We start from the raw sequence: 63,314 nt of genomic DNA, 5'->3' as shown, positions 1-63,314 counted from the left end.
AGCAGAAGTCCGTCGTGATCTCCTGCGGAATCTTCGTCTGACAAGGGCTACCCATTCTCTCCAAGATGACTCATATTGCCTTATAAAAGGTTTGCACTTATAATCCTCTAGGAAGTCCATGCTGGCTTTCGAAATCCCGAAACACTTTCTCACCTGTTAAGGAAAGAAATCATGAGCTGCTGGGTCCGGGTTTTCTGTGATGAAGCGCAGACAATAGACTTCTGGACTCACTGGGTCAGAACTGGATCTGGTAGCGGTCGAAACTCCAATCGTAGTTCCAATGCCAGAGGGAACCCCACACTGTTCGGCCACTTGTGGGCCACTACTGCCGCTACTCCCTTAAATGATCTCAGTTTGTTAAGGACCCTCAACAGAAGGTTGTAAGGAGGGAACAGATAAATCCTGAACCATCTGTTCCAGTCGAGGGACATCGCGCCCACTGCTTCCGCCAAGGGGTCCTCGTACGGGGACACATACAGGGGCAACTTCTTGTTGTCTTTCGTTGCAAAGAGGTCTAGCCGCAGTTCTGGGACTTGACTCAGAATGAAGGAGAATGGTCCTGCGTCTAGGAACCATTCCGACTCTATCGGTGTGAACCTGGATAGAGCGTCCGCTGTCACATTGCGGACTCCTTAAAGGTGAACTGCTGACAGGTACCATTTCTTCTTCCCCCAAATCGGAAGATGGCCAACATCACCTGGTTGAGAGGTGGCGACCTTGATCCTTGTCGATTCAAGCATCTCACAACTCCCCCGCTGTCCAGCACCAACCTAATGTGGATCGAGCGATGCGGGGAGACTTTCTTTAAGGAAAGAAGGACTGTCATAGTCTCTCGAAAATGACTGTGAGAGGTCTTGAATAGACTGGACCAAGACCCTTGGGCCTTTTTCTGATGAGAGTGAACTCCCCATCCCTCCTTTGAGGCGTCTGAGTGACTCGTCACCGACGGGGGAGGTGGATGAAGAAGAACCGACTTCCTAAGGAGTCTGGCTTGGTACCAAGGCCTGAGAAGAGTATTTCGACGAAGCGGAACTGGACTTCTCAGATCTCTTCGCGCATCTGATGCATAACTACTCCAATCTCCGGTTGCATCCTTAGCTGTGCTCTTAGCACCGGGTCTGTCACCGAAGTAAACTGGAGAGACCCCAGTACACTCTCCAGTTCGCATCTGATATCCATACGGAATCTAGAAGTCTCTTGACAGAACCAGCTATCTCCTTTCTTTTCTCCGCCATGACGGAGAAAACGGTGTGACATTAGGTCCCAGTGGATTCACACCCACCGGAACTTAGAGATGGAGGAAGTTGAGACTTTTCCTGTTGATCTTGAAGCCTAGATAATCTAGGAAATGGATCACATACAGGGAAGCTTGCAAGCATTCTGTCCTGGGTGCTGCCCACACCAGCCAAAAATCCAGGTAGGCTACTACCTGGATTCCCTTTAGGCGTAATTGACTGAGAACTACGTTCGCAAGCATCGTGAAAATCCTTGGGGCTATTTTAAGCCCGAGAGGCATGGCTTTGAAGACGTATAGTGTTCGTTGTAGCCTTAACCTTAGGTAGGAGGGGAATCGACAATAGATTGGAACGTGCCGATAGGCGTCTGACAAAACTATGGAGGCGGTAAATGCCCTCTTGGGCAGTAAGGTCCTTATGTGTTGTATTGTTAGCATCTTGAACCTGTAGTTCGCTATGAACTTGTTAAGTGGCGACAAGTCCAGAATGACTCCGAGTTTTCCGAGTCTTTCTTGGGAACACAAAACAGCCTCCCTTGGAATTAGATGGACTTTACCCTTCGGATCACTTTTCCTCTAACAGTTCATGAATGAACTCCTCCAGAACGGGGGTGGAGTATCGGAAAAACGCCGAGGGTATGGGATGGAGTGCTGTACCAGCTCCAGCCCAGTCCCTTCTTGAGTAGGCTGTGGACCCAGGGATCGAAGGTCCACCGATCCCAAAAGCGTTGGAGACTCCCTTCTACCAATATCATCTCGCTCGGACTGTTGTCCTGAGGTCTTGCCTCTCTGACCGCGACCACCCATGAAACCCCTTCTCCTTGAGGGGGGCCTAGACGAAATTCTGGCTGCTCCTCTAGGCTTGTTCGACAGGCAGTTGACTGACCTTCGAACGATGGGTTGAATGCCGGAGACTGTGTCGACACGAATTGGGGAACCCACTGAAGTGTGGTCGGGGTTTTTGCCACCATCTGGGGCACTGAGGGCATCAGCAAATGCCGTTGCTGCTGATATCTACTTGACTTAGCTGGCCGAGAAAGTATCCTAATCCTTTTAGACTTCCTCCAAGGTTGGGGACCCCATCCGGGGAAGAATTTCTCTTGGTAGACAGGCCCCACTCCTGGAGAAGATTTCTATCGTCCGTGGCGGCCCTATCAACCTTTTTGACCGACTCACTAGGGAAAAGGTCTTTGACCCAACTGTTGGAGGAGATTAGTTTCCTTGGCTCGTGCCTCATCGTAGCCCGGGCGAACACGAATTCCCTACAGGTTCTCTTCGCCCTGACGGAGCTGTAGAGATCCTTCGTCACAGTGGCCATATGAGTCTTGATCACAACCATGAACGTTTCATGGACCTTGGGATCACTTGTCATCGTCTCAAACGTGGACTGAAGAGACAAAGAGGCAGCCAGTCTTTCTTTTGTCTAGAGTTCTCTCCGCAAAAGAAAGCCAGACAGCTTAGAGAGGATCTCGCCGAACCGGCGTCCGGCGAAATAAGCCTCCCACATCTGGACTGAGAAGGTAAGATGGACGTCCTTCCAGTCCTTGTTTTGCTTACTAAATCTTCCTTTCTAAAGGCCAGCAACAAGGGTTTACACTCCACCAGGGAGGGGAAAGGCTTGCCAGCCTCGACTGTTTTCAAAACCGCCGCAAACCCTTTCAGCGAAAAAGGGGGAAGGCTGTGGCAGGAGAGGACACAAAGGAAGGGAGCCTCTTACTCAAATACAGCTACCTTTGAGTTCATGAAGCCCCTCTCTTTCATCGAAGAAGAAAGCAAGGCATGAGCCTGGCATGGTCTATCACTACGACCTCCTTCGGCTCTGTCTCTTCCTTTGAAGCTGGTACCTCCTTCCACCGGACCTAGCAGTCCGGATGTGCCCCTGCAGTTACAATGCAGCTGCCTTCCCATTCTTCTCCCTCTGCCTTTGTTGGATCAAGCCAACAATGGAGGGAGGGCCTGCACTACTGCGAGAGCAGATGATGTTGAGGGAGCAGGTTCAAGGACCTGAACCGGAGCAGCCGACCTCTCTCGGCCTCTTCCGCTACCTTGTCCGGAGCTCGAACTTCATCCTGGCCTTCTGCCAGGAGGTCTTCCTCCAGACGTTCGGACACGTCTGGCATCCTGTCGTCCAACTGGATGCTAAGCAAGGCGACCGTGACTTCAGCATCCACGGGATCTGAATTAAGGGGACCTCCTCTTGAGGTTGGGGAATCACTGTAACAGTTGATGCCCTAGGAAAAGAAAGCCCTCATCTTCTCATTTGGAAGATAAGGTCCAGAGGTAATCTTCTGAAAGCCCTTCACCCAGGTACGAAGCTTCTCCCTAGCTATATCCCTTGAATCCACCGTTGTAGGGGAGACGAAAACGGATTTGAGCGAAGCGAAAAGAAAAAACCTCAATAGATAGGTTAGTGCATATGAAACATACCTGGGGAACCCAATACCGGAGAACATCCGTGGAGGCAGCGCATGCCACACGCCTCCTTCAAAACCATGTCCGCAGAAGCCCTACTGCGGACGTTGCAGAAATACATCCGCACTACGGATGGTCCTCCTGTAAAGAGAAGAAATTTCCATGAGTATCAAGTGAACTACGTATCACTGGATATGCACAGTAGCATAACAAAACGGAAAGACACATCCTTGTATTTCCCGCACACCCAATTGTTGTAGCCTTCCAAATTATAAAATCGTATAGTTAATCTATGCCAGATTAACCAATGGAAAATTTCCAAAGGAAGAAGGTGTAGCCCCCCCTAAGGAATGATTTTAAAATACCGGATAGTAGACAAGAAAGAACTCACTTTCTTATCTGTAAGGCCAACAACAACGGGTCGTGCAAGACCACAAAGAATAAGGAAAAGACACATACTTGTGAATCCCCACACAATCACCTGTGGAAGCCCACCAGCCATTAAAATCAAATGGTTAGTCTTTGCTAGAATAACCAAAGATCATATTTCCCGAGGGAAATTAGGTGTAGCTCACACCTAAGGTAAGATTTTACCATTCTGGCTAAAGACGAAAAGAGTTCTCTTTTCATCCCTGTAAGGCAACACCAAGTGATTGTACAAGGCAACACAAGTAAGTTAGAAAAGGCAGTGTTGTAACCTACTACATCATGTTCTCCCCTGGTAGAAGACACTAAACAGGGAAGAACTGATACAGTACATGAGGGTGGTGTGCCGGCCGGCTCTTGCCGGTCAGCACCCCCCCCCCCCTTTTCCAAGGGTAGGTCTCAAGTATGCAACTTAGGATCACCCAGACGGGGGAGAACTCCAGTTCCTATGCCTGAACCGGTCGGTAGTGGTTGCCGGTCCATAGCTACCCGGTTGGCACCCAGCTGCCGGCCATCACTCTTAGTGGCCGGCCAACCGAGTGATGTAGCAGGCCGGCCCGGCAGCGGTGAGTAAACCCTGCCGGCTGGCATCCACCCCAGGTAGCGCCCGGCTGCCGGCCGCCACTCAAAGCGGCCGGCAGGTGAGCAAGGAGACCGGCCAGCAAATGCCAGCAAAGGCATAAGACCACCGCCGACCGACAGCAAGAGAACTAGCGAACACCCCCCTACCGACGGCCGGCCACTAGGCTGGCAGACGGCAAGGACAACACAAGAGAAGACAACAGAATGGGTGCCGGGCTAAGAGGCTATGTACCTCCGCGCCCGACACCCGAAAGAGTGCCGAGAGGAAGGGGAGACACTAAGTCAAGCTTCCTAACCACTGCTTACTGAAACTACAGACGGCAGCGGTTGAGGGACCAAGGAAGGACCGGGCAGCACTCAAAGGATAGGGCCTCTGCCGGTCGGCACTCTCTGCCGGCCGACAGGGGACCACGTCAGCTCCCCATCCCAACCTATGCTAGGTACGGATGTGAGACGACTGACACAAAGGAAACGGAAAAATAGAAGGGAAGGACAGAGGGTCCTGTCCAACCTTGCCTTGGTTAAGGATCATTCCAAACTAAGAAAGCTCATCTCAGCCAGAGAGATCCAGGGAGGGAGGCCGGCACTACTGGCTGCCTCCCTAAAACCAAGGCAAGGAAGGAATTGCTATTCCGGAAAGGGAACATATCCCGAACCCGGAACAGCAAAGAGGACAAGTCTGAGGGGTCACCGAGCAAAGGGATCATAATTACCGAAACCTTCCAAGGTGAATCAAGGAGGATAAACCTCCTATGTCCGTGTCAGGCAGCAAGGGAGACTCTGCCCCACGCTAGACCAACACGGACTCAGACTAATACACTGCTGTACTGTCCCCCTCTGAACCAATTCAGTTGGAGCAGGAAGGTACAGTACTACTCCAGCATAGTTATATTTGAAAATTAATTCAAACAAACCACTAGAGTTAAGCCTAAGGCTTAAACAGAGGGAAAGGGTTTGCCCCTTCCCCGAAGAGAAGGGAGCAAACGGGGGAAACAGATAATATTATCAAGACCTAAGACAACCTAGCCTAGGCACTAAGAGAATCGATTACCTAAATCACCGAAACTCACTCCAATACTATCTTGGAAATTACTGTATGTATAACGTTGCCTAACGCTTTAAGCAATATAAAATCACACTTGGAAGACTAATTATCATGCAGGAAGTACAAGGACCAAAAACTAGGCTACGAAGACTAGTGTTGGTCAGCCTAGGCAACACTTTCGCCAGGCGCACTACTAACGCATTATAACAGAATTCCTAATTAAGCTAAGCAGCTAAATATTAAAGCGCAGGGGGCTGGGAACGTCGCTCTTGCTAACAAATAAATCCTATTCTAGCGAGCGACAGCGTCCATGACGCCTCCAGCAGGCAACAGCTCTTGTATCAAGATAACTCTTTTAAATACTTTTATTTTAAACAAGAGCCTACATTTATACATAAAAGAAATAGTACTCAACTTATCCGAAGCAGAAGAAGTTGGAGAAAGCATAATATGAGAGTAAATCCAAGATTTTGGTAGAAACACAGGAAAAAACACCGAGTTGTAAAGCTACGCAAAAAGGAATGCAGATGGCGCCAGAATCGGCGCAGGGCACGCTTACGAAACGGGAGAAGATAGGGCCTTACGAACGGCTCTCCCCTTTTCTTTCTCGTTTTCGTTTTCTTGCCATTTGACCCCTACGAAGTGTTAACTCTATTCGGGGTATAGATTGCTATGAGGCGTGTCAAGAATACGTCCACTGATATTTACGATATCCCTAAGGTCTTTTTTAGGGATACTCGCTCCAGGAGTTAGAATTCTGGGTACCTTAAGGTAAATTCTCTGGGAATATCGCCGTAGTTGTAATATACCCTAGGAAGCTGCCTTTAAGGAACTTCCATCAGGACGACATGGCTTGAGCCCAAAAAGTTCCTTTATTAGAATTAAAACCATTTAAGCTAAGAAAGAATGATCGAAACGCTAGAATCGGTTTACTCTTACTGCAACGTGAAACCGTGAAATACTCTCTCTCTATCGTAACGATAGAGCGCATGTTGAACGTTCTGAACGTCAACAACTGCGGAGACTAAACTAAACGTTAGTTCATCTTTGAAAACAGTACGAGACTATCAAAGAAATTCTTTCAAAAACATTAAAATTAAAATAGCATAAATTCTTAACAGGAAATACGATATGACGGGCTCAATGTTAATTAACTTCGGTTCCAAGTAAGGACCGCCTACTATTAGGAAAGGTCGCATATAAACCAACATAAAAATTAATTTTTACAAGTTTATAAAAATGGAAAGTTAATCGAAGAGGCCTATAAATGGCGGAGAGATAGAAAATAAATCTATAACTTTGTTAAGCAAAATTACCAAAAACCTAAACACACTTCCGTCTAAGGGAAGGGTCGGTCATAAAAAGTGAAAGAGAGTCTATACTCTCTTCGACACCAACACTTCCGTCTAAGGGAAGGGTCGGCCATTTAAAAGTGAAAGAGAGTCCATACTCTCTTCGTCACCATAATTAAATCTATCCAAAACGAGTTCAAGTTTTGAAATGAAGATAAAACCCCTGCATAGCGAAAGCTCAAAACTGGAATAGTGTACTTCACCAAAAAGTTGTGAAAACAAATCCAGTTAGGGACGGCGTATTAGTAGGTCTTGCCGGTGGCACGACAGAGGAAAAATTGAGTTCTTGTTGACAAGAAGTACTTGAGTACCTACTCACAGATGGCGCTGTTGTGTACACCCCCACCTGTATAGCGATCGCTGGCGTATCCCGACCGTAGATTTCTGTCGGGCAACAGAGTTGACAGCTACATGATCATCGGGTAAGATTAATATTGAAAATGTATACTTTTCAAAAAAACCTTTGATCTCCCATGATGAGTGCACCTCCCTGTTTGCCTAAGTGGCAAGAGATTATTTTAGGAGTAAAACTAATTTTCTTTAATTTACTGTGGGTTAATATATTTTCATTCATCACAATAAGTAGGTTGGCCAAGGCACCAGTTACCCATTGAGATACCACCACTAGTGTTATTGGGACCTTTGACTGTCCAGTCAGTACTACATTGGATCCCTCGCTCTGGTTACAGCTCATTTTGTCTTTGCCTACACATACACCAAATAGTTTGGCCTATTCTTTCCACATTCTCCTCTGTCATCATACACCTGACAACACTGAGATCACCAAACAATTCTTCTTTGCTCAAGGGGTTAACTACTGCAATGTAATTGTTCAGTGGCTACTTTCCTCTTGGTAAGGGTAGAAGAGACTCCTTAGCTATGGTAAGCAGCTCTTCTAGGAGAAAAAACACTACAAAATCAAACCATTGTTCTTTAGTCAAGGATAGTAGCACAGCCTCTGTACCATGGTCTTCTACTGTCTTGGATGAGAGTTCTCTTGCTGGTGGGTACATTCAGGCACACTTCTGTACCGTTTCTCTTCCTCTTGTTTTTTCTGGAAGTTTTATTAGATTATATGTGAAAGATAATATTTAAAATTTTTACTGTTCTTAAAATGTTTTATTTCTATTTTCCATTGCTTCTCTTATAATTTATTTATTTCCCCATTTCATTTCCTCACTGGGCTATTTTTCCCTGTCGGTGCCCTTGGGTTTATACTGTAGCATCTTGCTTTTCCAACTAGGGTTGTAGCTTAACTTGTAATAATAATAATAATAATAATATGATATTTTAATTATAAAATAAATTTTTGAATATACTTACCCGGTGAATATATAGCTGCAACTCTGTTGCTCGACAGACAAACTGTACAGAAAAAACTCGCCAGCGATCGCTATACAGGTTGCGGGTGTGCCCAACAGCGCCATCTGTCGGCCAGATACCAAGCTCTATGTAAACAAAGACTCAATTTTCTCCTCGTCCCACTGCGTCTCTATTGGGGAGGAAGGGAGGGTCATTTAATTTATATATTCACCGGGTAAGTATATTCAAAAATTTATTTTATAATTAAAATATCATTTTTAAATATTTAACTTAGCCGGTGAATATATAGCTGATTCACACCCAGGATGGTGGGTAGAGACCAGTAATATATGTTTACATTTTATGAGCTAAGAGTTTTTATTTCATTTTAGAAGTTATCAAAATAACAAAAACAAAATAAATAGGTACCTGGTAAGGAAGTCGACTTGAACGATTACTCTGCCTTATAAGTACGTCTTCCTTACGGAGCCTCGCAATCCTCTTAGGATGCTGATCGACCCCTAGGAGCTGAAGTATCAAGGGTTGCAACCCATACAACAGGACCTCATCAAACCCCTAATCTAGGCGCTCTCAAGAAATTACTTTGACCACCCGCCAAATCAACCAGGATGCGAAAGGCTTCTTAGCCTTCCGGACAACCCATAAAAACAACATTAAAAAACATTTCAAGAGAAAGATTAAAAGGATATGGAATTAGGGAATTGTAGTGGTTGAGCCCTCACCCACTACTGCACTCGCTGCTACGAATGATCCCAGTGTGTAGCAGTCCTCGTAAAGAGACTGGACATCCTTTAGATAAAAAGACGCGAACACTGACTTGCTTCTCCAATAGGTTGCGTCCATTATACTTCGCAGAGATCTATTTTGCTTAAAGGCCACGGAAGTTGCAACAGCTCTAACTTCGTGCGTCTTCACCTTAAGCAAAGCTCGGTCTTCCTCACTCAGATGTGAATGAGCTTCTCGTATTAACAGCCTGATAAAGTATGATAAAGCATTCTTTGACATAGGCAAAGATGGTTTCTTAACTGAACACCATAAAGCTTCAGATTGGCCTCGTAAAGGTTTGGTACACTTTAAATAGAACTTAAGAGCTCTCACAGGGCATAAGACTCTTTCTAGTTCATTGCCTACAATCTCCGATAAGCTGGGAATATCGAAAGATTTAGGCCAAGGCCGAGAAGGCAGCACATTTTTGGCTAGAAAAGCAAGTTGTAGCGAACAGGTGGCTTTTTCTGACGAAAATCCTATGTTCTTGCTGAAGGCATGAATCTCACTGACTCTTTTAGCTGATGCTAAGCATACCAGGAAAAGAGTCTTTAGAGTGAGATCTTTCAGGGAGGCTGATTGTAGCGGCTCAAACCTGTCTGACATGGGGAATCTTAGTACCACGTCTAAATTCCAACCAGGGGTAGCCAAACGACGCTCCTTGGTGGTCTCAAAAGACTTAAGGAGGTCTTGAAGATCTTTATTGTTGGAAAGATCTAAGCCTCTATGCCGGAAGACCGATGCCAACATGCTTCTGTAGCCCTTGATAGTGGGAGCTGAAAGGGATCGTCCTTTTCTCAGGTATAAGAGAAAATCAGCTATTTGAGCTACAGAGGTACTGGTCGAGGATACAGAAACTGACTTGCACCAGTCTCGGAAGACTTCCCACTTCGATTGGTAGACTCTAATGGTGGATGCTCTCCTTGCTCTAGCAATCGCACTGGCTGCCTCCTTCGAAAAGCCTCTAGCTCTCGAGAGTCTTTCGATAGTCTGAAGGCAGTCAGACGAAGAGCGAGGAGGCTTAGGTGTACCTTCTTTACGTGAGGCTGACGTAGAAGGTCCACCCTTAGAGGAAGACTTCTGGGAACGTCTACTAGCCATCGAAGTACCTCGGTGAACCATTCTCTCGCGGGCCAGAGGGGAACAACTAACGTCAACCTTGTCCCTTCGTGAGAGGCGAACTTCTGCAGTACCTTGTTGACAATCTTGAACGGTGGGAATGCGTAGAGATCCAGATGTGACCAATCTAGGAGGAAGGCATCTATATGTATTGCTGCTGGGTCCGGGACTGGGGAGCAATAGATTGGAAGCCTCTTGGTCAGCGAGGTTGCAAAGAGATCTATGGTTGGTTGGCCCCAAGTGGCCCAAAGTCTCTTGCACACATCCTTGTGGAGGGTCCATTCTGTTGGAATTACTTGCCCTTTCCGACTGAGACAATCTGCTATGACATTCAAGTTGCCTAGGATGAACCTCGTTACTAGGGAGATGTCTTGACCTTTTGACCAGATGAGCAGGTCCCTTGCGATCTCGTACAACGTCAGTGAGTGGGTACCTCCTTGTTTGGAGATGTACGCCAAGGCCGTGGTGTTGTCTGAGTTTACTTCCACCACTTTGCCTCGAAGGAGAGACTTGAAGCTTTTCAAGGCCAGATGTACTGCCAACAGCTCCTTGCCGTTGATATGCATGCTCCTCTGACTCGAGTTCCACAGTCCTGAGCATTCCCGACCGTCTAGTGTCGCACCCCAGCCCACGTCCGATGCGTCCGAGAAGAAAACGTGGTTGGGAGTCTGAACAGCCAGGGGAAGACCCTCTCTTAAGTTGATATTGTCCTTCCACCAAGTCAGACAAGACTTTATCTTTTCGGAAATCGGGATCGAGACCGCTTCTAGCGTCTTGTCCTTTTTCCAGTGAAAAGCTAGATGGTATTGAAGAGGACGGAGGTGTAGTCTTCCTAGTGACACAAATTGTTCCACGGATGACAGCGTCCCTACCAGACTCATCCACAGCCTGACTGAGCAGCGTTCCTTCTTCAGCATCTTCTGGATGGATAGCAGGGCTTGATCTATTCTGGGGGCTGATCGTCTTGTTGTTCAGCAACGTCCTCATCAGATAGTTCCTCATCCGAAAACTGATGAGGAAACGGCAACGGAGTGGGCAACGTCTGGCTCGCTGAGTCCGGTTGCACTGGTGCATGCGTGACGGAGCCGGACGCAACATCATGGAACTGCTGCACAGTCTGTGAACTGTCAACAACCATGGGTGCGCGAGGAAGCACAGCGTCCACCCGAGACTGTCTAGACCGTCTGGGTTGTGCAGTCAACACCATACCGGGTTGCTGAGGTTGACGCACTGCGTCAAAACAAGTCACCTCTGCTGGTTGTTGAACGTCCTGAACGTCAACAACCACCTCCGAGCGTCGCTTAACGTCAACGTGCGGCTGGCAACCCACACTGGGTCGCATCGGTGGAGGAACCACCTCAACTGGCAGACGCGAGAAGGTTACCTCAGCGTCAACAGGACGCACAACCGACCGGTTGGAAGGTTGTTGGCCAGAAGGTTCGGCAGCAACCTTCTCCGCATTAAAGTCCTCTATCAAGGACGCAAGCTTGGACTGCATGTCTTGCAGCAAAGCCCATTTAGGGTCTACGGGAGCAGGTGCGGCAACAGACGGGGTTAGCGACTGAGGCGGTACCGCTTTCCATCCCTGAAAGCCTTGTTTATGCATGACATAATTGTACAGCAAAACTTCAAAGGCTCGAAAACAGCTGTGAAGTTGACCTGTAAAAAAAACTTGGAGCGTCTCCTGGCCAGGCGCCAGGGAGAGTCTACGAGATTTGAGAAGTCTATCTGGGCAGAGGCATGAACTCCCAAGCCGAGAACTTCTCTCGTGTCATATCAGACTCTCGCTCTATAAGCCAGTTTAAAAGAAGGGAAAGCAAAGGCTGTATCCCCCAAACTCCTCCTGGTGATAAACCAGTCGCCTAGCAAACGTAAAGCTCTCTAGGAGAGCGAGAGAGCACTAGCTTATAAACAACGGCTTCGAAGTAGCTAGGCCTAGTGTAAGCTCTGACGTTTAGGCGAACGAGGAGCAGCAGTTACAAAAAGATCCGGACAAAGATCCTTTAAAAAAAAAAAAATCATCATGATTTAATTAAAGTCCATAGAGGGCTAAGCAGCTTTAGGCTCCTCTCCATCTGACAGAGTCCTCAAGGGAATATCAGTAGGAGGGGGAACAGCAACTTCCTCATCTACAGGAACCTTGTCCGATAAAAGCTGAGTCTCAAGCAAGGGAGAGACCTACCGTGGTGGCAATGCTTTACAAGCAGAGTCCACACTCACTGGTGCATTAGTAGCGGACCAGGACGCAACGTCATGTAACTGCTTGACAGTCTGTGAACTGTCAACAACTGAACTGTCAACCACAACAGGTGCGTGAGGACGCACAGCGTCCACTCGAGACTGCTTTGACTGCCTAGACTGAGCAGTCAAAACAACTCTAGAATGCGGAGGTTGACGCACAGCGTCAAAACAAGTCAACTCCGATTGTAAGCGAACGTCTTGAACGTCAACAGGAGCATCTGCAAGTGGCCTAACGTCCAAATGCGGCTGAAAATCCACACGAGACCGCATCGAGTGTGGTTCTAAACAACCTGACTGACGTGACTTAGCTACGCCAACGTCAACAGGAAGCACAAAGTAACGTTAGGTTGGCTGAAAGCCAGGATATCGATGAGATAAACGGCTAGACTCAACGGACTAATCGGCAGAATAGTCTTCCATAAGGGAGGCAAGCATATTCTGCATGTCTTGCCGTACAACCCATTAAGGATCAACGGAAATGGTTGTGGTAAGAGACGAGGGTAACGTCTGTGACCGCAACACTTTGCCAACAAAAAAGACTCTCGGAGTCTGTGTTACGCTTTTGTTAGGCGGCGAGCAGTTATCCGATGACTGCATAGGGTCAGAGCTGTCCTAATGGCTGTAACCAGGACGCTGGACCTGTCCTGAAAGGACTGACTTTCGCTTAAGGGCTTCGAAACCTTGTGACAGGTTTCTTATGCGAAAAGCCTTCGGATGACGAGGAGAAAAAAAAAAATGTCTCTCTCGTCTTATGGTAGGGGAGATCTTGGTAAGATACACCCGATACCATAGAGGGAAACGTCTGTTCGTTGATCAAGGCCTCTCGAACCCATAAGTCGTTCGACATTACTTCTCCCCTGTTTGGGAGCTTGTAAGAGGTCCCGGACTAGGTGAACGACAGGCACGAACAGACGAACCCTCGGACGCAACACTGTAACACTTTGCGCAATATCACTTTATCACTTTGATTTTCTGTTTTGCACTTATTTCACTGAAATCGAAACTTTTACTGATTTCTACCTGAAGCACGCAATTCTACCCTTCATCAAAAGGTAGTAATTGCGAAATCAGTCGTATAATGCAAGCTCATTAATACCAGCAAAAAACAGAAAACATATTTTAAGATAAAAAATTCAGTGGCTGGGGAAGAGACTAAACACTAGTTCCTTCAAAACTACGTTTTCAATCTCTAACCGCACATAGCCTGGGGACGAGAATAAAAACTAAAAACGTTTTATCCTTTCTCCCCGTACCGAGACTAGGGACGAGAGCAACTCGAGAACAACGTTACCCGCTTGAACGGAACGTTTTCTCTCCTCTCTCTCCCTCCGTCTCTATCTCTCTCTCTCTTTCTCTCTTGATTTCGCACCTAAGAGAAGAGCCCAATTACATTTCGTCAAAAAAACATGTTATTTGACCAAAGGAAGAAACTGAAAGGTTTTTCAATTAAAAAGTTCCTTTAAAATAGAATTTAAACCATTTAAGCTAAGAAAGAATGAACGAAACGTCAGAATCGATTTACTCTTACTGCAAAGTGAAACCGTGATATACTCTCTCTCTATCGTAACGATAGAGCGCATGTTGAACGTCCTGAACGTCAACAACTGCGTAGCATAAAAAAACTAAACGTTAGTTCATCTTTGAAAACAGTACGAAGACTATTCAAAGAAATTCTTTCATAAAATATTTCATTTAAAAAGTTTTAAATCCTTAGCTCTTTAAAAGCTATTTACGATATAAAGGGCTCAACGTTGATTAACTTCGGTTTCCAAGTTAGGACCGCCTACTCTCAGGAAAGGTCGCATATAAACAAAACATTAAAATTTATTTTTTATGTTTATTATAAATGGAAAGTTAATCGAAGAGGAAAATCTATAATTAATTTATAACGTGATAAGATAATTACTAAAAGCCTAAACACACTTCCGTCTAAGGGAAGGGTCGGCCATTTAAAAGTGAAAGAAAGTCCATACTCTCTTTGTCACCATAATTAAATCTATCCAAAACGAGTTCAAGATTTAAGATGAAGATAAAACACCTGCACTGCGAAAGCTCAAACCAGTATATAGTACTTCACCAAAGATGATGGGAAAAACTCCAGGTTTCAACAGCGAGTAAAGTACGTCTTGTCGACACGTCGACAGAGAGAAAATTGAGTCTTTGTTTACATAGAGCTTGGTATCTGGCCGACAGATGGCGCTGTTGGGCACACCCGCAACCTGTATAGCGATCGCTGGCGAGTTTTTTCTGTACAGTTTGTCTGTCGAGCAACAGAGTTGCAGCTATATATTCACCGGCTAAGTTAAATATTTAAAAAATAGTAATAATACAGTATTGTACATATCCCCTATTCTAAGCCCAGATGGAATACAAGAAAGCCTCTGTAGTAGATAAGTGCGACTATGTGGATTTTTAAATGTGAAAGATATACATTTAAGATAACTCTTTAGTGATTATCTGTTTATCCATGACTACCTTACCGTATTTTCATTCTCTCACGTACTGTAATATTGACTAATTATTCTACCATTACTTCTCTACAGTTTTAGTGATAAATATTTAAGAAATTATTACGATGTTATTCTAACTATCAATATAAGTAATTACAATAATAAAGATAAAAATCACCACAAAAGGAATAAAAAACAAGAGCAAAGGAACATGCAAGTTCCATATCCCATTCCATGTAAACACTGAGGCAGTGGAAATAACAAGATTCAAGCTACAAATTCATAAACAAGGACACCAGGACAGTCTGCAACTTAAAATCAGTCCTAAAAGTAACATGGCTAAAATCACGCTGGTTGTCGCGTAATATGATTACAGCACTGACTTGCATGAGACCAAACATATTTTGTGTTCACAAAATCTGTTTCATCAAAAGTCCAATAATTACTATAATCATATGCCACCGGCCTTTTGTGTAAGTAACAAAGATTTTATTATGCGTTAGTTTATCTGAAATATTTCTGTATGATGAAGTCACTGTACTGTAAAGGATTTTTTTTCTCCAACAAATTAGATGAATTCTGTACAGTGCCTGTTTGATTTAACATTATGTAGCATACTGGGGTGTCTTAATATACTTGCTTGCAATTTAAAATGATTATTGTCTAAACAATAATCAATATTGAAATATAAGCAAGGGGAGCTAAGCAGCATTTGGCAATTGGAAAACAGGATACTGTATTTCATAAAATCTTATCTTAGTTTTGTATTTGATTTATGAATTCTATTTATCCATTTATCCATGCAATCTTAGAAGTACAGGGTGGTGTTAGAAGAGGTAGGGGTTGTATGAATCAGATTTTTACAGTTAGGCAGATATGCAAGAAACATTTAGAAAAATGTAAGGTGTATGTTGCGTTTATGGATCTGGAGAAAGCGTATGATAGAGTTGATAGGAAAGCAATGTGGAATGTGATGAGGTTATATGGAGTTGGTAGAAGGTTGTTGCAAGCAGTGAAAAGTTTCTACAAAGGTAGTAAAGCATGTGTTAGGATAGGAAATGAAGTGAGCAATTGGTTTCTGGTGAGAGTGGGGCTGAGACAGGGATGTGTGATGTCGCCGGGGTTGTTTAACTTGTATGTTGATGGAGTGGTGAGAGAGGTGAATGCTCGAGTGCTTGGACGAGGATTGAAACTGGTAGACGAGAATGACCATGAATCAGTTGTTGTTTGCGGATCATACTGTACTGGTTGCAGACGCAGAAGAGCAGCTTGGCTGATCAGTGACAGAATTTGGAAGGGTGAGTGAGAGAAGGAAGTTGAGAGTTAATGTGGGTAAGAGTAAGGTTATGAGATGTACGAGAAGGGAAGGTGGTGTGAGGTTGAATGTCATGTTGAATGGAGAGTTACTTGAGGAGGTGGATCAGTTTAAGTACTTGGGGTCTGTTGTTGCAGCAAATGGTGGAGTGGAAGCAGATGTACGTCAGGGAGTGAATGAAGGATGCAAAGTGTTGGGGGCAGTTAAGGGAGTAGTAAAAAAATAGAGGGTTGGGCATGAATGTAAAGAGACATCTGTATGAGAAAGTGATTGTACCAACTGTGATGTATGGATCGGAGTTGTGGGGAATGAAAGTGATGGAGAGACAGAAATTGAATGTGTTTGAGATGAAGTGTCTAAGGAGTATGGCTGGTGTATCTCGAGTAGATAGGGTTAGGAACAAAGTAGTGAGGGGGAGAACGGGTGTAAGAAATGAGTTAGCAGCTAGAGTGGATATGAATGTGTTGAGGTGGTTTGGCCATGTTGAGAGAATGGAAAATGGCTGTCTGCTAAAGAAGGTGATGAATGCAAGAGTTGATGAGAGAAGTACAAGAGAGAGGCCAAGGTTTGGGTGGATGGATGGAGTGAAGAAAGCTCTGGGTGATAGGAGGATAGATGTGAGAGAGGCAAGAGAGCGTGCTAGAAATAGGAATGAATGGCGAGCGATTGTGACGCAGTTCCGGTAGGCCCTGCTGCTTCCTCCGGTGCCTAGGATGACCGCGCAGGGAGCAGCAGTAGGGGATTCAGCATTATGAAGCTTCATCTGCGGTGAATAACGAGGGAGAGTGGGCTGTGGCACCCTAGCAGTACCAGCCAAACTCGGTTGAGTCCCTTGTCTGGCTGGGAGGAACGTAGAGAGGAGAGGTCCCCCTTTTTGTTTCATTTGTTTGATGTCAGCTACCCCTCAATATTGGGGGAAGTGCCTTGGTATATGTATGTATGTACATCTTGACATCTAGAAAAAAAGGGAGAAGTCATGAATTCTCAGATCTGAGCATCTGAGATGAAGGAAACTTAGCCAGAAGACTTCATCCTTTTAAAACCACACTAATAACTTCTTTTATTTCAGGGGAAAGAAAGTACATCATCATTACTATGGAGACCATATGGATGAATTAGAGGCTGAACCTCTCATATTGGTGAGCAAACCTATTTAGTATCAAATATTTTTTTTAATTTTTTTTTAATATCCAAAACCAATCATTCACATACTGTACTGTCCACATCTTTGGTTTTGTCTAAGTCTGAAAAGATTAGTAGATCCAAGGTGCAATTGCACTTTCTTAATTCTTTGACGGCTAAGATGGTTACTGCTAGTCAAGTTTCCCACTTCTAAAATTACAGTACTGTATTTACTATTTGCAGTAGCTTTGCCTGTCACCTTTCTGTATTACCCTTAAGTATTTGAACTTAAAATAATTCATTAAAACCAATAGAATCCATAAAAGTAAAAACAATACAGGATAAGTCCTGTGTGGATGGACATGAGCCTTTCAGTGTCTCTTTTCATATATTGGATTACTTCCCCTATTTGACTCCTAGGGCTTGTAGCATTCCTTTACTACAACTAAAGTAATATCAATAACATTAACTCACTCAAAAATATCAGGCATCTTGCTCTTTCTCATTAACTTTAGTAAAAAAATAAATGTTTAAAAAATGCCTCAAGGGAAAGCTGTAAAATCAAGTAGTAAAAATAACAACAATTCTATAACTAACAGTAATGGAAAAGTAACCCAGTACTGAAAAACACTTAAAATTTAAAGTTAAACTATAAAAGAAAAACAATTCAAAGTACATCATATTAAGAAAAACAAGAAAATAAAACAAATACAAATACTAAGTAAACTACAAAATGAGACTTGTGATAGCCAGATTTACAAAAAGCATTTGCACAAGTCTGATCATTTGAAGTTTAAATGTCGTAAGTCAGAAGGAGTCAAAGAAAAGGTAATTTCCCTATCGCACAATATTCTAGAGACTGGACATAAAGCTCATCTCCATCAAAGTTAAGGCCAGAGAAGAGTAGGCAATGGCTACTGATAACTCAGGAGATAGACTTATGATTTGATTTCTCTTCAAACACCCTTGTCCAGAGATCATAGGAAAAGGTCATGGTTTTACTCCTGAAATCTATATGATTAGGAAGATATCATATTCTGGTAACAGCTTGAAAGACAGTCAGCATTAACATCACCAGAAATTGATACTAAGATCATGAAAAAAAAATATATCACATGGATAGGTTTGTACTGAGAATATTACTTTTGAATTCATCATCATCTCCTCCTACGCCTATTGACACAAAGGGACTCTGTTAGATTTCGCCAGTTGTCTCTATCTTGAGCTTTTAATTCAATATTTTCCATTCATCATCTCTTACTTCACGCTTCATAGTTCTTAGCCACGTAGGCCTGAGTCTTCCAACACTTCTAGTGCTTTGAGGAGCCCAGATGAAGGTTTGGTGAACCAATCTCTCTTGGGGAGTGCAAAGAGCATGCCCAAAACATCTCCATCAACCCCTCACAATGATCTCATCCACATATGGCACTCAAGTAATTTCTCTCGGTTTCCTTTCTTATCCTGTCTTGCCATTTAACTCCCAATATCTTTCTGAGGGCTTTGTTCTCAAATCTACTAAATCTTTTGGGTATTGTTTCATTGTCATACCATGACATGTCCATATAGTAACAATGATCACACTAAACTGATGTATAATCTGATTTTTATATGTAATTACAGGAGATTTGATTTCCAAATTTTACTTAACCTAGCCACTGTCTTATTTTCTTTTTTCAATCTTTCACTAAACTCTAATTCTAAAGACCCTGTAATGGAGATCATAGTTCCTAAATACAATACAGTACAGTACTTGAATGATTCTACCTTATTAATCCTTTCACCTTCCATTAATATTTCATCGTCCAATGCATACTCCATTCTCATCATGTCTGTCTTCTATTTATCTTGAGCCCAACCTCGTGTGATATTTCATGCATTTGGGTAAGCAAGCACTGCAAATCCTGTGGCATTCTGCTAATAGGGACTGCATCATCAGCATACTCTAGGTCTACTAATTTCCTATTACCAATCTAGTCCAATCCTTCTCCACCACCTCTTGACAGCTCTACGCATTAAAAAATTCATGAGGAGGGTAAAAAGCATAAGTGATAACCCATTCCCTTGGAGTACTCAGCTGTTCACTGGAAATTCATTGAAAAGGACTCCATTAACATTAACTTTGCACTTGCTATGCTCATGAACAGACAATCAAATTCACATAATTATGAGGAATTCCATAACCCAGGACTCTCCACTAAATTGGCCAGTGTACACTATCAAAGGCTTTTTCATAGTCTACAAATGGCATCAAAAGTGGATTCCTATATTCTACGCTTTGCTGTACCATGTCTCAAAATGAAAATTTGGTCGGTACAACTTCTACCTTTTCGAAATCTTACTTATTTGTCTCTCAGCTTTTCATCAATCTTTTCCTCCAGTCTATTCAGAATAAGCATACTATATATTTTCATAACAACAGACATTGTTATTTCTCTAAATATTGCAATCAGTCCGGTCTCCTTCTTTTGCCCTTTTTACCAACACCCCAACTCCCATTCGTCAGGTTTTGCCTCTTCATGCCACATTCCACAAAATAATCTTTTAAGTATTCTGGGGTCACTTCATTTTCAGCCATTATCATAACGCCAGTTATTCCATCGTATCCAGGGGCTTTTCATCTCTTGAGTTTTGTAATGATAGCTTCGACTTCAAACACATCAAGGTCTTCCTCAACTTCAGGTATATCACTCAAATTATTCCCTTTGTATCTCCTATTCATAACCTCACTAAAGTGTTCCAGCGTTGTCTTTCTTCATCTTATGTTGTTAGAACAGATCCATCTCTCTTTTTTATGAGTACATACTTCTTCTTCTTTGCCCAAGTAGAGATTTCATTAATAATTCTATGAACGATTCTTAACCATAGCCACTACCTGAATTCATAGCTTTGTCAACCTCATCTGCTTTACTGTCTAAATATTCTCAACAGTAATTCCAGGCTTTTCTTTTGACTTCACTATCAATACTGCAATACTTAGCATGCTCTACCTTGTAATTTTCATTACTTCTTCAAAAACTTTAAAAGATCAATTTCTGTCTTTGTCTCCTTTTTATAGTATCCCACATATTATTTGATATCCATGGCTTTCTTTTTGTAACTGCGTGTCCCAGCAGACTGATATATGTTCGTAATATCATACCATTCTTCATTAATTGTCTACCCTTTGTCTCTTAAAGTTTCTAAGACTGCAAATCAATTCCTACATTCAATTGCAAATGTTTCTCTGCTCTTCTTCTAGAAGCTTAGTTGGATCAAACCTAGGTATTCTAGCTACCTCTCTGTTGAATACTTTGTTTTAATTCCAGTGTGACAATGAGGAGCTGGTGATCACTACCAATATCTGCACCTCTATAGCTTCTTACATTTCTCAGAGTTCTCCATCTCTCTTCATTAATGGAAATGTGATCTACTGTATTTGATTTTTGCAATTGACACTTGGTAAAGTCAATGTATATTTGCGGATGTTCTTGTGCTGGAAAAGAGTACTGTACCTCCAATAACACGATTGTTTGTTGAACAGAAACTCATGAAACATGCCCCTTTCATTTGCAAAATTGCCAAGACCCTCGACACCCATCACATTCTCTATCCATTGATTACTCCTTCCAAGTTTAGCATTGAAGTCGCCAATCATAATTTTCATATCTCTCAGGGATCTCATCTATTAAACTCTGTAGTTCTGCATAGTACAGAATTCATCTTTCCTTTCTTCAGGGGAATCTTTTGTTGGTCCATAGCAAACTATTATACTGTACTCATACTACTTCTTTGATTTTAACTTTGCAACTAACAATCTACTACTTACAGCTCTCCATTGAGTTATAAATGTTTAATTTCTTTTTCTAATATTTAAGTGCAAAGAACTCTACCTAATTATAAGTTATCAAGAGGTGCTGGTTAATTTACAAATAATCGCTTATTTTTCAGGTGAATGATGCATGGAGGAATTACCCAAGATATGTTCCCGATAATGAAGCTGGGCCTTCCCACGGTTACCACGGAAAAGGAAAAGGAAAAGACAAAAAGAAAGGGAAAGGAAAGAATAAAAGCAGTAAGAACACAAGAGAAGTTCTTATCAAGGATGAGACAGACTAGGGATTCCTCATAAAACATCATCACTCTTGTATTTCCACAGTGTAATGAAAACAAAATGCCCAAGTGATTTTAACACGAAAATTTAAATTGTAGTTTAAAAACATCTTTGGTAGGAGAGAACAAGTTTTTACAATGGGATAACTAAAGAAATTTTCAGTTTGCCTATGATTTCTAGTATTGAGATGCCACAAGTATTAATAAAAAAAAAGGACGGTATCAATCAAAACAGTGTCAGAGGTTTCAATAATACTGTATAATTTACTTAAATGAATCTAAAGAAAAACAGAAGTGGCTGTCTTTGGGTATGGCAGTAATCTAGAAATCTGACTCAATGAGTCTAATTTCTAATCTCTCAGGACTGTAACAAATAGTTACTATAAAGATGACTAAAAGTGGAGGCACATTAAAAGTGTTACTCCTTCAAGAGTGTTTAAAAAATCAGTATTATCTAAAAACATTGTCCATATTCTGAAGATTCAACTATTCACCTTCAAGTAAAAAAAGTAAAGAAAAAATATGAAAGTAAAATAGATTGATTTGCGTGTTTTAAAAACTTGGCCCACGTTAATCTCTTTGTTCTTTGGCATTCAAGCAGTTTCTTGTGCCATCTTCATGAAAGTATAAAATTAGCAATTTGTAAGCAAATTTAAGAATTTCAATGCTATGATAAAAAATTATTCCATCAATCAACGACAGTGCCTTTAACAATGGGTGTACAGATTGGCATACATTTATTGAATCCTGGTATACTTTCTTCTCAAACTTGTTTGACTTAAGGGCTCCTTGGGATAAAAATACACAGTATCCTTCATATACACTTGTGGATTTGTATATCCCCAATCTCTTCATCATCAATGTGTATTATCAAGTTTCCCTTTCTCAGGTTTCACAGAATCGTATTTTCTCTCCACTATTTTGTTGTCTTGTTTATTTTCTGCCTTAATTATTCTCTGGGCCTCCTCATGATCTTCCCTCTTATTATTTTGTCTACTGCAATTATGATTACCTGCTTATCTCCATTTTGAATTTTCAGAGCAATTTTCAGCAACTTTCTTATCTATGACATGATCTCCTTAATGTCCTTCACACTACAGGCTAGAATCTCAATACATTATAGCTAGACTTCCTCAAAATTTTAATTTTTTTTTGTAAAAGATTGTCTTTCCAATCCATAAAAATTAGTGGCCTTAAACACCTATTCAATCTTTTAGAGCTGCAATGAATAGCCTCAACGTTTATGAAGAGCAAAAATGCTTACAAGTTAAAGCAAAAAAAGACAGTTTGTATAGAATACCAATAATTTTGATAAGCCTTCATTGTAGGTAAATTGTGGAAGTTTTCTGTAGCAACTAATTCTGTATTTTCCTAGAAGCAGTAACTGCCACTAAAGTGCCTTCAGAAATAATTACATACCAGTCTCCTTGTGTGTTTGTAGTGATGCGTCAATTTCAACTCCAAGTACAGAACCTGAATATGATGAGATTGTGTACAACCGAGTCAAAATCTTTCTTGATGACTGTATGTGTAATATTACCAGTGCACAAACTCATAAAGGCAATCATTCAAAACATTGTCAAGACAGTTGTACATATACAGTATATGATTTCTTTGGGTTAATGTGATTTCTAACCTATAGTAGAAAGAATCCAGTATTAATGCATTATTTGTTTCTAAACATTTGAGAGCGTAACACCCGATGTGTAAAATTATTGACAAAACTAACAAACAGCATGATGGAGATGGAATGCCATTAGTTCAATCTGAATTGAAACGAAATATCTACTACCGAATCAGAACTATTCTTTACTGCTGAATGCATTATATCTATAGTCACCCATTGTACCTAAACCAAAATGTCTGTTTGAATCCTAATTAGGTACGTTATTATGTAATTTCCTTTAAATGTAATTTATTCCCATGGTGTATTGAAATTAATAACAATACTGGCTTAATTCTTGAAAGTAAAAAAATAGTGAAATTTGTGACAAACTTTAAGTTAAGCTATACAAATTACCGTATATGAACAAGATAAAGCAAAGTGGAAAAAAATACAGTTTATTTGCTACAAGTTCACTTATCAAAAAGTGTGGTTAGCATCATTTACTTAAAAGTGAGGAATTTGCATTAACAGTTGTCCCCCAATTTTTGCGAATTCACTTTATGCAGATTTTCTTCTGGAGAGCCATGGTCCCGAAATTTGTGACGGTCCTTGAAATGTAGCAAATTTTGCCAAAAATAAAGTTTTAAAGCTTCATTTTCATAATTTTAACAATAAATTTGTAATTTTCTAGATCAACAAATTAAAAATATGAAAAAAAAACCTAGATTAAACACAATGTAAATACAGTAATATCACAAACAAAACGAGCATGGTTGAACAATAGCGTGATGGAAATAGCCTAAGACTGCGTCTGCTGATGCTACGACGAGACTGCGTATATCGTATGTGTGGCTTGCGTGAGACCATACACATGCTATTGACTGACAGGTGAGAGGCCACCCATCAGGGCATGGTAATCTGTATCCTGGCCGCTGATTGGCCCAATGTGGGCAAACATCACCCAAGAGAATGATGCTAGGCTAAGCAGCATCTCCACTTGTAACGTTTTGTGAGTCATACATCTACAAGTGTTAGTACTTGTGCGTTAATTTTGTTAAAGTTTTTACTTTTGTTACTTTCAATAAAACCCTGTGATGGCGCCTACGACTGGCTGTGCATAAAGATCATTGTCTTCATTGTCATCTACTACAAAGCTAATTCATCATCACCACCACCATTCAAGTTTAATTTGAGTGAGTACCCATAGAGAATTAGTTAGAACTATTAGGAATAAGATTAGATACGTATATAGCAAAATATTCTTTTAAAAAAATAGTTTCAAAGACATGTTCCACATCCTGCAGTCTTAAATTATGTAGAAATATTTTTCAGAAATTCTCCATGTCCTATAGCCTTAAAATATTCTAAGTAGTACCATACTTATAAGGTAGTAATCGGGTACAGCACAATAGACTAAGCTAGGTTTAGGCTAGCCTAACCTCATGTGTATTGTATACAGCAGTACTATTTTACGTAGCATATAGCAAAATTCGTGTATAACTAGTGTTCATAGGTATGTGGAAAAAGTTACAAGAGCATGGAAAATGTTTGTAACAGTGTAGAGAGGGTTTATAAAGGCTAAAAATATTTGTAAATAGCAAAAAATTAGTTTCTCCTGTTTTCCGTGAAATTTCCCTTTTTGCGGGGAGATACTGGAACGTAACCATCGCATAAAGAGCAGGATTTAAAGGCATTTTTACCCTGCATGAACTTCAGAGGAAAATTATCAAGTACTGTAATTTAATTTTGGAACATTTTATGTATATAAACCTAAATGTATCTGTTGAAGCTAACCAGATTAAAATAAAGTACACAGTACTGTACTTGTATTGTACTGGTACCACATTAATAAAGCAAATGGATAGATATAGATGATAATGATCTGATATATGTTTGTTATTTTTCTTAACCCTTTTACCCCCAAGCCATTTGGAACTTTCTAACCCTTAAACCACCAGGCGTTTTTTTTTTTCAAGCACATTTTGAATTTTTTATTTTCTAAATTGCTCTAACAGCCTTAATTTTCATCATAGACAGGTCAGGTTGGTTTCATTCTTTTGGAAAATGCCTGACGTTTTTCATAAAGTTATCAAAAATATGCAAAAAAAATATAAAAAGCAGTTTTTTGCAAGGAGGTACCAGTACGTCCATGGGGGTAAAGGGATGAGTTTTGTGAAACGTACTAGTACGTCCATTGGGGGGTAAAAGGGTTAATGCACAGTGTGAGAATTATCTGTACTGTATACAGCATTCACATTACGTGGTAATGAAAATGATTTGTTTACATAAAATTGATCAGCATTGATGTATCACATGCCGATCATTATTTACCAGCTGTAAATATTTGTAACAATAAACTTTTCTAAACGCATTATAAAAATTATTACTACACCTCTTAGGAATCTAAGAACAAAAGTTACAAAACTCAATCAACTATTTTTAAATAAACCAAACGAATTGAAAACTATTTTCATACTTCAGTTAAAAGCATCCTGCAATAAAACGGATTTTGAGCAAAGCAAAAAATCTATTTTTGGGTGAGAGTGCCAAGTTGTCCTGATGGAAGGTTCCTTTAGGTATCTAAGGGATATTTGCTACAGTGATACTCCCAGAGAAATAAACCGAAGGTCTCCAGGATTCTAATTCCTGGCGTGAGTATCCAGTCAAGGATATCGCTAGGGATCAGGGACGTATTTTTTAAATACGACACATGGCAATCTTCACCCCGAATAGATTTAACTCTTTGATGTAAAGGGGGAAGAGTGGCGAATTAAAGGGGGTGCCATTCTAGATACCCGGTGAACTTCCTATCCTTACTACTACCGGCTGCCATTCCTTTACTTGTCTTTAAACAGGAATAGCCGCAGATAGAGTAGTTTCGGCTGGGTCCATCAGGACAACATGGCACTCTCACCCAAAAATGGATTTTACGCTTTGCTCAAAATCCGTTTTTTTGGGCTCAGCCATATCGTCCTGATGGAAGCATATCAAAGGAAGTAGATGTACGTCAGAGAGTGAATGAAGGTTGCAAAGTGTTGGGGGCAGTTAAGGGAGTAGTAAAAAATAGAGGGTTGGGCATGAATGTAAAGAGAGTTCTATATGAGAAAGTGATTGCACCAACTGTGATGTATGGATCGGAGTTGTGGGGAATGAAAGTGATGGAGAGTCAGAAATTGAATGTGTTTGAGATGAAGTGTCTAAGGAGTATGGCTGGTGTATCTCGAGTAGATAGGGTTAGGAACGAAGTGGTGAGGGAGAGAACGGGTGTAAGAAATGAGTTAGCGGCTAGAGTGGATATGAATGTGTTGAGGTGGTTTGGCCATGTTGAGAGAATGGAAAATGGCTGTCTGCTAAAGAAGGTGATGAATGCAAGAGTTGATGAGAGAAGTACAAGAGGAAGGCCAAGGTTTGGGTGGATGGATGGTGTGAAGAAAGCTCTGGGTGATAGGAGGATAGATGTGAGAGAGGCAAGAGAGCGTGCTAGAAATAGGAATGAATGGCGAGCAATTGTGACGCAGTTCCGGTAGGCCCTGCTGCTTCCTCCGGTGCCTTAGATGACCGCGGAGGTAGCAGCAGTAGGGGATTCAGCATTATGAAGCTTCATCTGTGGTGGATAATGTGGGAGGTTGGGCTGTGGCACCCTAGCAGTACCAGCTGAACTCGGTTGAGTCCCTGGTTAGGCTGGAGGAACGTAGAGAGTAGAGGTCCCCTTTTTTGTTTTGTTTCATTTGTTGATGTCGGCTACCCCCCAAAATTGGGGAAAGTGCCTTTGGTATATGTATGTATGTACTATATCTGTGGGTTTGTGTGTGTGCCTTCTACCTTAAATGGATTCCTTACCTGGTCTCCTAAACCTATATATGAAATTCCAGTTAATTTTCATTTCCACTAAGCTTGGAACAGGCTTAGTGCTTCCTGCCCCCTGCAGGGAAAGTGACGACTTCGACAGTAAATATTCAAGGTTTTTATTTCCGTAGGAAAAAAAGGGAAACTTTTTAGAGGTTACCTTTGATTACCTTGGAAATCTGTACTTGGCTCAAGTTTTTTCTATCTATGAGGATAAAATAAAACTCTGGCATGGTTTATTTAAAAGCAACTGAGGAGTAAAAATAGGGCGCGTATACATTTTTTGTCTTTATTTTGCAATTACATTATTAAATGTGGTTGCAAAAAAATAAGAATCTGATCAACCATTAATATGCATCAGGATTCATATATTGACCTGTAAAGGAAGAATATTTATATATATAATTTCATTATCGGAATAATGCCACTCAATGGAGATGTGAAACCAAATCTGACTGACTTGCTCAGATTTTGGATATGCGTAAACACTGTGATGCAAACGTTCACACGGCACTGGTGTTATTGGTCAGATTATGCACCTGTATAAAACAGTCTATTAATCATCGTAATGATTTGCGCTAGAGGGTAAGATTACCTATTCACCTGATACACTGTTAAGTCCCAAAACAGTCCACTGTTCATCGCAGCACTAGACGACGGGTTTTATGACACTACCCGCCGTCACCACAAAGTGTTTTATTTCATGTACTTGCTTCACATAGTGTTTCTATAAGACCCTGGATGATTTCCACCCGGTATATGAGTGGAGTCTCTCAAAGTCCACTTGTTGGAAGAAATTCAATGAAGAAGCAACTTTTCTTGGATCATGACCTGCAGGTGTGCTGTCAGGATTCGTTCTGCGAATAGAGTAGGTGAGCTTCGCTCTCAGTTCTCTTAAGGATAGGTTTGATCCTGAGGTTTCGCCTCTGAAGAGCTGTCCTCCCTTGAAGTCTGAGGTTCTACGAAGATAGACCTTAAGACACTCTACTGGGCATAAAGAGACATCTTCTTTCAGTGGGCAGATTCTCCAAGGACCCCACCTCTTAGTGGATAGCTCATTCTTGGCAAGAAAGGCTGGATCAGGAAAAAGGTTCAGTTCTCCTGTGTCTAGGAACTGAATATGGCCTTCGTCTCTGGATAAGGCCACTATTTCACCAACTCTAGCCCCTGAAGCTATTGCAAACAGGAAGATGACTTACTGTGTTAGATCCTTTAGAGTACAATTATCATTGTTTGGGTTCGAAGCATAGTGCAAGAGTTTGTCCAAAGACCACATGATGGGCTTTGGAGGGGTTGCCGGCTTGAGTCTAGCGCATGCTTTTGGGATCTTATTGAAGATTTCACTAGTGAGGTCCACCTCAAAAGCGTACGAAAGGGGTCTAGTCAGGGCCAACTTACACAGTAATCGTGGTGGAAGCCAGGCCTTGTTCGTGTAGGTGTATGAAGAAAGCGAGACAGAAATCTATCGATATTTCTGTTGGATTCCTTGTTTTCACAAAGGACACCCATTTCTTCCAAGATGACTCATATTGTCTCCTAGTCAAACTTGACTTATACTCCTCAATGAAGTCAACTTTATCCATTGAGATTCCAAACTTTTTGTTCGCTGCTAGGGCTAGAAAATCATGAGATGTAGGTTGTTGGTTCTCGAAGATGAAGCGTAGACAGTCGACTTCTGGACCAGTTGGGGTAAAACTGGATTCGGCAAAGGAAACGGCTTCAGTTTCAATTCTAGAACTAGAGGGAACCAATTGCTTTTGGGCCATTTGGGGGCCACTACTGCTGCTGTCCCTCTGAAGGATCTTAGCTTGTCGAGGACTCTTAGCAGGAGATTGGTTGGTGGAAACAGGTAAATGCGATTCCACCTGTTCCAGTTGAGAGACATGGCATCTATCGCTTCTGCTTGAGGGTCCGTATACGAGGTAGTTTCTTGTTGTCGCTTGTTGCGAAGAGGTCGATCTGCAGTTACGGGGCTTTTCCCGAGATGAAGGAAAATGAGTCTGCGTCTAGGGACCATTCTATCTCTATCGGCTTTTGCCTGGATAGAGCATCCGCCGTCACGTTGCGGAACCCTTGTAGGTGAACTGCTGATAAGTGCCATCCCTTCTTCCTTGCCAGGTAGATGATGGCTAGTATCACATGGTTGATGTGAGGTGACCTCAAGCCTTGTCGGTTTAGAAATTTTACTATCACTTCATTGTCCAGGACCAATCTGATGTGGATTGCTCTGCGAGGGGATAGTTTCTTCAACGTCAGGAAAACTGCCATAGACTTCAAGATGTTGATGTGAAAGGTTTTGAACTGGTGCGACCAATTCCCCTGCACTTTTCTCTCGTGAGAATGTCCTCCCCATCCTTCTAAGGAAGCATCCGTGTGTATCACCACTGATGGTTGTGGTGGTTGCAGGGGAACTGTCCGTGCTAGGCTCTTGGCTGTTGACCATGGCCTTAATAAAGTGCGCAATCGGGTCGAGGTCAACCTTAGTTGATCTCTTCGAGCATTTGATGCGTATTTTCTCCAGACTCCTGACGCATCCTTTAGACATGCTTTTAGCACCGGGTCTGTCACTGCTGAAAACTGGAGAGAGCCCAATACTCTTTCCTGATGGCATCTTGAAATCCTCTTGTGACGGATTAGTCTCTTGACAGCTCCCGCAATCTCTCCCCTCTTCTTGGATGGAATGGAGAGGTGGTGTGATGTAAGTTCCATTGGATTCCTAACCATTGGAACTTTTGAGCTGGAGAAAGGCGAGACTTCTTGAGATTGATCTTGAAGCACAGGTGTTCCAGGAACTGGATCACCTTTTTGGCTGCTTGCAGACAAGTAGTCTTGGATGCTGCCCACACCAGCCAATCGTCTAGATATGCTACCACTTGAACTCCTTCGGAGCGTAGCTGCTGGACGATTACATCTGCTAGTTTTGTGAATATCCTTGGGGCTGTGTTCAGTCCGAAGGGCATTGCTCTGCAGATGAATTTCTTCTTCTGTAGCTTGAATCCTAGGTAGGAGGAGAAGGGGCTGCTGACTGGCAGATGCCAGTAGGCATCTGCTAGGTCTATTGAGACTGTGTACACCCCTTTTGGTAGAAGGGTCCTCATGTGTTGTAAAGTAAGCATTCTGAACTTCTTGTTCTCGAAGAACTTGTTGAGTGGAGACAAATCTAGAATGACTCTGAGTTTGTCTGAGTCTTTCTTGGGAACACAAAACAGCCTTCCCTGGAATTTGATGGACTTCGCTTTCCTTATTACCTTCTTGTTCAGGAGTTCTGAGGTATGTTCTTCTAACAAGGGGGTGGAGTGTTGGAAGAATTCTGGAAAACGGGGGGAAGTTCTGCTCCATCTCCACCCGAGTCCATTCGTGATTTGGCTGTGGGCCCATCGATCCCGAAAGTGGTATAATCTGCCTCCTACCTGGAACCCCTCAGTGCTTAGGGGGTACTAAGGACTTGTGTCCGTGACCGCGTCCTCTTCTGACCCGTGAGGGGTTTCCGGGGGAACCTCTTCTTTGGCCTTTTCCTTTATAGGGATGAAAGGTGGTTGACTGCCTCTCAAAGCCAGGATTAAATACTGGCAACTGGGCTACCAGCTGTTGAGGGACCATCTGGAAGGTGGTTTGGGGCTGTGCTACCAGTTGAGGCACCGTGGCCAAGGTCACAGCAGGAAGTTGCGCAGGTTTACATAGTCTCTTTGCCCTTTTGTTCTTAGGTTGGGGACCTCCGTCTGAGGAAGATTTCCTCTTTGATTTCATGCCCCACTTTTGGAGGTTCCTATTCTCCGTGGTTGATTTGGCTATGACTTCTCGGATCGCTTCCAGTGGGAAAATGTCCTTCCCCCAGATACACGATGAAATCAGTTTCCTGGGTTCGTGTTTCACTATTGCCGAGGTAAACACGTGCTCTCTACAGGTCCTTCTTGACTTGATAAAAGCATATAAGTCCTTCACAAGAGTACCCATGTGAGACTTAGCCAGGAAGACAAACATTTCTGAGGCATTATGTAGGCCTGCGCACATTTCCAGGCAGTTCGGATGAGAAAGGGAGGCTGCTAGTCTCCTCTTTCGTCTCCTGTTCTCTCCTTAGAAGATGGTCTGGCAACTTCGGGAGGTTCTCATTGAACTGCTGGCCTGCTATCTCTGGATCCAATTTCGAGACGGATAAGGTTAGATGGACGTCTTTCTACTTCTCCTCGCAGGTAGGCATTGCTAGAGAGAATGGTTTACATTCCTCTACAGATGGGCAGGGTTTGCACTGTTCGATTGCCTTAGTGACAAATTCTAGAGCTTTCTCCGAAAAGGGGAAAGAGATAGAGGAAGGAGCAATAAAGGTGGGATGCCTCTTGCTCAGTGCTGAGACTTTGGAGTTGGTGTATCCAGCTCCTTTCAAGGACTTTACAAGGATGGCTTGTGCCTTGTCATGTTCGAAGACAATGACTTCCTTCGGTACCGTTTCCTCACGGGACGCAAGTTCATCCGCAGTTTCACGTAACAGTCTGGATAGGCTGAAAAGCTGGGCCAGAACTCAAGATCTTCAAACAGTTTGGCCCCCAACTTCTCTGAAACAAATAGCTTCCCATTCATCATGGGCATGTGCTCCGCGTACCTCCAGGGGTTGGTTTCGGGGCAGTGAGGGAGGTCTAATACTATAAGGGGCTTAATAGAGCCACTGGAAGTTCCAGGGCGATCTCTTTCCTGTATCTGTCTCTTGTTCTGTTGGATGGATTGTTTCATCTCTTCTTGTTCCTTCCGGAACAATTCCAACATCTGCTGGATCGACGTGAAGAGTGCTTTGCTCTTGTCGACCTGTGTAGTTAGTTGAGGAGTTGAGGTACAAGAGGTTGACGGCATAGGTTGGAATGTCGTCACAGCGAACTGAGGGTCCTCAGTTACCGTCGAAACGGATCCTTCTTCCTCCGTGCGTGATCGATCCACGTCTTCTTCAGGGCCTTCTTACAGTAGGTCCTGTTCTGTGTCGGTGGACACTTCTGGAATCCGTTCTTGGTGGATGTCCATGCCTTCTAGTGCCTTATGGATGTCCGCATCGATCTTCAGCTGTATGAGAGGAGGCTGGACCTGTTACTGGGGCACAACTGCATCTGCTAGCACCGTAGGGAACAGAGGGCACCTTAAAGATTCATTAGTTAAGTAAGGTCCCGGAGAGTTCTTTTGGAACCCTCTTACCCACTTACGAATGGTTTCCCTTGCCGTGTCCCTGGTCTCCAGAGTGACTGGGATGGATTCTTCGAAGCCGTTGGTCAGTGGGGTGGAGCAGGTAGAGCAACCCTTCGGGTCCCAATACTTCAGGGATCCGGACACGAAACAGCAGGGGGCATGAGACCTGCATATCGTATGCCCACAAAAGTTTCCAACTTTGTGGTTGCAGAACATAGCTGCGCACTTCGCCATTGGCTCCTCCTGTAAAGGAAATGGTTTCAATGAGTATATCGATTTTATATCATTGATGTAAATGCATACATTTTATTAGCAATAGTAATCACTATTGTAAATTGTAGCTTAGGATAGGAAGCTGGAAAGGAAATAGGAAAGACCCATATCTGTGTTTCCTCTCCCAGGCAATTGCTGAGACCTCCGTCAGTAATAATATTTCAGATTCCCTGTTAGGGAGAATACAGGGTGGAAGAAACTCTAGTACTTAGAGTTAGGGTTAGTAAGTGTTTATACTAACTTATCCACCTGCAGTATATTAACACTGATCGGTGATTTATAAGGGTCCCAATGATCAAAGGATTCATCTGGGTGTTGAGGGATTACTCAACCTCAACATTATATTGTGGTCCCAACAATACACTGTGAAAGGAAACACAGAGTATGTTAGAAAATAATTGTACTACTGTATTTTTTGTACACTGTAGTTCTGCCGGTGTACTACCATGGTTAGGTTAGTACCTGGCGGCACTAACTGACAGAGAGAGAGAAAGCATTAGGGAAGGAGAGTTTCCTATTATTATGGTTTAGCACAACAATTAGAAGTGTAAGAGGACTATCAGGCCACCTACTGTCTCCTTGCCAGAATGAGAGTTCTAATGGACGGGGTAAGAATCTTTCTGATTCTAGCTTCCATCCATCCACAAAAGGTTTGCCGACGGCAATAATTGTGGATGGCAGACCAAGAGAGGGCTTAAGATTTCTCAAAAGTATGTTGGGTTTCCCACCGGCAGCCGTCAGAGCCGGCTCAATCTTCCCCCTGGGATATTCACTTCCGGTGAAGGAAGGACATAAGGAGGAATGTGACTGAGGCGGCTAAGCTAACTGCCGCCGGTAGGGTCCCGGCCGGCAACGCAGACAACCTGGCAAGCCAGGATGACTGTCAGAATACCATCGAAAGAATGTTGTGTCGGTTATGCAGACACTAAAGGACAGAAATGGGAAGGGAAAGTCTTATAGTTCACTGGAGGAGAGGTGGAGGCAGGTATGCCGCCTACCTCTGACAGTGGACTGGGGAAGCGCAGCTTCCTGTATCGACAACGTCGTCGGCGGCAGAGGAAACATGATTCTTTTGCTGGAGACATCGTTGACGGCAAGACAAGGGCACCCTGAGTTAATTACCATCTATCCCAAAGCCGGAGTACTCGACGGTAATGAAGAAGGACGGTGCTTAGTTACTATCTAACCCAAAGCCGGAGTTCTACTTGACAGCAATGAAGAAAGACAGTGGTTGCCGCCTGTAATGGCGGCGGTACTCAGGGAGGGAGGAAGGGTTTAACTTCTTTACTCTAAAAGAGAAAATCGAACATTATTCGTAATTCCAGAGGATGTAAATCCTCACATGAATTAATAATGAATGATAGGGTGAAGCTAAACGTGGAAAAATGTTATTTTGATAATAAAATAAATTTTTTAATATACTTACCCGGTGATTATATAGCTGCAACTCTCTGTTGCCCGACAGACAACTCTACGGTAAAAACTCGCCAGCGATCGCTACACAGGTTGCGGGTGTGCCCAACAGCGCCATCTGTCGTCCAGATACCCAGTACTCAATGTAAACAAAGACTCAATTTTCTCCTCGTCCCACTGCGTCTCTATTGGGGAGGAAGGGAGGGTCCTTTAATTTATAATCACCGGGTAAGTATATTCAAAAATTTATTTTATTATCAAAATAACATTTTTCAATATTTAACTTAGCCGGTGATTATATAGCTGATTCACACCCAGGGGGGTGGGTAGAGACCAGCAATATATGTTTACACTTTTATGAGCTAAGAGTTTTTATTTCATTTTAGAAGTTATCAAAATAACAAAAACAAAATAAATAGGTACCTGGTAAGGAAGTCGACTTGAACAATTACTCTGCCTTTTAAGTACGTCTTCCTTACGGAGCCTCGCGATCCTCTTAGGATGCTGATCGACCCCTAGGATCTGAAGTATCAAGGGTTGCAACCCATACAACAGGACCTCATCAAAACCCCTAATCTAGGCGCTCTCAAGAAATGACTTTGACCACCCGCCAAATCAACCAGGATGCGAAAGGCTTCTTAGCCTTCCGGACAACCCAGAAAACAACAATAAAAACATTTCAAGAGAAAGATTAAAAGGGTATGGAATTAGGGAATTGTAGTGGTTGAGCCCTCACCCACTACTGCACTCGCTGCTACGAATGGTCCCAGTGTGTAGCAGTTCTTGTAAAGAGACTGGACATCTTTCAAGTAAAATGACGCGAACACTGACTTGCTTCTCCAATAGGTTGCGTCCATTATACTTTGCAGAGATATATTTTGCTTAAAGGCCACGGAAGTTGTTACAGCTCTAACTTCGTGCGTCTTCACCTTAAGCAAAGTTCGGTCTTCCTCACTCAGATGTGAATGAGCTTCTCGTATTAACAATCTGATAAAGTCTGACCAAGCATTCTTTGACAAAGGCAAGGATGGTTTCTTAACTGAACACCATAAAGCTTCAGATTGGCCTTGTAAAGGTTTAGTACGCTTTAAATAGAACTTAAGAGCTCTAACAGGGCATAAGACTCTTTCTAGTTCATTGCCTACGATCTCCGATAAGCTGGGGATATCGAAAGATTTAGGCCAAGGCCGAGAAGGCAGCTCATTTTTGGCTAGAAAACCAAGTTGTAGCGAACAAGTGGCTTTTTCTGATGAAAATCCTATGTTCTTGCTGAAGGCATGAATCTCACTGACTCTTTTAGCCGAGGCTAAGCATACCAGGAAAAGAGTCTTAAGAGTGAGATCTTTCAGGGAGGCTGATTGTAACGGCTCCAACCTGTCTGACATGAAGAATCTTAGTACCACGTCTAAATTCCATCCAGGGGTAGCCAAACGACGCTCCTTGGTGGTCTCAAAAGACTTAAGGAGGTCTTGCAGATCTTTATGTTTGGAAAGATCTAAGCCTCTATGCCGGAAGACCGATGCCAACATGCTTCTGTAGCCCTTGATAGTGGGAGCTGAAAGGGATCGTCCTTTTCTCAGGTATAAGAGAAAAACAGCTATTTGAGCTACAGAGGTACTGGTCGAGGATACAGAAACTGACTTGCACCAGTCTCGGAAGACTTCCCACTTCGATTGGTAGACTCTAATGGAAGAAGCTCTCCTTGCTCTAGCAATCGCACTGGCTGCTTCCTTCGAAAAGCCTCTAGCTCTCGAGAGTCTTTCGATAGTCTGAAGGCAGTCAGACGAAGAGCGTGGAGGCTTTGGAGTACCTTCTTTACGTGTGGCTGACGTAGAAGGTCTACCCTTAGAGGAAGACTACTGGGAACGTCTACTAGCCATCGAAGTATCTCGGTGAACCATTCTCTCGCGGGCCAGAGGGAAGCAACTAACGTCAACCTTGTCCCTTCGTGAGAGGCGAACTTCTGCAGTACCTTGTTGACAATCTTGAACGGTGGGAATGCGTAGAGATCCAGATGTGACCAATCTAGGAGGAAAGCATCTATATGTATTGCTGCTGGGTCCGGGACTGGAGAGCAATAGATTGGAAGCCTCTTGGTCAGCGAGGTTGCAAAGAGATCTATGGATGGTTTTACCCCAAGTGGCCCAAAGTCTCTTGCACACATCCTTGTGGAGGGTCCATTCGGTTGGAATTACTTGCCCTTTCCGACTGAGACAATCTGCTATGACGTTCAAGTCGCCTTGGATGAACCTCGTTACTAGGGAGATGTCTTGACCTTTTGACCAGATGAGCAGGTCCCTTGCGATCTCGTACAACGTCAGTGAGTGGGTACCTCCTTGTTTGGAGATGTACGCCAAGGCCGTGGTGATGTCCGAGTTAACTTCCACCACTTTGCCTCGAAGGAGAGACTTGAAGCTTTTCAAGGCCAGATGTACTGCCAACAGCTCCTTGCAGTTGATATGCATACTCCTCTGACTCGAGTTCCACAGTCCTGAGCATTCCCGACCGTCTAGTGTCACGCCCCAGCCCACGTCCGATGCGTCCGAGAAGAGAACGTGGTTGGGAGTTTGAACAGCCAGGGGAAGACCCTCTCTTAAGTTGATATTGTCCTTCCACCAAGTCAGACAAGACTTTATCTTTTCGGAAACCGGGATCGAGACCGCTTCTAGCGTCTTGTCCTTTTTCCAGTGAAAAGCTAGATGGTATTGAAGAGGACGGAGGTGTAGTCTTCCTAGTGACACAAATTGTTCCACGGATGACAGCGTCCCTACCAGACTCATCCACAGCCTGACTGAGCAGCGTTCCTTCTTCAGCATCTTCTGGATGGATAGCAGGGCTTGATCTATTCTGGGGGCTGATCGTCTTGTTGTTCAGCAACGTCCTCATCAGAGGGTTCCTCATCCGAAAACTGATGAGGAAACGGCAACGGAGTGGGCAACGTCTGGCTCGCTGAGTCCGGTCGCACTGGTGCATGCGTGACGGAGCCGGACGCAACATCATGGAACTGCTGCACAGTCTGTGAACTGTCAACAACCATGGGTGCGCGAGGAAGCACAGCGTCAACCCGAAACTGTCTAGACCGTCTGGGTTGTGCAGTCAACACCCTACCGGGTTGCTGAGGTTGACGCACTGCGTCAAAACAAGTCACCTCTGCTGGTTGTTGAACGTCCTGAACGTCAACAACCACCTCCGAGCGTCGCTTAACGTCAACGTGCGGCTGGCAACCCACACTGGGTCGCATCGGTGGAGGAACCACCTCAACTGGCAGACGCGAGTAGGTTACCTCAGCGTCAACAGGGCGCACAACCGACCGGTTGGAAGGTTGTTGGCCAGAAGGTTCAGTAGCAACCTTCTCCGCATTAAAGTCCTCTATCAAGGACGCAAGCTTGGACTGCATGTCTTGCAGCAAAGCCCATTTAGGGTCTACGGGAGCAGGTGTGGCAACAGACGGGGTTAGCGACTGAGGCGGTACCGCTTACCATCCCTGAAAGCCTTGTTATGCATGACATAATTGTACAGCAAAACTTCAAAGGCTCGAAAACAGCTGTGAAGTTGACCTGTAAACAACTTGGAGCGTCTCCTGGCCAGGCGCCAGGGAGAGTCTACGAGAATTGAGAAGTCTATCTGGGCAGAGGCATGAACTCCCAAGCCGAGAACTTCTCTCGTGTCATATCAGACTCTCGCTCTATAAACCAGTTTAAAAGAAGGGAAAGCAAAGGCTGTATCCCCCAAACTCCTCCTGGTGAAAAACCAGTCGCCTAGCCAACGTAAAGCTCTCTAGGAGAGCGAGAGAGCACTAGCTTAAAAACAACGGCTTCGAAGTAGCTAGGCCTAGTGTAAGCTCTGACGTTTAGGCGAACGAGGAGCAGCAGTTACAAAAAGATCCGGACAAAGATCCTTAAAAAAATCATCATGATTTAATTAAAGTCCATAGGAGGCTAAGCAGCTTTAGGCTCCTCTCCATCTGACAGAGTCCTCAAGGGAATATCAGTAGGAGGGGGAACAGCAACTTCCTCATCTACAGGAACCTTGTCCGATAAAAGCTGAGTCTCAAGCAAGGGAGAGACCTACCGTGGTGGCAATGCTTTACAAGCAGAGTCCACATTCACTGGTGCATTAGTAGCGGACCAGAACGCAACGTCATGTAACTGCTTGACAGTCTGTGAACTGTCAACAACTGAACTGTCAACCACAACAGGGGCGTGAGGACGCACAGCGTCCACTCGAGACTGCTTTGACTGCCTAGACTGAGCTGTCAAAACAACTCTAGAATGCGGAGGTTGACGCACAGCGTCAAAACAAGTCAACTCCGATTGTTAGTGAACGTCTTGAACGTCAACAGGAGCATCAGCAAGTGGCCTAACGTCCAAATGCGGCTGAAAAACCACACGAGACCGCATCGAGTGTGGTTCTAAACAACCTGACTGACGTGACTAAGCTACGCCAACGTCAACAGTAAGCACAAAGGAACGTTAGGTTGGCTGAAAGCCAGGATATCGATGAGATAAACGGCTAGACTCAACGGACTAATCGGCAGAATAGTCTTCCATAAGGGAGGCAAGCATATACTGCATGTCTTGCCATAAAACCCATTAAGGATCAACGGAAATGGTTGTGGTAAGAGACGAGGGTAACGTCTGTGACCGCAACACTTTGCCAACAAAAAAAGACTCTCGGAGTCTGTGTTACGCTTTTGTTAGGCGGCGAGCAGTTATCCGATGACTGCATAGGGTCAGAGCTGTCCTAATGGCTGTAACCAGGACGCTGGACCTGTCCTGAAAGGACTGACTTTCGCTTAAGGGCTTCGAAACCTTGTGACAGGTTTCTTATGCGAAAAGCCTTTGGATGACGAGGAGAAACAACGTCTCTCTCGTCTCATGGTAGGGGAGATCTTGGTAAGATACACAAGATACCATAGAGGGAAAACGTCTGTTCGTTGATCAAGGCCTCTCGAACCCATAAGTCGTTTGACATTACTTCTCCCCTGGGCTTGGGAGCATGCAAGAGGTCCCGGACTAGGTGAACGACAGGCACGAACAGACGAACCCTCGGACGCAACACTGTAACACTTTGCGCATATCACTTTATCACTTCGATTTTCTGTTTTGCACTTATTTCACTGAAATCGAAACTTTTACTGATTTCTACCTGAAACACGCAATTCTACCCTTCATTAAAAGGTAGTAATTGCGAAATCAGTCGTATAATGCAAGCTCATTAATACCAGCAAAAAACAGAAAACATATTTTAAGATAAAAAAATCAGTGGCTGGGAAAGAGACTAAACACTAGTTCATATAACTACGTTTTCAATCTCTCACCGCACATAGCCTGGGGACGAGAATAAAAAAAAACTAAAAACGTTTTATCCTTCCTCCCCGTACAGCGACTAGGGACGAGAGTAACTCGAGAACAACGTTACCCGCTTGAACGGAACGTTTTCTCTCCTCTCTCTCCCTCCGTCTCTATCTCTCTCTCTCTTTCTCTCTTGATTTCGCACCTAAGAGAAGAGCCCAATTATATTTCGTCAAAAAAACATGTTATTTGACTAAAGGAAAAAACTGAAAGGTTTTTCAAATAAAAAGTTCCTTTAAAATAGAATTTAAAACATTTAAGCTAAGAAAGAATGAACAAAACGTCAGAATCGATTTACTCTTACTGCAAAGTGAAACCGTGATACACTCTCTCTCTATCGTAACGATAGAGCGCATGTTGAACGTCCTGAACGTCAACAACTGCGTAGCATAAATAAACTAAACGTTAGTTCATCTTTGAAAACAGTATGAAGACTATCAAAGAAATTCTTTCATAAAATATTACATTTAAAAAGTTTTAAATCCTTAGCTCTTTAAAAGCTAATTACGATATAAAGGGCTCAACGTTGATTAACTTCGGTTTCCAAGTTAGGACCGCCTACTCTCAGGAAAGGTCTATATAAACAAAACATTAAAATTATTTTTATATGTTTATAATAAATGGAAAGTTAATCGAAGAGGCCTAATAAAGGCGGAGAGATATAAAATATATAGAGGAAAATCTATAACGTGATAAGTTAATTACTAAAAGCCTAAACACACTTCCGTCTAAGGGAAGGGTCGGCCATTTAAAAGTGAAAGAAAGTCCATACTCTCTTTGTCACCATAATTAAATCTATCCAAAACGAGTTCAAGATTTAAGATGAAGATAAAACACCTGCATAGCGAAAGCTCAAAACTAGAATAAAGTACTTCACCAATTAGTTGTGAAAAAACTCCAGTTTAGCAACAGCGAGTAAGTACGTCTTGTCGATAGCTCGACAGAGAGAAAATTGAGTCTTTGTTTACATTGAGTACTGGGTATCTGGACGACAGATGGCGCTGTTGGGCACACCCGCAACCTGTGTAGCGATCGCTGGCGAGTTTTTACCGTAGAGTTGTCTGTCGGGCAACAGAGAGTTGCAGCTATATAATCACCGGCTAAGTTAAATATTGAAAATTACTTTACTAACGTATATATGAGCGAGGCTAGCCTAGCTCTGGAAGGAACCACGGCCATGTTGGTACCGCCGGGGTTCCCGGCAAGGTTGATACAGCTGGGGCTCTCGCCAAATACGAAAAGTAAAGTTACATAATCAGAAGAGGAATAATAATTTTTCTGTATGCACAATATTCACTTGTATAATTTACCTAACTAGCTAATATTATAGCTAAATACCGGGAATTGCCGCCTTATTAACTAAATAAAATGTAATGATAATCAGCGACAGCGGTCATAAATTCACCGCCTCCGGTCATGGCAATGCTCAACCAAACACACTTAAATTATTTGAATTTAACTGTGAGAAGGGAGCCTCAAATTATACACAGGAAAGAATTAATACTCAACTTTCCAGAGGATGAAGATACTGGAGATTGCATGATAAATTCCGATAAACCTGCAACAAAACTTTGGGAAAGCACCTAGCTTTTATGCTACAATTAAAGGAATAGCGGCCAGTTGTAGTACGGATAGGAGGTCCACCGGGTACCTAGAATGGCACCCCCTTTCTTTCTCCACTCTTCCCCCTTTACATCAAAGAGTTAAATCTACAGTATTCGGGGTGAAGATTGCTATGTGTTGTATCTAAAAAATATGTCCCTGATCCCTTGCAATATCCTTAACTGGATACTCGCTCCAGGAGTTAGAATGCTGGATACCGGTTTAATTCTCTAGGAGTATCACTGTAGCAAATATCCTTTAGAAAGGCTACCTAAATGAACCTTCCATCAAGACGACATGGCCGAGCCCAAAAATAAAGTTATAGCTGGACAAATAGGTTAGTGACATTCCCCTAATTCAGACTAAGATATTAATTAGGTTAACATAACATGCACCTGAAGAACTTTGGATAAGTAAAGAAAATGTCAAATTTGGAAGTAATTTGTATTTTTCCTAACGTTACAAACCTTTAGGGTTCGCCGAAAGGACGAGCCATTAAATTTTACCAAGGGTTAACTACCCATCCCGATAGTTAGCAGGGGGTAGGGGGTAGTTAGCTACCCCGTTCACTCCCACACTTGTGACTGTACTTCACTTTCCTTGGAGGTAGGACTTCAAGGGGGATAGGTTTGGCAAGTAAGTTTGTTTAAATAGCTAAAGGTTTGTATCATTACAAAAAATACAAATTACTATAATTGGAAACCTGAAAATTAAACATCAGCTTAACTCAACTCCTCTCATTATGCCTCCTTCCTAGACAGCTTGATAATTTCTGCTTCTCATCATCTTTCATTAAAGTAGTCTGTTTGAGTTTCTACAAAGGTAGATAATACTACTGAAATGGGTGGTAATATGTTGGAGTACTGTTCTTGAATACTGATAACAAACATCAAATTGCATTGGCATAATCATACAAATGAAAGCTTTATATAATTCATTGTACCTGATTTCCAATTCAACTCCACAACAAGATGAATTCTGAAGTACATTATTAAAAGTTCTAATCCAGCATTCCCAAAAAATTTGCTAAATCTATCTCGGCATATAGTACTTTAATTCCAAATGACGATATTCAATTGAATGCCATATCAATGCAACATGAATAACACCAATATTACACTATAATTAATCGTACATTTAGTAAATTGCTGTAATAAACTACCATGCAACCACCTTATATTACCTTACTTAACAATATTATCTACGATTAGTAGAATTAAAAAAATCATGCAAAAAAAGTGGCTTCGAATTACATTTAAAATAATAAACACCCATAACTATTCTTAATTGTTACCTGGAAAGGTTATATAAACAGCCATGACATCAGGACTCCCCTTCTGTTGAACAGCAACCACATCACCATCTTCAACATGGATAAAGTAGGCGTGACAAGATATCATCCCCTGGTCAGTTCTCCCATTCTCACACGAGATCGATTGATGGAACTTGACATTATGAAAGTCGTAGCCTTTTGAAACTGAAACATCGTATTCTCCAGGATGTTCTACAGCCCAGCTTAGATAAATGGCTCCATCCATCAAATACTCAACCTGAAGCTTGAAAGCTGTAAAAGAAAAAATCTCCATTTACACCCTTCTAATCAATAATTTATTCAAAATCTACAAAGGACCATATTCACATAGCCATGTATACTACCGTTTGTAAGGTAGCACGCAAACAGCAATAGAACATGGCATAAGCTTTAAAACATAACTGTCCTATATCTCCCATGCCAGGGGGATACGCATATTGGTAATCATAAGATCATCAACTTAAAAACTGCATGAATTAACTTGAAAATTAAATACCAGGATATATTTTACTTTATTTCATAGAAAAAAACTCATTAACTCTGAGCCCCAATGACTTGGCACGCAAGCCTAAGGCCCTTGTTTCTAGATATCTTAATTAATGCATCTTAGCACAAAAACTATAAATAATAGAATTTTTATATTGGTTATCATATAACTAAACAAATTTCTTTCCAGTCATATATTATGTTATACATTTTGCAAAATTTTTACATACAAATAAAAAAATTATAATCATTGGACATAAATTGCGTCATATGATGCTTAGGGGAAAAATAATAGTGGATGTAACTTACATCCAATGGTACTCAAAGTGATAAAATAAAAATTAATTTCACTGGTTAAGGCAGAAACAAAACATCAAAATACTAATATAATATATATTCATATACTGTACATATACCTACCACGTGTCGTTAATTGGATGTACGTTGAAAGTGCTCCTATATATTGTTATATTTGTTCAGTTTAATGGTACAATTGATGACAAAGTACAGTACTTACAACCTGCTATCCTTTTAATGTAGTGTAAAATGTTATTTTTATTAATAAAATAAATTTTTGAATATACTTACCCGGTGATTATATAAGCTGCAACTCTGTTGCTCGACAGAAAACTCTACGTTCAAAATACGCCAGCGATCGCTATGCAGGTAGGGGGTGTACATCAACAGCGCCATCTGTCTAGCAGGTACTCAGTACTCAGTGTAAACACAGAACCAATTTTCTCCTCGGTCCACTGGGTCTCTATTGGGGAGGAAGGGAGGGTCCTTTAATATATAATCACCGGGTAAGTATATTCAAAAATTTATTTTATTAATAAAAATAACATTTTTCAATATTAAACTTAGCCGGTGATTATATAAGCTGATTCACACCCAGGGGGGTGGGTAGAGACCAGCATTACTTGTTTACATTATTATGAGCTAAGTATTTTGTATTTCATTTTAGCAGTTATTCAAAATAACAAACATAAAATAAATAAGTACCTGGTAAGGAAGTCGACTTGAACAATTACTCTGCCTTTTTAAGTACGTCTTCCTTACGGAGCCTCGCGATCCTCTTAGGATGCTGAGCGACCCCTAGGATCTGAAGTATCAAGGGTTGCAACCCATACAACAGGACCTCATCAAAACCTCTAATCTAGGCGCTTCTCAAGAAATGACTTTGACCACCCGCCAAATCAAGTAGGATGCGAAAGGCTTCTTAGCCTTCCGGGCAACCCAAAAACAATAATAAAATATTTCAAGAGAAAGATTAAAAAGGTTATGGAATTAGGGAATTGTAGTGGTTGAGCCCTCACCCACTACTGCACTCGTTGCTACGAATGGTCCCAGAGTGTAGCAGTTCTCGTAAAGAGACTGGACATTCTTAAGATAAAAAGACGCGAACACTGACTTGCTTTTCCAATAGGTTACGTCGATTATACTTTGCAGAGATCTATTTTGTTTAAAGGCCACGGAAGTTGCGACAGCTCTAACTTCGTGTGTCCTTACCTTCAGCAAAGCTTGGTCTTCCTCATTCAGATGGGAATGAGCTTCTCGTATTAACAGTCTGATAAAATAGGATAAAGCATTCTTTGACATAGGCAAAGATGGTTTCTTAACTGAACACCATAAAGCTTCAGACGGGCCTCGTAAAGGTTTTTAAATAGAACTTAAGAGCTCTTACAGGACATAAGACTCTTTCTAGTTCATTTCCAACCATACGATAAGTTTGGAATATCGAACGATATTGGCCAAGGCCGAGAGGGCAGCTCGTGTTTGGCTAGAAAACCAAGTTGTAGAACATGTAGCCGTTTCGGATGAGAATCCGATGTTCTTGCTGAAGGCATGAATCTCACTGACTCTTTTAGCTGTGGCTAAGCATACCAGGAAAAGAGTCTTAAAGGTGAGATCTTTCAGGGAGGCTGATTGGAGCGGTTCGAACCTGTCTGACATAAGGAATCTTAGTACCACGTCTAAATTCCAACCAGGTGTAACCAAACGACGCTCCTTCGTGGTCTCAAAAGACTTAAGGAGGTCCTGTAGATCTTTATTGTTGGAAAGATCTAAGCCTCTGTGACGGAAGACTGATGCCAACATGCTTCTGTAACCCTTGATAGTGGGAGCTGAAAGAGATCGTTCTTTCCTCAGATATAAGAGGAAGTCAGCTATTTGAGTTACAGAGGTACTGGTCGAGGATACGGATACTGACTTGCACCAGTTTCGGAAGATTTCCCACTTCGATTGGTAGACTCTAAGGGTGGATGTTCTCCTTGCTCTAGCAATCGCTCTGGTTGCCTCCTTCGAAAAGCCTCTAGCTCTCGAGAGTCTTTCGATAGTCTGAAGGCAGTCAGACGAAGAGCGTGGAGGCCTTGGTGTACCTTCTTTATGCGTGGCTGACGTAGAAGGTCCACCCTTAGGGGAAGTGTTCTGGGAACGTCTACTAGCCATCGAAGTACCTCGGTGAACCATTCTCTCGCGGGCCAGAGGGAAGCAACTAGCGTCAACCTTGTCCCTTCGTGAGAGGCGAACTTCTGCAGTACCTTGTTGACAATCTTGAACGGAGGGAATGCATATAGATCTAGATGTGACCAATCTAGTAGAAAGGCATCTATATGAACTGCTGCTGGGTCCGGGATTGGTGAGCAAAATATTGGGAGCCTCTTGGTCATCGAGGTTGCGAAGAGATCTATGGTTGGCTGGCCCAAGGTGGCCCAAAGTCTCTTGCATACATCCTTGTGGAGGGTCCATTCTGTTGGAATTATTTGTCCCTTCCGACTGAGACAATCTGCCATGACATTCAAGTTGCCTTGGATGAACCTCGTTACTAGTGATATGTCTAGACCTTTTGACCAGGTGAGGAGGTCCCTTGCGATCTCGTACAATGTCAGAGAGTAGGTCCCTCCTTGCTTGGAGATGTACGCCAAAGCCGTGGTGTTGTCCGAGTTCCCCTCCACCACTTTGCCTTGAAGGAGAGACCTGAAGCTTTTCCAGGTCAGACTTACTGCCAGTAGCTCCTTGCAGTTGAAATGCATTGTCCTTTGACTCGAGTTCCATAATCCCGAGCATTCCCGACCGTCTAATGTCGCACCCCAGCCTACGTCCGATGCGTCCGAGAAGAGAACGTGGTTGGGAGTCTGAACAGTCAGGGGAAGACCCTCTCTAAGGTTGATATAGTCCTTTCACCAAGTCAGACAAGACTTTATCTTTCCGGAAACCGGGATCGAGACCGCTTCTAGCGTCTTGTCCTTTTCCAGTGAAAAGCTAGATGGTATAGAAGAGGACGGAGGTGTAGTCTTCCTAGAGACACAAATTGATCCACGGATGACAGTGTCCCTACCAGACTCATCCACAGCCTGACTGGGCAGCGTTCCTTCTTCAGCATCTTCTGGATGGATAGCAGGGCTGGGGGCTGATCGTCTTGTTCAGCAACGTCCTCATCAGAGGGTTCCTCATCCGAAAACTGATGAGGAAACGGCAACGGAGTAGGCAACGTCTGACTCGCTGAATCCGGTCGCACTGGTGGATGCATGACGGAGCCGGACGCAATATCATGTAACTGCTGCACAGTCTGTGAACTGTCAACAACCATGGGTGCGCGAGGAAGTGCAGCGTCAACCCGAAACTGTCTAGACTGTCTGGGTTGTGCAGTCAACACCCTACCGGGTTGCTGAGGTTGACGCACTGCGTCACAACAAGTCACCTCTGCTGGTTGTTGAACGTCCTGAACGTCAACAACCACCTCCGAGCGTCGCTTAACGTCAACGTGCGACTGGCAACCCACACTGGGTCGCATCGGTGGAGGAACCACCTCAACTGGCAGACGCGAGTAGGTTACCTCAGCGTCAACAGGGCGCACAACCGACCGGTTGGAAGGTTGTTGGCCAGAAGGAGGAACCACCTCAACTGGCAGACGCGAGTAGGTTACCTCAGCGTCAACAGGGCGCACAACCAACCGGAGGAAGGTTGTTGGCCAGAAGGTTCTTCTCCGCATTTAAGTCCTCTATCAAGGACGCAAGCTTGGACTGCATGTCTTGCAGCAAAGCCCATTTAGGGTCTACGGGAGCAGGTGTGGCAACAGACGGGGTTAGCGACTGAGGCGGAACCATTTACCATCCCTGAAAGCCTTGTTATGTGTGACATAATAGTACAGCAAAACTTCAAAGGCTCGACAAAAGTTGAGAAGTTGACCTGTAAACAACTTGGAGCGTCTCCTGGCTAGGCGCCAGGGCGAGTCTACCAGAATTGAGAAGTCTATCTGGGCAGAGGCATGAACTCCCAAGCCGAGAACTTCTCTCGTGTCCTATCAGACTCTCGCTCTATAAGCCAGTTTAAAAGAAGGGAAATCAAAGGCTGTATCCCTAAAACTCCTCCTGGTGAAAAACCAGTCGCCTAGCCAACGTAACGCTCTCTAGGAGAGCGAGAGAGCACTAGCTTAAAAACAACGGCTCCGAAGTAGCTAGGCCTAGTGTAAGTTCTGACGTTTAGGCGAACGAGGAGCAGCAGTTACAAGATCCGGACGAAGATCCTTAAAAAATCATCATGATTTAATTAAAGTCCATAGGAGGCTAAGCAGCTTAAGGCTCCTCTCCAAATGACAGAGTCCTCAAGGGAATATCAGTAGGAGGGAGAATAGCACTTTCTCATCTACAGGAACCTTGTCCGATAAAAGCTAGGTTACCTCAGTGAGTCTCTCACTGGTGCATTAGTAGCAGACCAGAAGGCAACGTCATGTAACTGCTTGACAGTCTGTGAACTGTCAACAACTGAACTGTCAACCACAACAGGTGCGTGAGGACATACAGTGTTCACTCGAGACTGCTTTGACTGTCTATACTGAGCAGTCAAAACAACTCTAGAATGCGGAGGTTGACGCACCGCGTCAAAACAAAACAACTTAGACTGTTGTTGTACCTCGCGAACGTCAACGGAAGGTTCCGTGCGTTACTGAACGTCAACATGCGGCTGGCAGGGTACACTGGAACGCATGGGTGGCGGGACTCTCTCAGCTGGAGTGCGGCAGAAGGTCGCCTCAGCGTCCACAGGACGCACAACCGTGGTTGGTTGTAGGCTAGAGGTTGGTGCAGTGTCAACCTTCTCCGCACGAAAGTCCCGCATCAATGACGTTAACTGAGACTGCATGGTCTGCAGCAAAGACCACTTAGGGTCTACAGGAGCAGGTGCGGCAACAGACGGCGTGACTGCCTGATGCGGTACCGCTTTGCCTCTCTTAGGAGGTGAGCAGTCGTCGGAAGACTGCAGCGAGTCCGAACTGACCCAGTGGCTACAACTGGGCCGTTGGACTTGCGCGGAAGGGACCGACTTGCGCTTAATAAGCTGCGAGACCTTGGTCCATGGTTTCTTACGAGAAACCTCTTCCGCAGACGAGAAATAAATGGGCTCTCTCGTCTTTGTGTGGGTGGGGCGATCTTGGGTAGATACGCCCGAAACCACGGAGGGAAACGTCTGTTCGTTGATCAAGGCCTGACGAACCCATAAGTCGTTCGACATTACTTCTCCCCTGGGCTTGGGAGCTTGCAAGAGGTCCCGGACTAGGTGAACGACAGGCACGAACAGACGAACCCTCGGACGCAACACTGTAACACTTTGCGCATATCACTTTATCACTTCGATTTTCTGTTTTGCACTTATTTCACTGAAATCGAAACTTTTACTGATTTCTACCTGAAACACGCAATTCTACCCTCATTAAAAGGTAGTAATTGCGAAATCAGTCGTATAATGCAGCTCATTAATACTAGCAAAAAACAGAAAACATATATAAAGATAAAAAATTCAGTGGCTGGGAAAGAGACTGAACACTAGTTCAAATAAACTACGTTTACAATCTCTCACCGCACATAGCCTGGGGACAAGAATAAAACCCTAGAAACGTTTTACCTTCTTCCCCGTACAGCGACTAGGGACGAGAGTAACACGAGAACAACGTTACCCGCTTGAACGGAACGTTTTCTCTCCTCTCTCTCCCTCCGTCTCTATCTCTCTCTCTCTTTCTCTCTTGATTTCGCACCTAAGAGAAGAGCCCAATTATATATCGTCAAAAAAAACATGTTATTTGACTAAAGGAAAAAAAACTGAAAGGTTTTCCAATAAAAAGTTCCTTTAATTTAGAATTTAAAACATTAAAGCTAAGAAAGAATGAACAAAACGTCAGAATCGATTTACTCTTACTGCAAAGTGAAACCGTGATACACTCTCTCTCTATCGTAACGATAGAGCGCATGTTGAACGTCCTGAACGTCAACAACTGCGTAGTCTAAAAAACGTTAGTTCATCTTTGAAAACAGTACGAAGACTATCAAAGAAATTCTTTCATAAAACATTAAATTTAAAAAGTTTTAAATTCTTTAAAGGCTAAATACGATATAACGGGCTCAACGTTGATTAACTTCGGTTCCAAGTTAGGACCGCCTACTATCAGGAAAGGTCGCATATAAACAAAACATAAAATTTATCTTTAAATGTTTATAATAAATGGAAAGTTAATCGAAGAGGCCTAATAAGGGCGGAGAGATATAAAATATATAGATCTATAACGTGTTAAGCAAAATTACTAAAAACCTAAACACACTTCCGCTAAGGGAAGGGTCGGCCATTTAAAAGTGAAAGAGAGTCCATATTCTCTTTGTCACCCTAATTAAATCTATCCAAAACGAGTTCAAGTTTTGAGATGAAGATAAAACCCCTGCATAGCGAAAGCTCAAAACTAGAATAGTGTACTTCACCAAATAGTTGTGAAAACAAATCCAGTTAGTAACAGCGTATTAGTAGGTCTTGCCGGTAGCCCGACAGAGAGAAAATTGGTTCTGTGTTTACATTGAGTAATGAGTACCTGCTAGACAGATGGCGCTGTTGATGTACACCCCCTACCTGCATAGCGATCGCTGGCGTATTTTGAACGTAGAGTTTTCTGTCGAGCAACAGAGTTGCAGCTTATATAATCACCGGCTAAGTTTAATATTGAAAAATAGGTATTTCTTTTTATATAAATTCCATAAAATATTAAAAAATGTACCGTAATATCAACACATTAATAAGTCCCTTAATTTAAACTTGGCATCTCTTCTGCATTTTGGACATGAATAAGGATGGTGTTGGAGGTGATTAACCAGTCTTTAGAGGAGGTTGACGACAATGGTGAGAGTGATGTGGTAATATGGCTTTTATACGAGGTTTCTTCACTATAACACCTTAAGTCAATGGCAGTTGTTCTTTGGTGTTAGGATCAGGTGACTATATAGCCTTTCATTTCTTGATACTTGACTATTAGAAGGACCGGATGTACTTTTGTTGGACTTTGTTCTTTCTCTTTTTTTTTTTGACAATTGTTTTTATACAGAAGGAACAAATCTTCAACACCATTCAAGATATTAATAAAATGCTTGGCTATAAGATCCTGCAACTCCAAGCTTGCCATGCACTTAGATACATAATACAAAGTACACTGCATATCTTTAGGGTATAAGTTTCTCCCAGGTTTTGTATCAAAGAAACTTTCTTCAATCTTATGTTGTTCCTCCAACTCCAAGTCTGTTAGTCAGTGGTTGCTAATGGGCTTCAATTAATGTCAAAATTTTCTTCTTCCAACTCCAAAATTCTTTGATAAATCCTTTACTGGCTTATCAAACTTTGAAATCAAGAATGAATTGATGGCACGGTTTCTCCTATCCAACATTCATTACTGCATGGGTTACTTTGATCGAGGATGCACTGATGTTTAATATAACCTGATAAATATTGTAATCTTTTGAAAACACCTGAATGTTCATACTGTTTTCTGAAGATGCACCATGAACTGTTTGATACAAGGAACGACTTTAACAGTACTGCTTGAAGAGAGCTATTATGCCTATAGGTTGAAAGATGGACATGTTACTTAGTGACAAGAAAATGACATCACATTTGGGTCCAAAATATTGAGGATCCACAGAACCTTAAAAGAAAGTTTTTTTTTTTACTTTACAACATTCTCAACTGCTGTCATGCAATAGCCAGAAAAATGTTATTTTCATTAGTAAAATAAATTTTTGAATATACTTACCCGATAATCATGTAGCTGTCAACTCCGTTGCCCGACAGAATTCTACGGGAGGGATACGCCAGCTATCACTATACTAGAAGGGGGTGTACTCACAAGCGCCACCTGTGGCCAGGTACTACAGTACTTGTTGTTGACGCCACCTCACTTTTTCCTCGGTCCACTGGTTCTCTATGGGGAGGAAGGGTGGGTCAATTAAATCATGATTATCGGGTAAGTATATTCAAAAATTTATTTTACTAATGAAAATAACATTTTTCAATATTAAACTTACCCGATAATCATGTAGCTGATTCACACCCAGGGGGGTGGGTGAAAAACCAGTGTACAAGACTAAAGGATAGCTAAGTATCCCGTATTTCATATAATCAGTTATCCACAATAACAATGAAATAATAAGTACCTGGTAAGGAAGTCGACTTGAACCGTTACTCTGCCTTTAATAAGATCGTCTTCCTTACTGAGCGCAGCGTTCCTCTTGGAAGGCTGAATCAACTCAAAGGTGCTAAAGTATACAGGGCTGCAACCCATACTAAAGGACCTCATCACAACCTTTAACCTCGGCGCTTCTCAAGAAAGAATTGACCACCCGCCAAATCAACAAGAATGTGGAAGGCTTCTTAGCCGACCGTACAACCCATAAAAAGTATTCAAGAGAAAGGTTAAAAGGTTATGGGATTATGGGAATGTAGTGGCTGAGCCCTCGCCTACTACTGCATTCGTTGCTACGAATGGTCCCAGGGTGTAGCAGTACTCGTAAAGAGACTGGACATCTTTGAGATAGAATGATGCGAACACTGACTTGCTTCTCCAATAGGTTGCATCCATAACACTCTGCAGAGAATGGCTCTGTTTGAAGGCCACTGAAGTAGCCACAGCTCCCACTTCATGTGTCCTTACCTTCAGCAAAGCAAGGTCTTCTTCCTTCAGATGAGAATGTGTTTCTCTAATCAGAAGCCTGAATAGTAAGAAACTGAGTTCTTAGAACTTGGAAAAGAAGGTTTCTTGATAGCACACTATAAGGCTTCTGATTGTCCTTGTAAAGGTTAAGACCTTTTTAGATAGTACCTAAGAGCTCTAACTGGGCAAAGTACTCTCTCCAGTTCATTCCCCACCAAGTTGGACAGGCTTGGGATCTCGAACGACTTAGGCCAAGGACGTGAAGGAAGCTCGTTTAGCAAAAACCGAGCTGCAAGGAACATGTAGCCGTTTCAGATGTGAAAACAATGATCCTGCTGAAGGCGTGGATCTCACTTACTCTTTTAGCTGTTGTCAAGCACACGAGGAAAAGAGTTTTTAATGTGAGGTCCTAAAAAGAGGCTGATTGGAGAGGTTCAAATCTTGATGACATAAGGAACCTTAGGACCACGTCTAGATTCCAGCCTGGAGTGGACAACCGACGTTCCTTTGAGGTCTCAAAAGACCTAGGGAGGTCCTGTAGATCTTTGTTGGTGGAAAGATCCAAGCCTCTGTGGCGGAAAACCGCTGCCAACATACTTCTGTAACCCTTGATCGTAGGAGCTGAAAGGGATCTTACTTTCCTTAGATATAACAGGAAGTCAGCAAGCTGGGTTACAGTGGTACTGGTTGAGGAAACTGCATTGGTCTTGTACCAGCTACGGAAGACTTCCCCTTGAGACTGATAGATTCTGAGAGTGGATGTTCTCCTTGCTTTGGCAATCGCTCTGGCTGCCTCCTTCGAAAAGCCCCTAGCTCTTGAGAGTCTTTCGAAAGTCTGAAGGCAGTCAGACGAAGAGCGTGGAGGTTCGGGTGTACCTTCTTTACGTGAGGTAGACGTAGAAGGTTCACTCCTAGAGGAAGAGTCCTGGGAATGTCGACCAGCCATTGCAGTACCTCTAAGAACCATTCTCTCGCGGGCCAGAGCGGAGCCAACCAACGTCAGCCGTGTCCCTTTGCGAGAGGAGAACTTCTGAAGTACCCTGTTGACAATCTTGAACGGCGGGAATGCATACAGGTCGAGATGGAACCAATCCAGCAGAAAAGCATCCACGTGAACTGCTGCTGGGTCTGGAATCGGAGAACAATACAATAGGAGTCTCTAGGTTATCGAGGTAGCGAACAGATCTATGGTTGGCTGACCCCACAGGGCCCAAAGTCTGCTGCAAACATTCTTGTGAAGGGTCCACTCTGTGGGGATGACCTGACCCTTCCGGCTGAGGTGATCTGCCATGACATTCATACCGCCCTGAATGAACCTCGTTACCAGCGTGAGCTTTCGATCTTTAGACCAGAAGAGGAGGTCCCTTGCGATCTAGAACAACTTCACGAAAGAGTCCCTCCCTGCTTGAAGGTGTAAGCCAGGGCTGTGGTGTTGTCAGAGTCCACCTCCACCACTTTGTTAAGCTGGAGGGACTTGAAGTTTATCAAGGCCAGAAGAACCGCCAACAACTCCTGCAATTGATGTGAAGTGTCCTTTGCTCCTGATTCCATGTTCTCGATCATTCCTGTCCGTCCAAAGTCGCACCCCAGCCCGTGTCTGATGTGTCCGAGAGGAGACGGCGGTCGGGTTTCTGAACAGCCAAAGGTAGACTTCCTTGAGAAGAAAGCTGTTCTTACACCACGCGAGAGAAGACCTCCTCTCTTCGGAAACAGGAACTGAGACCGTCTCTAGCGTCATGTCCTTTATCCAGTGAGCAGCTAGATGATACTGAAGGGGGGGAGGTGGATTCTCCATAACACGATGAACAGGGCCAGCGATGAAAGTGTCCCTGTTAGACTCATCCACTACCTGACTGAGCATCGGTTCCTTCTCAGCATGCTCTGGATGCATTCTAGGGCTTGGAAGATCCTTGGGGCCGACGGAAAAGCCCGAAAAGCTCGACTCTGAAGATCCATACCCAGGGAGACAATGGTCTGGGATGGGATGAGCTGAGACTCCTCAAAATTGACCAGAAGGCCCAGTTCCTTGGTCAGATCCATAGTCCATCTGAGAATCTCCAGACAGCGACGACTTGTGGGAGCTCTTAAAAGCCAGTCGTCTGACGGAGCCGGACACAAGATCATGGTACTGCTGCACAGTCTGTGAACTGTCAACCATGGGGAAGCGAGGAAGTACAGTGACAACCCGAAGCTGTCTAGACTGTCTGGGTCGTACAGACAACTCCTTATCGGGTTGCTGAGGTTGCCGCACTGCGTCACAACAAGTCACTTCTGCTGGTTGTTGAACGTCTTCCCAGTGACACACTGACTCCGTAAACAAAAAATCCTTTAACAAGGACTAAGCTTGGACTGCATGTCTTGCAACACAGCTCAAGGTCTATGGGAGCAGGTGTGGTAACAGACGGGGTTAGTGACTGAAGTGGAACCATTACCTTCCCTGGAAGCATGTTATGCTTAAATAAAAGTCCATAGGAGGCTACGCAGCTAAAGGCTCCTCTCCAAATGACAGAGTCCTCAAGGGAATATCAGAAGGAGGGAGAAAAGCACTTTCTCATCTACAGGGACCATATCCGAGAAAAGTTAAGTTCTCTCAGTGAGGGTTTCAATGGTGCAAAAGCAGCAGACTAGAAGGCAACATTATGAAACTGCTTGACAGTCTAGTGAGTTGGCAACAACCAAAGATGTATGACTGAGAAGCATGCGGTAAGGTATGCAGAGCATGCTGTATGCAGAGCATGCTGTATGTAGAGCATGTTGTATGCAGAGCATGTTGTATGCAGAGCATGCTGAATGCAGAGCATGCTGAATGCAGAGCATGCTGTATGCAGAGCATGCTGTATGCAGAGCATGTTGTATGCAGAGCATGCTGTATGTAGAGCATGTTGTATGCAGAGCATGCTGAATGCAGAGCATGCTGTATGCAGAGCATGTTGTATGCAGAGCATGCTGTATGCAGAGCATGCTGTATGCAGAGCATGCTGTATGTAGAGCATGCTGTAAGGTAAGCAGAGCGTGTTGCATGGCGTTTAACATTTCTCAGAAATTCCATGACCAGTGCTAGAGTGCTTCATGCATGCTTGCATGGGGTTTTAATATCAACATAATATTTACCTTACATTCATAACTCATGATTCATTTTGTTTTGAAGATATTTTTGCCATATTTTGCGATATTGTTAAAAATATATTGCAAGGAATACAAATATATTTTTATATAAGTAAGACAAATAACCTCCATTATCATAATGTTTGTGTAGGCATACATGTATATGATTACAAATGCAAGTTATGAAAGTAATGAGGTGTTATTATTGTCATTTGTTATTTCTCAAGTTGAGGAGAAAGTGGCAGATGCATGCGTTGAGGTGGCTGACTCATAGCATGAGGTTGCTGCCTCAAGAGTTGCGCTTGCTGTAAGGGTTGTGGATGCGCAGTAGCAGGTTCCTGAGGAACGAGTTAAGGTTCCTGAGGTGTGAGCTGCGAGAGTTGAGATAGCGGCTGCGCAGAACGCAGTTCTTGTCTCGCGAGTTGAGGTTCCTGAGGAGCTAGCCTAAGCTGCAGCGAGTGCTGAGGTGGCTGCCTCATTGATGGAAGAGGTTGTCGTACCTCAAGAGATTGTTGCCTCGCTGGTGGAACCGCAAGCGGAAGCGGAGGAAGTAAGGCATAAGACTCCTGCTCCCATTGCTGAGGTTGCCTTAAGGAAGGTTAAGGTTGCTGCACAACGCTGGTAACTGGCAACTCAGAACGCGGTAAGGTAGCCTGAGGAACCTCAACTTCGTACGCCTGGCAGACTGGACTGCGGTGAGGCGGAGCTCTCGCAGGAGGAGGCGGAGGTTGCTGCACACCGCTGGTAACTGGCAACTCAGAACGCGGTAAGGTAGCCTGAGGAACCTCAACTTCGTACGCCTGGCAGACTGGACTGCGGAGAGGCGGAGCGTTCGCAGGAGGAGGTGTAACCTTCTCAGCCTGAAACTCACGCATTAAGACCCCAAGCTGCGACTGCATGGACTGCAGCAAAGTCGTCTTGGGATCAACAGACGAAAAGGTCTGTTGTGGCATCGCCTTACCTCTCTTAGGAGGTGTGCAGTCACCTGAGACTGAGGAGAGTCAGAGCTAACCCAATGACTGCATCCGGGTTGTTGAACTCTAACTTCGTACGTCTGGCATAGGTCTGGACTTTACGTTTAAGAGGTCTTGAGACCTGAGACCAGCGTTTTCTCCCCGAAATTTCTTCTGCAGACGAGCAAAATAAGGGCTCAATCGTCTGCGGGTGGGAGTGACGGTCTCTTAAGACACGCCCGCAACCACCGAGGATACTTCTGTGCGCCGATCAAGGCCTGCCGAACCCTTTTGCCCTTCGACATTGCTTCTCCCCTGGGCTTGGGAGCTTGCAAGAGGTCCCGGACTGGGAGGACGACTGGCACGCACAGAAGTACCCTCACGCACAACACTGACACACTTTGCGCTAATCACTTATCACTTTTGATTTTCTGTTTGCACTTATTTCACTGAACTCGAAACTTTAAGTGGTTTGTACCTGAAACACGCAATTCTATCCTTTCTCAAACGTTAGTAATTGCGAAAACAGAATTACAATGTAACAGAAAAATCTAATGAAAGATAAATAATTCAGTGGCTGGAAAGAGACTAAACACTAGATCAAATAAACTACGTTTAAAATCTCTCACCGCATAAAGCTTGAGAACAAGAAAAACTCTAGAAACGTTTACCTTCTTCCCCTAAAGAGACTAGGGAGAAGAGCAAAAACGATAACAACGTTACTCGCTTGAACGAAACGTTTATCCTCCTCTTTCTCCCTCCGTCTCTATCTCTCTCTCTCTCTCTCTCTCTCTCTTGACTTAGAACCTGAGAGAAGAGCCCAATCATATATATCGTTAAAACATATTATTGTTAAAGGAAAATATTTCCCAAAATGAAAAGTTCCTTTGTAGAATTAAAACCATTAAGTTAAGAAAGAATGAACAAAACGCTAGACACGGTTACTCTTACTGCAACGTGACACCGTGAAAATTCTCTCTCTATCGTAACGATAGAGCGCAAGTTGAACGTTCTGAAACGTCAACAACTGCAGAGACAAAACAAAACGTTAGTTCAACTTTGAAAACAGTACGAGACTATCAAAGAAATTCTTTCAAAAACATTAAAATAGCATAATATGTTAACAGGTAAAACCGAAATGACGGGCTCAATGTCAATTAACTTCGGTACAAGAAAAGACCGCCTACCATTAGGAAAGGTCGAATATAAACAAATATAAAAATTAATTTTAATAATTTTATAATAAAAGGAAGTTAATCGAAGAGGCCTATAAAAGGCGGAGAGATATAAAAAAATCTATAACTTTTGTTAAGCAAAATTAAGAAAGAGAGTCTATACTCTCTTAGACACCAACACTTCCGTCTAAGGGAAGGGTCGGCCATTTAAAGGTGAAAGAGAGTTCATACTCTCTTCGTCACCATAATTAAATTAATTCCAAAAGCTAACTAAGCTAATATAGAAGTTTCTAGTATAGCGAATAGCTGCAAATTTTAGAGAAATACTTCACCAAACCGTGAACAATACTCCAAAATCATAAGCGTATCCAAGAACGTCTTGCCGGAAGCACGACAGAGGAAAAAGTGAGGTGACGTCAACAACAAGTACTGTAGTACCTGGCCACAGGTGGCGCTTGTGAGTACACCCCCTTCTAGTATAGTGATAGCTGGCGTATCCCTCCCGTAGAATTCTGTCGGGCAACGGAGTTGACAGCTACATGATTATCGGGTAAGTTTAATATTGAAAATCTTTTGTTGAAAATGACTAAGGTCACCCATGTCTGGCCTTCCAAAGAACAGGATGCATCAACTTTGGGATGTTTTTGAATGCCCGGGAATTAAAGGCATGGTAGATTAACAACTCCTTCAGTATTATTATCAAAATTAATGTAAGCCTATCTTTGGCTACTTTGCACCACAGCACTGTTTCTTCTACTTATGAAATAGATGTACAATAAAAGCTTTAGCTTTCATAACAAGCTACACTCGTAGACATTAAAGACGAGTTATACAAATATGATTTTCTCTTTGATTATTTTATCTAATGTCTTAAGAAACTGTTTAGCAACAATAATATAAGCAGCAGCAGCTTCACCCTGAATTTTAATGGTGTGAGAGCCCAAATACTAAAACAAAGGCTTTGCTTTCTCTTGGGCCAGTACAGTATTCAGCTAGAAGGAATACATTCACAAGTTTTCCTTTTGAACCAAAGGGATTATAAGCAACCCCTTTCATCTTGTATCTCATATACCATGCAAGTTCCTTTTTTGAGACCAAATTTTAATAAACTAACCTCTTTTCATCCACCTTTTTATCACAACTTCTAGTTTAATAACTTTTAAAAGCAAAAGAGAAGGATAAAAGTATTGCTAGTATTATACAGTATAAGGCTACTGTATAAGAAAATAAACAAAAAACAGCTCTTTTGTTATGAGCAATCGATTTGGATAAGAACAGCTGTTTTGCATGCATTTCAACTTTGGTATGATAATAAACAATTACCATAGTTGTTAAAACTGATGTTAAGTAAAATATGACTGATATATCATTACATTACAGTCATCCACTGATTTTTGCGGATTTTCTTTTTGCAGATTCACTCTATGCCAAGGTTTTTTGACAAACCATGGTCCCAAATTTCCCAGCAATCCTCAAAATGTGCCGAATTTCACCGAAAAAAATCATTTTTATCACATTAACCATAATAATTTCCTACCTCAACAAATTAGAAAACCATAAAAATATGATAAAATCTAAATTAAAACACATTGTAAAAATATCATAAAGAAAGAAAACATGGTTGAACAAGCCCGTATCATGAAAATTATTCGAAAACAATTATTAGAGAACTAGTATTCGAAAAACAGCTATTCGAATGGAAAATTGTTCGAAAGAAAGTTATTCGAAAGAACAATTATACGAAATGATAAATATTCGAAATGTTGTTTCAACCTTACGCTAATGGGCAATTGTTCAAATATAACTATTCATAACGTAAGACAAAATGAGAGAGCAGGCTTAGCTAATCCACTTCATAGACGGGAAATTGTTTTAACGACTGAGCAAACTAAAACTCATAAAGGGAAGCAGTTACGATGATAAGATACTTATATTTGCAACTCAGTATAATTTGAGTCTACTTGAAAAGAGTGAACATTTACAAGTGGATGGAACATTTAAAACTGTACCTCAGCTATTTGAACAATTATATACTGTACATGCTGTGAAGAATAACTATACCATTCCTGTGGTCTACGCTTTACTTCCAAATAAAAGGGCTGAAACTTATATAAAACTTATTTGCTCAAATTAAGTCTATGGTTCGAAATTTAGTAGTTTCAACCCTAACTTCTGACTTTGAACTTGCAACTATAACTGACGCTAAAGAAGAATTCAGTACAGCTTCTCATTATTGATACCTTTTCCACTTAGGCCAGTGCTTGTATCGAAAGATATGTGATTGTGGTCTGAAAGTGATATACGATACAGATTCCGAATTTGCTTTAAGAATTCGAATGCTGTTAGCCCTAGCCTTTGTCCCCGCAGACAAAGTTACTGAATCATTTGAAGCCTTACTAGATTCAGATATATATCCTCAAAATGTAAATCCTATTTCAGATTATTTTGAAGATTCGTAGATTGGTCGTCCTTCAAGACGTCATCGACGTAGTCCTATGTTTGAAATAAGTATGTGGTTTTGTTTTGAGAGAGTCAATACTGATTTGCCTAGGACTAACAACGCACTTGAAGGATGGCACAGAGCTTTTTTACAGCAAATGTCATCTCATCATCCAACAATATGGAAGTTCCTAGATGCTCTAAAAATAGAGCAGGATTTAAAAAAAATACACATTGCAAAATTAAGAGCACGAAGCACAAATATGAAGAGTTCGAAGAAATATCGTGACTTGGATGAAAGGATAAAAAAATTAGTGGCAACCTTTGGAGTACTCAGTATTAGAGTATTTGCGCGCTGTAGAGCATAACTTGCATTTATCAGTAAATCTGTTTCATCATGAATTTCATCCTTTTTGGTATTTTTACACCTTTGTTTGAATAAAGAATTTCACATTTCAAATAATTATCATTTCGTATAATTGTCCTTTCAAATAACTCTTTAGAACAAATTTCCATTTGAATAATTGTTTTCGAACAATGTTCACATAATCAATAAGCCCGTAATGTTAAATACCCTAGGCCTGAATCTACTGACACTACGCCGAGACTGCGTATGTATATCATCTGTGTTGTTTGTGTGAGACTGTACTCAACACACCGTAGTGATTATGAGCTGTGGTGGAGTATAGCACGCCGACTTGCTATCAGGTTATGGCATCGACCCCGCTAACCCACAGCTAAACAGATGGCCTAGTTAGAACAATGACAAGGTATGGGCACCACTCTTTATTTTCGTTATGGGTAAAGGAAACCAGTTCGTACATAGTCTAATAGTTCTCCTTTTTCACCTGCGAGTTTATCAGTTATAATGCCAAGGATATTATGTAATATTCTATTATGTAGCTGGTTTAGTGTATACCTTTTTCTGAAATAATACCGGTAGAGAGTTATTGGGTCCTTTGACTGGCCAGAGGGAGCTAAATTGGATCCCTCTCTCTGGTTATGGCTCATTTCTCCTTTGCCTACACATACACAGAATAGTCTGGCCTATTCTTTAAACATTCTATTTCCTCATACTCTTGACAACACTGAGATTACCAAACAATTCTTCTTCACTCAAGAGGTTAACTACTGGACTGTAAATGTTTAGTGGCTACTTTTCTCTTGGTAAGGGTAAAAGAGAGACTTTTATCTATGGTAAGCAGCTCTTCTAGGAGAAGGGCACTCAAAAATCAAACCTTTGTTCTCTAGTCTTGGGTAGCAACCTAGCCTCTGTACCATGGTCTTCCACTGTCTTGGGTTAGAGTTCACTGCTAGAGGGCACACTCTGGCACACTATTCTACCTTATTTCTCTTCTTCCTGTTATTTTAAAGTTTTTATAGTTTATATATGTAAGATTTATTTCAATGTTGTTATTGTTCTTGAACGTCTTTTGTAGTTTATTTCCTTATTTCCTTTCCTCACTGGGCTACGTTCCCTGTTGTAGCCCTTGGGATTATAGCATCCTCCTTTCCTAACTAGGGTTGTAGCTTAGCAAAGTAATAATAATAATAATAATAATAATAATAATAATAAAAATAAAAATAATAATAATAATAATCAAGCTAGAATAAATATTATCATACAGTATTGAAAGGAAAAATACTCACTCTGAAAAGAATAGGTGTTAGAGGACTCAGCATAGCCTTCCGATGTAGTGAGGACAACAATGAAGTTAACAGAGTTCTTGTGGTCTGGAATATCAACATTCACGGTGCAGCTATAACCATCACCATTTGACCCTCTACACCGGTAATCTGTACCACTTGACAACAAGCTTCCGTCAACGGGATCCACAGCCAAGACCTCAATGATAGGTTCATACAGTTTGTATGTTAAATATAAAATTGAATTATCCACAAGGACAAAGGCTGCATCAAATTCTGATGGGATTTCTGCAATAAAAGAATTTTTTTTTTTTTCCAATGTAACTTGGGACCAACAATAGATTCTACCCAATTTTACTTTGTTTCTCAACAGACACAATTCCATTACCCATTTCTTTTGTATTGAAAAGTTCCAAGACAAGAGCATTATGAAGGAAAAGTAAAGCAGCATTAGGTAGGTATAGAACACATACATAAAGCTCCATCAGTTTCAGATCGGCCACCCAGTTTATTCTCTGATCGTTTTTGTTATCAATAATATGTTCACCAGTAGGACTGGTAGAATTTGTGAATTGCTTGTCACTTACTTTTACTGTTTCTCTACATCTCTGTGCTTTATTTCAATCACTTTATATTGAAATTAATGGCAAAGTAGCTCAGTTATTTTGAATTTCAATGCGGTAGCACCAACAGGAAGCTAATATCAGTATTTTTTTCATAGGAAAAATCTTGTGATTTTCCATAATTATTCCAAGTAATTTGTTAGTGCTGTTATGCCCTTGTATCTTGCTAAGACATGTGATACAAAAAGAAAAAAAAATACTGTAATCTGTCAACCTCTTGTTATGGTGTTAAAATATTTTGAAAAAGTTTTTGATAGTGTCAAAAGAGAAATGCTTTGATACTGTGATGTTAAAATAAGAGGGGAGTTTGAACTTTTGTTGTGACATACTGAAAGTTCTTAGAACTAGAGTATCTCTGTTACTTTGGAGACATAACTTTGGTCCAGGAGTTAAGAGAACCATAAGAAAGAATTACAGCGACAAGGATGAAACAGAGACATCCAGATAACCGGTAAATGAAAGAGGCCCGTTAGTAGATAAATCAAAGACTTATGATAGGTTCACATGGCTTGTTCTATTCTAGGAAAGAGGAAAATTGGTTTTAATAAGGTTAATAGAAGAGACTAAGGTGAAGTGTTTTTTTTTTTAATTACATGATTCATGATCGGAGCAAAGTAGGATGATTTTACTATATTGAAAATAAAGAACTGGACAGGAAGAGGAAAGTAGTGATGAATGCATTGGTAAAAAAAAAAATTGAGAAATCAGAACCTTTGATGGTTTGGACACAAGATGATAGGGGATGAACAGTTGGTAATCCGTTTCTACGCCATATTGTAATGAGTGACGCAGTATACAAGTACAGTACAGTATATCGGTATAGAGTGTTAACGAAACTAGCATGTAATGCACAGAAGACAGTTGCTCAGTACCCATACAGCACCTACACAGTGTTCCATGATTTTTACTCCATTTTGTTTCCCTTTAGCTCGCATACCCCTTCCAACCCCAGAACAGACCTCAAATATTACACTCTATCTGCAGCATTCGTACCCACGTCACCCAACGTTACAGTATCTTGCAAGTGTTTTTCAGTGTTCTTTTGTAATCATGTGTTCCTCATAGAATTGTAATCACTATTGTTTATGTCAAGTTAAAAGTATTAACAGTACTGTACAGTAAAGCATCTAGACAATGGCCCCCAAGATGATCAAGAAAGATGGTAAGTAGATGATTGCCTAAGAGGTGAAAAAAGAAATTATCGAGAAGTATGACACAGAAGAGAATCTTGGCCGATTAGTGACAGAATTTGGAAGAGTGTGTGAGAGAAGGAAGTTGAGTTAATGTGGGTAAGAGTAAGGTTATGAGATGTATGAGAAGGGAAAGTGGTGCAAGGTTGAATGTCATGTTGAATGGAGAGTTACTTGAGGAGGTGGATCAGTTTAAGTACTTGGGGTCTGTTGTTGCAGCAAATGGTGGAGTGGAAGCAGATGTACGTCATAGAGTGAATGAAGGTTGCAAAGTGTTGGGGGCAGTTAAGGGAGTAGTAAAAAAATAAGAGGGTTAGGCATGAATATAAAGAGAGTTCTATATGAGAAAGTGATTGTACCAACTGTGATGTATGGATCAGAGTTGTGGGGAATGAAAGTAATGGAGAGACTGAAATTGAATGTGTTTGAGATGAAGTGTCTAAGGAGTATGGCTGGTGTATCTTGAGTAGATAGGGTTAGGAACGAATGGTGAGAGTGAGAACAGGTGTAAGAAATGAGTTAGCAACTAGAATGGATATGAATGTGTTGAGGTGGTTTGGCCATGTTGAGAGAATGGAAAATGGCTGTCTGCTAAAGAAGGTGATGAATGCAAGAGTTGATGAGAGAAGTACAAGAGGAAGGCCAAGGTTTGGGTGGATGGATGGAGAAACAAGAGTTGTGCACAGGAAAAGG

At 42.4% G+C, this 63,314-nt stretch overlaps 1 protein-coding gene and 1 long non-coding RNA gene across 2 annotated transcripts; one reads left to right on the top strand and one right to left on the bottom strand.

Annotated features, from left to right (window-relative positions):
- Nucleotides 1-16,265: 16,265 nt before the first annotated feature.
- On the bottom strand, nucleotides 16,266-61,208 carry LOC137628854 (uncharacterized). The gene is made up of 3 exons (XM_068360104.1): nucleotides 60,812-61,208; nucleotides 42,030-42,299; nucleotides 16,266-17,219 (listed from the first exon to the last, which is right to left on the bottom strand). Exons 1-3 carry the CDS (start codon nucleotides 61,191-61,193, stop codon nucleotides 17,158-17,160), a joined length of 714 nt encoding a protein of 237 aa, XP_068216205.1. The 5' UTR covers nucleotides 61,194-61,208; the 3' UTR covers nucleotides 16,266-17,157.
- LOC137628862 (uncharacterized) lies at nucleotides 17,230-21,710 on the top strand. Its single transcript, XR_011041406.1, has 2 exons — nucleotides 17,230-17,403; nucleotides 21,314-21,710. It is a non-coding gene; the product is annotated as an uncharacterized lncRNA (long non-coding RNA).
- Nucleotides 61,209-63,314: the final 2,106 nt, after the last annotated feature.

The sequence above is a fragment of the Palaemon carinicauda genome, chromosome 2, assembly GCF_036898095.1.
Source record: "Palaemon carinicauda isolate YSFRI2023 chromosome 2, ASM3689809v2, whole genome shotgun sequence".
Classification (NCBI taxonomy): Eukaryota; Metazoa; Arthropoda; class Malacostraca; order Decapoda; family Palaemonidae; genus Palaemon; species Palaemon carinicauda.
Note: the sequence above shows the minus strand (reverse complement) of the source record. Positions and strands in the feature narration are given on the sequence as shown.

Bases quoted from the DNA above. Each gene is read 5' to 3' on its own strand.
- LOC137628854 (XM_068360104.1), bottom strand. From the start codon at position 61,193: ATGGAATTGTGTCTGTTGAGAAACAAAGTAAAATTGGGTAGAATCTAT. The intron at 42,300-60,811 runs GTGAGTATTTTT...TTTCTTTTACAG, and splicing joins TAACACCTATTCTTTTCAGA to CTTTCAAGCTTCAGGTTGAG. The intron at 17,220-42,029 runs GTAACAATTAAG...CTTTTTTTCTAG, and splicing joins TGTTTATATAACCTTTCCAG to ATGTCAAGATGTACATACAT.